Source organism: Xenopus laevis, chromosome 7L, assembly GCF_017654675.1.
Source record: "Xenopus laevis strain J_2021 chromosome 7L, Xenopus_laevis_v10.1, whole genome shotgun sequence".
Lineage (NCBI taxonomy): Eukaryota > Metazoa > Chordata > Amphibia > Anura > Pipidae > Xenopus > Xenopus laevis.
In genome coordinates, this window is record NC_054383.1 from 91310838 (window position 1) to 91382926 (window position 72089).

A 72089-nucleotide genomic window follows, 5' to 3' on the forward strand; every position below is an offset into this window, starting at 1 on the left:
ACCATCAAAATACGAAGAAACCTAAATTTGCTTCATTCCACCGCATCCAAATCAGTAGAAGAGGCTCTCATAGCAGCCAGGTAAAAAATGTAATTTTATTCTCTGGCACAAGTTAACCCAAGCAGAAACAAAAAATATATACTTTATTAAAACTATACTTATACATAATTATACTTTTTTGTTTAACTATTGAGAGCAGAGACTTTGTGTGGGTGGCAGCTACAGACAAACACAAATTAGCATAAATACTCCATCCATAGCAACCGCTGTGATGACGTTTCACTGAAGCCGCATTACTGTTACGCGCCCTCCCGCACCCATTCTATTTTCATAAACACATAAGTAATAGATTGCGTCGCTTTATTTTAAGTTTGTTTGATTGCAGTCCAACACAAACCGATTTATTATATCTCCATTGCTACGTTATGGGGCAAAGTATGCTAAGATATCGACGCCCACAGGACTGCTGCCCGCTCACACTTTCAGCAGTTGCCAATTCTGCAACCACAAAACTTGTCTGGAAGCCGCGTGGCATTGTGGGACAGGAAGAGTTAAGCACGTGGCTAGGAAAGCGCAGCATGGCGACCTCCGGCAAGAGGTAAGATCTGGGCACCTAACGCAGGATTTTTAGTGGAATTAGAACGCGAGTGAATATCGTTCAGTGCTTATTATTAGGGTTGTGTGTGAGTGTGGCCTATTTCTGATATACATACCGTCAGGGATCGTTCCCTTCATGATTTACTGTCACTTCTGGTGGTATTTGTGAGAATTTTAGTTTCCATGAAACCTATTTGTATGCATACATGACTGACATTTTGTTGCCCACAAACGACAGCATACGTTTAATTAAGATGCTCATTCACTGGTCTGTTAAAAGCAAACTAGCCAGTAGGATAGTAACATTCATTTTAAGCATACATTTATATCACAACACTTATGGGCTCAGTGACAACACCTAGACTGACTGCTGTATTCGGCTGCCAATGATAATGATCCACTACAGATATGTTTGAGCCCTTATTATCATTACCATTAAAGGAGAAAATGAAATCACTGGAGGGTGTCAAATATTGATAAACCCCAGTGATTATAACCCTGTACCTGATACCATGGCCTGTTGTCTGATAGCATGAAACTGCACCAGCCCAGGATACCCAATGGAACGGTCCCCTACCTGCTTCTCAGCAAAAGGCGCACATGCACAATAGTGTGAAAAGCCAAACTTTAAAGGAGAACTAAAACGTAACTGAAAGAAGTAGCTAGAAATGTTGTACATTATGTTTTGGGCTTCTGTACCAGCCCAAGGCAACCACAGCCCTTTAGCAGGAAAGATGTGTGTCTCCAAAGATGCCCCAGTAGCTCCTCCTCTACTTTTCTGTTGATTCACTGCACATGCTCTGTGCTGATGTCACTTACTGAGCTTAGGGACAGACTCACAATAGACAGTACACATAGAATAGAAATGTCACAATATAAGGCTGATTAGTAATTAATACAGATAATTACTACATGGCAGCACAAAAACCAGAACAATTAGCACCAGAATTTAATAATCAGGACTCTAGCATCATCTTATATTACAGACCAACCTCATTTTCTGCTTGATAATTTGCAACATCCCCTAAGCTTAGCTTCTCAACAGCTGATCAGAGCCCACTGAGCATGTGAGTGTCGGAGACACTTTCCAAGATGGTGACCCCCTGTGACAAGTTTGGAGTCCCGGATCATTGCTGCTATTGAGAAGCTGAAACTTTATGCTGGTGCAATAAGTTCAGTATATAAAATATGGCATTTTTAGCCAAATTAATTTTTAAGGTTTAGTTCTACTTTAAGCACAACTTAGGTGTGATTCACAACTGTCCATTTTGTTGATGTTCTAACGTTGTAGAAGAGACCACCATGTACAAAGATAATATATGCAAATTTGAAACAACTTTTTTTTTTTACTTTTTGTTTCCATCTAGGAAATTAGCTGACCTCAATGTAGATGAATTTCTAACTTCAGGTTTTGACTCAGAGGGTGATGGGGACTCTGCCGAGGAGATCAGTGAGGAGTATCAGGATAAAGAGGAAACAGCAAAAAAAGTGAAACAGAAGAAACCTCTAAAGAGTAAAAATGAGGAAAAGTAAGTCTGCAAGAGTTTTAGCATCATGCTTTTTTTCATGCCTGAAGTGTCGGATACATTATATACTGTATGCGCTGGCTAGCTCTGTTCAGCTTCTTAGTGGGTTGGAAGCACAGAATTGTGTTGAGAGAGAGTTCTTCTTTCTTTGCCCCTGTATAGGCAAAGAAATATACATTAATTATTTTCTTCCTTTTCTTTAATTAACAGGAAAGGAAAAAAGAAAATGGGTAAAGCTTCTGAACACAAGGGCCAGCTATCCCGCCTAAAGGAAAAAGATCCTGCGTTCTATAGGTTTCTGGAGGACAATGACCGAAAACTGCTCAATTTTGATGACTCTGACAGCTCAGATGAAGAGAGTGGTGCTCATCAACTGCCTGATCACCTGGAGGTAAGGGAGGGAAAAATATGCACCCTTCAGTAGCATAATAAGCATGCATAATAAGATAAAGCTGCCATAATACTCAGATCATACTGCTAATGACCTATGCGTATATGAACTCTTTGCATCCCTCTTTCCTCAACTTTATGCAGGTGCTTATTTTTGAATTCCTGAAAGGCAAGCTTTAGATGCAAAAAACAATGAGTACTGCCAAAACAAGCCTCCCGTAGGCTGCCAGTCCATATATGGTCTACCAGTACCCAATTGTAGCCCAAATTTGGCACCCCCATGAACTTTTTGCATGCATGTGTTACTCTCCAAAACTTTTTTACGTTCAAATTTGGCATATGGGTTAAACGCATTGGGGACCTCTGGTGTAAAACTGTCTCCGTGCTTGTTTTTTCGAGCAGTTGACCACCACGGTCAACTGCTCGAAAAAACAAGCACGGAGACAGTTTTAGATAGTATTTAAACGGATTTGCCACCTAAAAACTTTTGATATCTTTTGTGTATAATGAGAGAAAATGTAATTCTAAGCCAATTTCCAGTGTGCGTTGATTAACCCTTTAAGTGCCAGCAAAATTTCCCATTTCATTTGCACAGACGGTTTTTGAACATTTTATGCTCTCTCACTTTAGGGGCATTTCCTGGGGTTTGATACATCTGATTTACATGGTGTTTGTTAGCACACTGGAACGCACATGATGCAGGGTCAGCAATAATGTAGATATAAAAGGGTGTCTATGGCGTGGAAAGCAAAACAAGGAAACTTCTTTTTAGACTTGCCCCTTTTTTGTATAAATATAAGTTATATACCTGTTTTCTTTTTATTTGCTTTATACCAGATGGGTCAAGAGATCATTTTTTTAATGTATTCTCTATTTTACAACATTTTAGGGCTGGGTTAAGACTCAAATGCTCATGTCAAAACTATCATTCTTCTTTTTCCTAAAATTGTATTGAAGGAAATGATTGGAGATGAGGATCATGTTGATGAAGATGAAAATAAAGAGGGTACTCAAAAGAAGAAGAGGAAAAAACTCGAGCAGATCATTGTGACCATTAAGATGGTGGATAAGTGGAAGTCAGAAGCCAAGGTAAGTAAGGTTGGACAAATCTTGTAAAATCTGTTGTCAAGCACCTATTGACAGATCTGCACTGTTGTAACTATGAGCAAGTGTTATATTTGCTGCTATCAATATGCCCTGTGTAGTATGGTCATTAGATTGTATTGTGACCTTTATACTATTCGGATGCGAACGCTGCATGTTGCGTCTTCATCTGACAGTCGTGTCGGATCCACGTTGCGACAATGTCCGACATTCCTATTACCTACCTTAGATTCAGCGAATCCGACATGACGCCTGCGCTGCGTCGGGAACGGAAGGTATCGGATGTCAAAACACCCATGCTGAAAGTATTTTGAAAGTGGCTGCCCAGTTGCTGAGTTGTATAAATCACAATACAAATTACAAGTCATTTCTGCATTTCTGTTAACAGTTTAGCACTGTTTAATGCTACAGTTGCATATGCATTACTAATCAGTCACACAACATGCATATCTGTGTATAAGCAATCTTATTGTATGGGTTTAAAGTCACAGAGCTTGTAGTAACTATGAGCAAGTGTAATATTTGATGCTATCAATATGCCAAAAAATGTTTATTAAGAAAAGAAAAACTAACCATGGATTTGACTTTGTGAATGCAAAACCCTCTTTTCACATATAATAAATATATACATTGGAATACTCCATTTAGCAGTCGAGTGCTCTTTGAGTGCACCTGTAGCTTTACTCTCTACCATAATGTAACTTATAGTAACTTAAAGGAATTGTTCAGTGTAAAAATAAAAACTGGGTAAATAGGCTGTGCAAAATAAAAAATGTTTCTAATATAGTTAGTTAGCCGAAAATGTAATGTATAAAGACTGGAGTGACTGTATTTGTAACATAATAGCCAGAACACTACTTCCTGCTTTTCTCTTGGTTTACACTGACTGGTTACCAGGCAGTAACCAATCAGAGACTTGAGGGGGGTGCCACATGGGTCATATCTGTTGCTTTTGAATCTGAGCTGAATGCTGAGGATCAATTACAAACTCACTGAACAGAAATGTACCATGTGGCCCCCCCCCCCTTCAAGTCGCTGACTAACTCAGATTTATAGAGCTGAAAAGCAGGAAGTTGGATTATGGCTGTTTTATTAGACATCTGTTCACTCAAGCCTATATACATTTTTGCCTAACTAACTATATTAGAAACATTTTTTATTTTGCACAGCCTATCTATTTATCCAGTTTTTCTTTTCACAATGAACTATTCCTTTAAATAGGCATAGGCTGTTATATATTGATATATACTGAAACAACAATTAGACTCAGAGAAGTGAGTTTGAAGTGCCAAGGACCCCCATCAGTTTATTGATGCAGTTCTCTTCCAATGGCTTCCATTATGATCTGATCTTTGGCCCAGGGGACCAGAGATCGGATCACCCCATTTGGTCCACTGTGTTGGTGGCCAGATTAGGTAAAGATCTACTCATTTAGTCACCTTGACAAATGATCAGATCTTGCCTTGTATGACTAACGAAGGATGTTTTATTACTTATTTAGACAGATCTAAGGCCCAGGCTATTCCATGAGGTTGCTCAAGCCTTTAAAGCAGCTGTAGCAACCACAAGGGGTGATGAAGGCGATGATCCCAGCAAGTTCAAGGTCGTTGACAGTGCAGGTAAGTCATAATACTTCCACAAGTGTAAGCTTGTTTGCTTTTATCATAAACAGAAAATGCTTGAGCACTTTCAACACAAATTAAATACTCATTTTTGAACATTTAGGGCCAGATGGAGTAATTGGTTCCACTTCTGTTGGCCTGCATGTTTTTTTTACTAGGCTGAAAGAAGGGGATCCACTCCCCGCCCCAGCTCTTTTGATCTGCACAGCTTGCGTGCAGGCACTCACTGCAGAGTGAAGGTCGGCCCAAATATGCCTGCTTTCGTGGTTTTGGGCTGACCTCCACTACGCTGCATGTATATGCATGCAAGAGGAAGCTGTGCAGATCAACAGAGCTGGGACAAGGAGTGTATCTGTGTTTTCTTTGCAGACAGAGAGCATCCTCTCTTGTAAACCTTGATTTTTTTTTTAAATCTCAGTGGATGACCTCACATTTGCTGGTAGGGTCGTGGCACGGTTGGCCAAAAGGTAGCTCTGGATCTACCAGTAGACCTTTAGCTGGTGATCAGTAGATCTCAAGACACTGTGAACAAACAGCCTGTCTATATCATCTTCCTATTTCTTTCTTTTCATTCAGATATTTATTATGTTAAGGTTACATAAGAAATAGCTGTTTGTTAAATATAGCACTATGCATAATATAATAATATTTTCCATGGAACGGAATGCTAACAATGTTTTTAAATATGTAGATCATAATGGGACAACATCACAAAAAGTAGACCTTGCATTAGTAAAGTATGGGCACTCCTGGTCTACTGAATAAAGCATCAGTGAGTGTATTGAATGGTCCCCTTAGATATTTATATATTATCATGTCCCCATTTGATTACTCCTTGTCAATGTAAACATTCATAGCTTGTCTGGCCTTCAATACCATTTACCAGCTTAGTCACTCTTTGACATTAATATAATCAAAATGTAATTTTTAAGCATTTGAGACCAAGCTGCATTGCATATTATTGGTGCGACCTTACCAATACTTAAATATATTTACTTGCTTTTCATAATATTGTAAGTAGTTTTTGATGTTATGTACTTTTTAAAGACCTTACTACGTCTAATGCCATTTTCCTGACATACTCTTGAAGGGTACCCCTTTTCAACACAAGTTTAATGTATAAGTCTTGGGTTGAACATAAATATTGCCAATTTTAATCACAACTATCTGTTGTTGTTCTGCTAAATAGGGAAAACCTTACAAGGACGAAACAGAAGTAGTTTCAAAAACTATAGAATTTTTTTGATTTAAACTATAGGCAAAAAATGTGTTCAGGGGGGGCGTGGCCAAGCTGACTACCTGAATGGCAGCGTGATCTGCGAGCTCCGTCCACCCGCTTCATTAGCACCCAGTACATAAGCACGATAAACGGATTTGCAGCTCCGATACCGAGAGGATACTGACCGGTAACTGTCCGATGGCTCCTAAACCGAAAGCCACCCATAAGCCAGGCGAGGTGGCCGAATTCTTTAAACGTAAAGACCAGGCCTCGTGCGGCCAAGATGTCGACGAGGCGGCTGCATCAGAGCCCTCGTTGGATACGACTGCCCAGGTTAGCAAACAAGACCTGAAGGCCTTATACGATGACTTGGCAAAGCTTATAACTGTCTCGCAACAAAGGACGGTTAAGGAAATTACCGCGGAGGTGACGGCCCTCGGGGAGCGAGTGACTGACAATGAGGAAGCCATTGTAGGGCTCCAAGCTTACTGCGCTCAAACGGAGGCGGACATCTCTGATATAAAGAGACACCTGTTTGCTTTGCAAGACCAGCAGGAAGACCTTGAGAATCGCTCAAGGCGCAACAACCTGCGCATTAAAAACCTGCCTGAAAGCTATACGGACCTGGAACCAACCGTCATGAAACTTTTTCAGACCATTTTACCGGACATTGAGCCTGCTCAGCTCGAAATTGACCGGATCCATCGCACCCTACGGGGCAAGCCCAGGGATGGCGATCCACCCAGAGATGTCGTAATGAGGCTGCATTTTTTCAAAACTAAAGAATTGCTACTGCGTGGCACTTTTAATAAGGAAACTAAGCTCGATGACGACACGGTCGTCCACCTCTATGCTGATATATCTCCAACCACGCTCAAACGACGGAGGGAGCTTAAACCCTTAACCGAACTCTTAAACCAACATCAAGTGAGATACCGCTGGGGTTTTCCATTCAAACTGCTGGTTAATCACAACGGGAGAACCATCGCAATTTCTGACTTGCGAGAGCAGAATAGATTGCTGACAGCTCTTGGAATCCCGCCGGCAGAAGATACTGCACCGACCAGCTCTAAACGGATACCCCCTCCGACCTCAACATGGGCTTCAGCCAAGCCGCACCGGGCTCCAAGGCCTCCGGATGCACCGCCAACCTAGACCACATTACAGAGCTGAAGCTTTTCTCTCCTCTCCTCTTCGGCTACCTGTTCATCCGTGTCTGACACTACAGCGGGTGCTCGGGCGTGAGTACATACCCTCCTATGCTTGACACCTACCTGGAAGGTTATAGTGGGAATGTGCCCGCTCCGATTAGGGAAACAGAGACCGTTCCCCTACTTGTTCTACTGTTTGGCTTGTGGGCGCAGCCATTCACAAGCACATATTTTGTTTGTTTTTGTTTATGTTTCATGCATTGTGCAGTTATTATGTTGTCACCGTGTCACAAATTGTTTGAAGCGCTTCCTGGGTCCCCTCTAACACAGCCTACCTATACTGATGACCTCCATGGATCTGACACTAATATCCCATAATGTTAAGGGTCTCAACAACCCCCGTAAAAGACGACTAGCAGCGGATTATTATAAGAAATTGGGTGGGGATGTAGTATATATGCAGGAGACCCATTTCATTAAAGGAAAGGAACCCAAACACTGGGCAGGAGGGTTCACCAAAAGCTACTATGCTTCAGATCAAGTCAAAAAAAGAGGGGTGGCGATCCTCATTAAAAAGAATACACCCTTCGTAGAGAAGAAAGTGGTTAGAGATCCCAGGGGGCGCTTCTTGATAGTTGAATGTATTTTGAATAATAGAGATACGACCCTAGTATCGGTTTATGCTCCTAGTGACAGACAAAAATTGTTCTATGATGACCTAGAGTTGCGACTAGCCGCAAATGTTTCAGGCTATATCCTAATTGGGGGTGACTTTAATACTACACCGCAGGCTAGCCTCGATAGATCGGGCAACCATCACCCCTCCCAAGCATTTCCACCCTCTAGACCACTTACCGCCTTTATGGCCAATTCGTCACTGTGGGATGTATGGCGCATCCAACATCCAGACGACAGGTCCTACACCTTTTATTCTAATGCCCACAAAACCTACTCTCGCATAGATTTCTGGCTAACTAACCCTAAAACTTTACCCTTCATAAAACATACAGATATCACGGAAATCTCTTGGTCTGATCACGCAGCAATCCTTCATACATTAACGGATTGGGGCATCGTTCACACAAACAAAAGATGGCGGCTTAATGAATTGCTACTGGCTGCTGAGAGCATCACCCAGGAATTAACGGATGAAACCAAACATTACTTTACACATTCATATTCCAGTCTCTTATTCAAATCAATGTATGGTTGTTAGGGTAATTTGGTCTTAGCTACCAGATTGTTTGTAATGCAAATTGAAGAGCTGCAGAATACAAAGCTAAATAACTCAAAAACCTTAAATAATAAAAATGAGAACCAATTGAAAATCGTCTCAGAATATCACTCTCTACATCATACTAAAAGTTAACTCAAAGGTTAAGTGTAATTGACCAGTAAATTACAATCCTACAGAATACATATCTGTTACTATCTTACTTGAGCTCCTGTATTATAATGTTGTAATGTGTCTATAGTGTGCCCGTACATATGTGTAAAAACTGTGCATATTGAAATCATGACTGTCTTGCTAAGCTGTGCATAATGTGGTACCAATATTTTTGCCTGCTTAGTGACTGAATGCAAATTAGGAGGGGGCCTGTTTCTAGTTTGCTATTTACTGTCTTACTGGAGGTGGAATAAATCATGCAGGCTAATTAGACGCTGCCTGAAAGTTCCTTTAATATTTGTTTGTTCCTTTCTTAGTGTTCAACGCCTTGGTGTCCTTTTGTATCCGTGACTTGTTTGTACACTTAGAGAAGAAGCTTCAGCTGAAGCCTGCAAAGGGCACAAAGTAAGTTCTTGGGGTTTAAATTGTTCTGCCTAAACACTGGAACTGTAAAGAATGCAGACACTTTCAGATGTGGCCTAAGTTTTAGGTTCCAACTAGCCCAATAACATTTATTTTATGTACCTTTACTCTACAGGACCCTTGTGGTCTGTGTTATTACTCTCAAAAGCTGAACTATTAATGGAAGGAGAGAAGTAAATGCTGCTTAAGTTTTCATATGCATAGTAGAATTGTGTGGTATTTGGCATTTTATGTCAAGGTAAAGTCCCGATTTGTAGCCATATTTTTAGATATTTGCAAGTGGTGATGTCTCTCAATAGAAAGTAATGGACGAGCACTCCAAACACCCGTTCAATTAGAAGAAGTGAACTTTTATTTTCAACTTCTTAAAGACATCAATACCGCTTTTGGGGTTGCAGCATCATTGCAAACATATTCTACAGATTTTATGTAATTTGCTGCTTTTCCTTATCTTGTGCACATCACTATGAATGGCTTCTGTATTCAAATGTCCCAGATTATGCAGGACACACATTTTCCTGTGCTCCCAGTTTACTCTGGTGCTAGCTGTTGCTGACGCTGATGTAGCTGCTGGGGTTGTGACAGCACCAATCTTTTACAATATCATATGAAAAATTGCAGTGAAGATGTCGACCTATGCTCCCATATGTTGTTTACTCATTTTAGTACATTTGCAAATGTTGGCTGTTCGATGATACATTATTTTGGAAGAAAAAAAACAGAATATTCAACAAAAATTAACTGGTGAGAGATGCATATATACCATTGTTCTGCCTTTCTTAAATCAGTTGCTGCCAGACATGCCTACTTTGTGCTGATCGCGTCACTACATTTTGGCTTGTTCAAGTTGTGAAGGTTCAGAGGCCTTATAATCTGCCAATAAATTCCACAAGAAAGTCTGCCATTTTTTTGTTGTACAGAGTTTAGCTCGGAGTATACATGTGTTAACATATGTGTAAAGGAAAACAAGAAATTGAATATATGAGGTGAACACTTCATCTTTGCTTGTCCATTAGAGCTTTCATCTCTCATCCTAGTTCGTCTTGTTGTTTTACAGATTGGTAAATCCCTCTAGCAGTGCACTTTGGAAGAAGCTTCGTTTAGACATTAAAATGTACCTGAACTCTCTCATCCAGGTAAGTCTGCCGTGCTTGTGAATTTTCTTGAGAGAGACATGGTCACCAAATGGAGGCGTGGGACCATTTGTACGTGTTCATCTACTAAAGTAGGGCTAATGCACCCGGTGGGGCGAGAATAAGAATTCATCCATTGGAAGGAAGTGCACCTAGGGAAGACCTAGCAAATCCTTTACCGTTTACAGATGCATCCAAAGTAGAAATGTGTTTAAATGTATTCATTCCTATTTCTTAAAAGGGTAGTGCAACTTTGAATTAACAATTTTTAGAATGTCGTAGGCTGTGATATTATTCTAAGGCAATTGCTAATTTTGTTTTTTCTTGAGCAGCTCTCCAGTTTGTAATTTCAATAACTACCTGATTACCAGGGTTCAATTAATCCTAGCAACAGGCAGTAGTATCATTGACAGACTGTATAGATGAATAGGAGAGGACCCAAATGGAAAGATACCTAATAAAATATAACATATATAAATTTGTTGCCAATTTAGTGTTACTTTTTGTGTCTTTTTTTTCCCCATAAGCACTACTGAGTAAACATACGTCAAATATGGGATATATTTTCAGCAGCACAGTTTTATAATATGACATATATATGTATATATATGTGTATATATATGTATATATGTGTGTGTGTGTGTGTGTGTGTGTGTATATATATATATATATATATATATATATATATATATATATATATATATATATATATATATATATATATATATATATATATATATATATATATATATAAAGACCAAGATCTTGTGCACACATAACAATTGTTACTGCCTAGGTGCTGGTTATAATAGATCATAGATAAAGCAACAAAAACCGCACTCACAGGACTTTTGAAGGTGCAAAATCAAAAAATATTTATTTCAACGTTTCGGCTATTCACTTAAGCCGTCATCACTTCCTGATGACGGCTTAAGTGAATAGCCGAAACGTTGAAATAAATATTTTTTGATTTTGCACCTTCAAAAGTCCTGTGAGTGCGGTTTTTTTTTTTTTTTTTTTTTTTTTCACATACATACATATACTTTACTTTAGTAAATATATATTTACTAGTAGCAGCTATTCGTTGTGGCTATAACTTACCCTGTCATAGACAATACTGAGAATTGCCTCTTCTTAACCACATGTAGTGTCTTAGCAATGCCAATTATCATTAGTGTCTATTTTGTAGCTTCTACTAGTAGCTCGGTATGTCTTCACCTCATAGCTATTTCCTGATAAGCCTCTTGTTGATTGTATCTTGTGCCATGGTCTCTGTAGATACAGTTTATTAAAAGTTAAAACCTTTGTCTCCTCCTTGATTAGTTGGAAAGTGACAAATCTCCGCTACTGCGGGCAACTAATCTCCCGGAAATGCCTACCTACTGGCAAGAATGTGAATTGCCGGCAGGATGGCATATGTGTTGCTTCAGTTTTACGAAGTCACCCGAAGTTAACTGTTGAAGCAACTTTGGAAAACCGAAGCAATACTTATGCCAATGCATTTCGGGAGATTAGTTTCCCACAGCTGCAAAGATTTATTACTTGGCGACTAATCTCCCATGTGCCACCACCCTTATTGTAACCTTGCTTGTTGAAGCAAAATAGCAAATACAGCTTCAGTTGCCTATACAGTATCCAAGACCAATAGAGGAAAGCTGCAGCATAGCCCTTAACATTAAACACATCAACACAATTTAAAAGAAACAACAACCTTCTAAAACAATCAAGTGGTCCTTTTAGATCAAGAGTAATTTTCCTGACCCCCAAATTCCTGCTATAAACCGTAATATCACCTTAGATTCTACAGTTCTCGCTTACATTTTTATGTGTTACTAGTAAATCCCAATCATGCTTGCAGGTAGCTTCAAGTGCGGTAAGCAATGAAAGGGGTAAAAGTAACTAACTTTTTAAGAAGGGAACAAAATGTTCAGTATGTTTTAGTGAAGAAGAAGCAGGGCCGACTGGCACTCAAACGGATCCACAGGACCAGAGAAAATTAGTTAAAAAAAATTTTTATTTATACAAAGTTAAAAAATGTATATTTGCATCTCCATCCAGCCTATGTGTTTCGCACCCACATAGTGTATAAATAAAATTATTTTTTAAATAATTTTCTCTGGTCCTGTGGATCCGTTTGAGTCAGCCCTGCTTCTTCTTCTTCACATCCTTTGCCGTATTGCTCCCTAAAGCTGGGGGTCTGGGGCTGGTGCACCCAGACCACAGTCACTATTTGGTGAGTCATTTACATTTTATTCTGGAGCACCATGTTTCTCTCTCAGTATGTTTTAGTCCCTAGTTTGCTTCTGTGTTTTCCCTAATGTGAATTACAAGTATAATAATTATTTTTGCTTCCTTCTTGAATCTTAACATTCATAACACACAAGTTAAGTTTTACTCCTTCCTTCTCTCAACCAGCTGCTGACTTGTCTGACAGAGGCTACTGTGGGAGCAGCGGTTCTGCAACATGTGAATAATATTGTACATTTTTTCCTGTGTTTTCCAAAGCAAACTCGACTTCTTCTAAAGGTGAGGCTTAATATGAATTAAAGCTACTGTTATTATTTAGTCATTGCGCTGTAGTGACTTTATTCAGTTGCAAGACTCCAGCTTCATTATTATGTAACTTCTGGTATAAATCCCACAATTAATATCTTGGGAGCAGTAGCAGCAATGAAAATGCCTTGTGTGTCCCATAGCTTTCAACACAAAACTGTTATTGTATTGAACATCATGGCAACAACAATGAAAATTCCATTTTTAAAATGTACGATTGTTGAGTGGAAAATTTGCAATTCTAGAAATTTAAAAATATCATAATTTTATAATAATTTTTAGATCATTTGACAGTTCTTCTTTTACCTCTCAAATATATAGCAATGTATTGTTTTGTGGAGCAGTGGTGAGGAAACCGTCAGAGTTGTGGCGTTTTTAGTACTGAACAAAATCTGCAGACACAGACAAGATACATATCTTGACCCAGTGTTAAAGGTAAGGCCAAAGTTTATTCCTTTTTATTTGTGTGCATGGTTTAGAGAATGGAACTTTGGGGCTGATTGATTACTTGTTCATTTCTATTGAAGGATCACAATGTTTGGTACTTGGTTATAAAAGGCGTTTGCATCTTAACCAATTTGGTAACTAACCAATTGCATCTTAACCAATTTGGTAACTAGGGTCCAAATTACCCTAGCAACCATGCATCGATTTGAATAAGAGACTGGTATATGAATAGGAGAGGGCCTGAATAGAAGGATCACTAATAAAAAATAGCAATAACAATACATTTGTATTTGTACAGAGCATTTGTTTTTAGAAGGGAGTCAGCGACGTCCATTTGAAAGCTGCAGAGTCAGAAGAAAAAGGAAAATAACTATAAAACTATAAAAAAAATAAAATAATGAAAATGAATTGAAAAGTTGCTTAGAATTGGCCATTCTATAGCATAATAACAGTTACCTTAAAGTGATACTGACACTAAAAATTTTCTTTTCAAAATATTAATCTAAATCAAAAGTTACTCATAGGTCATGTTGATCGTTTTTTGCTGATAGTTATGCTTTTGTGAGTAATTATTACTTAGAGTTCCTAAACCTGACTGTTTTGCCAACCTGACTCTCCCATCTCAGCCTGTCAGTTAGATTTTGTAATGCTAACAGACTCCTACTGCACAAATATCGCAGCCCCCTCATATAGGAACAGGGTAGTAAGAAAGTTCATGTAAAAGCATTAGGCAAAAGTATAGATAGCATTCAAAGACAATGTTATGATAGATAATAAAAAAGGTTATTTTCTGATGTCAGTATCTCTTTAAAGGTAAACCACCCCTTTTAATCTGGTGTGGTTAAAGAGATTGCAATTGTCCGTGACCACTAACACCCCATAGTACAGAATGGAGTTGAACATGTTCTGACGAAATGGCATTGAGAAAAGCAGTAAATCCATTGATAAATGTTTCAAATCGTTAAACACTTACCAGCTGTCAGAAAAGTCTTTAAGGGGTAGCTCAACTTCAATTAGGAGGTAGACCGTGATATTCTAACAATTTGGTATTGGTCTTTTTGTGATTTTTTTTTTTTTTTTTAAATCTGGGGAGATTATTCAGCAAAAATGTATTGCTTGGCGACTAATTTCCCCATGTGCCACCACCCTAAGGAAGAGACAGAGATCTGAACTTTTGATAAAATTATCCAAAAAGTATTTAAATTAATATATTCAAATTATAATATGGCCATAATGGGGTGATTTAAAGGGCTAAAGATCTAGTAAGAGATCCTTTTAACGGACAGATAAACATATAACTGTTTAAAATGATTGTTTTATGTTATATATATCCCACCTGTGTGTTTTTTTCTTCTCCTGTAGAAGATGTATATTTCATATGTAAAGAACTCCAAATTCACATCACCCAATGTTCTACCAATGATCAACTTCATGCAGCGAACTCTGACTGAGATGTACTCCCTAGATGTGCAGGCCTCTTATCAACATATTTTCATGTACATCCGGCAGCTAGCTATCCACCTGCGCAGTGCCATGACCCTCAAAAAGAAGGTGAGACTGGAATGTTCCATCTATAGCAAACATCTCTCTGGTTCATGCTGATTACAGGATTGGGACAAATTATTGCCATTTTTCCTCATAAGTTATGGCGTAGTCTGTATTTCGCTTCAAGTGAGCTATGGTATCCCAGTTTGGACATTTCCAACTGGATTGGCAGGTTGTTCGTAGGTGTTTGGAGGCCATGTTGTGTGTGAGTAATGAGGAGCCATGTTTACGAATGAGGGGGCATGTTGGGATGTTAGAGATAGGAGATTTGTGTAAGAAACTTTGTTTTGGATTAAATGGGGCCATGTATTACTACTAGAAATGGATTGGTAACTAGGGAATGTGCTGGCCCTGGAATTAAAATGCCCAGTTCATCAAGCATGATGACAGTTACTACTTTATAATAATATATCGATTCCTTTATAGAGATGTTATTGCTACATTAAATTGTTGTAGGTTTATTCAATGTGATTTTAAAACTTTATAAGTAGGTAAAAATTCAGGTCATAGTTGCTACTGCAACATGGTGGCTGTTTTCATGCAGTATGTTTGGTATATATTGTTGATTCTAAAAGCAACAACAATAAAATGACCCATGTCACATTTTGTGGTTATTTTGTTATTTGTTGCACAGACCGTGCAAATTATCAGATCCTTGGATGTTTTGCACTCTTATCCCCAGAATAAGATGATTCAGGCTGTAGACAGCCAGGCAGTTGCAGCATGGATGGCATTTTTATTAACAGGCTAATAGAATTAGGTTTAATACTATTTGAGGTGTCTGGATCTGTGTCCAATCCACTTTCTGTATTGGTCTATAGATAATTATATCCTACGTATATTCATTGTGAAGCTTTCACAAGCAATCAACCTCTGACCACCAGCTGCTCACAAGTTATGCAGTGGTTTATTTTAATTTATTATACATAGGAGTCTTAAAACAATTTGACAAACAATTCAAGTTACAGCATAAACAAGGGATCAGAGCTTACAGAAGAGCTTTCATTCTAGTACAAATCCTAGAAAATGTCCACGTTTATATTCATATTCATTTGCCGAAATCTGCTTAGCTGGTACATCACCTCTAGAAAGTTTACACCATGCTGAATTTTTTCACTATTTGAATTCCATGCATTAATAATAAAAGGAATAGGTGCTAATTCAGTGTCATTCTTAAATTTGCAAATAGATTTAGTATCGTTACTTCAGTGTGGGATAATATAAAATAAAAACTAGAGAGTAGGACTTAACTATTTAAACAACAGAGCTGTAGTTCGAGGACTGGATCTGACCCTCTATGGTATTTTAGTAGTCTCTTGCTGCCATTGGACCAGTTCTGGACTGAGAATTAAAATAGGCCCTGGCATTTCAAGTACACAGAGGCCCAATCAGCCCACAAAGAGGCCCAAACAGCCCCCACCAGCCCACTAAATACTGACTTTCTATGGCACCTTATAACAGCCCCTCTGGCATTTGCCAGAACCCACAGATTGCCAGTCTGGGCCTGCATTGTACTGCATGCACTTCTGACCCACAACATGGGGAATTCATTCAAATTTAAACAAGAAAGGCAGCTTATGCCACAACATGGGGGGGAAATTGACAGTTTTATAACATAGGGGAATATCCTAACACATCTTTAACCCTAAACTGTAACCCACCCTTATTCCTTAAATCAGGGATCCCCAACCTTTTGAACCTGTGAGCAACATTCAGAAGTAAAAGGAGTTGGAGAGCAACACTAGCATGAAAAATGTTCTTGGGGTGCCAAATAAAGGCTGTGATTGGCCATTTAGTAGCCCCTATGTGGATTGTCAACCTACATTGAGGCTCTGTTTGGCAGTACAGCTGGTTTTTATACAAACAAAACTTGCCTCCAAGCCTGGAATTCAAAAATAAGCTCCTGCTTTGAGGCCCACTGGGAGCAACATCCAAGGGGTTGGAGAGCAACATGTTGCTCACGAGCTACTGGTTGGGGATCACTGCCTTAAATAAAGTAGAAAACACAAGTCTCGCAAGTTACTTATTTTATTGGCCCTTAAATTGAAGTTCATGTGTTTGCTAGCTTTATCGGTTTCATTTCTTTTATTAATACAGATGGCTTACCAGTCTGTGTATAACTGGCAGTACATTCACTGTTTGTACCTCTGGTGTCGGGTGCTTAGTACGATCCATCCCAGTGAAATGTTGGAGCCTCTGATCTATCCTCTTGTGCAGGTCATAATGGGCTGCATCAGGTAGGTAAATCGATAAATCACCTTCACAAATGTCCTATGTACAGTAATTCTAATATGTCCGTGTTTAATATAAAGAAGATAAACACAAACGGGGTTCATAAAGAAAAGAGAAGAATAAAATCCCCATTGCAGCAGCAAATATGTTAATTGATCTAGGTCTGGATGGAGAAAAGAACATATTCTTTGGTTCATTGTGCTGGTTTCTGTAGCTACAGGCCCATAAAGCAGACTGAGATTAGCTCTAATTTATATTGCAGTGCAACAAACTATATAAGTATGTACTGTATGGAAAACACATCAGAATAAAATTTCTAACATAGACTTCATATTACCTATTTCAGATTATAACATCTGACAGCAATATTAGTTAACTGTTCCTGATTTAATGAACACAATTAGATAATTGTGCACAAAAGCTATGTAGCTATGTGATTTCACCAGCAGGTGGCAATATAGTTTTAATGTAAAAACACCTAAGGACATATACCCCAAAGTCATAAAGTTTTCCCAGTTGCAGTAACTCATAGCAACCAATATGATGTTTTCTTTTAAACAGGTGACCAGTAAGTGCTTCCTGCTGATTGACTGCTATAGCCCATTAGATCTGTCCATTAGACCTGTGGCAAATGTTGCAACTTTTATTACATAAGCCCCATATGGTATTTATGTAAGAGAAGAAACTAAGAATGTCTTGGTGCAGTAACCCATAGTAACCAATGAGCATGTACCATTTAGTAGTAAAATTGTGCAGTGTTCTTCTGAGAACTTCTACCTTTTACATTTGTTTTAGGTTTTATATTATTAGCAGTTTTACACTGCCAATATCATAAAATATTATACCCTTTGCGCCACCTGCTGTAAAGTATCTCTTGACTCCTGCTCAGTTGTATTGCTCCTGTCGCATTGAAAAAAAATATCGGAAGTAGCAAAAGTGTTCAGAATGATCAATTATTCATGAACTTTTAGGCAGGGCTGGATTTACATAACAGGCGCCCCTAGGCCCACTGTCATTCGGTGCCCAGTACCCTCCCTTTTATTCAATTAAATTTTCATTATCAGGACCGGATCAATGGGGATTGGCATACAGAAATTTTAAAAACTATCTTATCGCCTGTTCCTCCCCAGTGTTTCTGAACCAAATGTGGCTGTGGTTTGGCAACATGCCACCCTAGGCCTGGGTCTTGGTGGGCTCTCCACAAATCCGGGCCTGCTTTAAGGTCTATGACACGAGGAGATTAGTCGCCCTTGTGAAGGCTCGTCGGAAATGTCTGTTTGATTTTCCGAAGTTGCCTTGTGAGGAAACTTGAGGTGACTTCAGAATAAAAAACGCCAAATATCTTTTACCACGTTGATTATCGATGGTGGGGAAGCATTTGGATGAGATTAGTGGCCCGCAGAAGAGGAGATTTATTGTGGGGGACTACTCTCCTCATGTGCCATTGCCCTAACATAGGGAATATGATTGCTGTAACATGTAGTGCTTGCTTAAAGAGAAACCGCATCATTTTTATTTGCATGATGGAAGAAAATAAGTTTACTATGTTGCAAACATGGATCAAAGTGCAGAAAAAGGTCACAATCCAGCATGTTTTTGGACTTTGCATGCTCACCACCACCCTAGATGAATTGCTGATTTTGCATCAATAATATCTGCGCCATGTATTGGGAGGATTAGGGTGCAGCTACCATGAGGCAACATTTCCAATGGTAGTGAAAAGCCATTCCTGGTATTTTAAGAGCCTAAATTCCAGTTATTGAACTGGAAATTCAGCAATTTTAGTGCATAAAGCACAATTCCACAGAATTTTAGTGGTGGGGCAGCCTGAGGCCCAGAATCACCCCTGGGCAGGATGAAGTACTTCTTTTAATTTGAATTATTGTTCCAGGCTTGTCCCAACTATGCGCTATTTACCACTCCGTTTTCACTGCATACGAGCATTAACACTGCTGTCAGAGAGTACCAGAGTCTTCATTCCAGTGTTGCCCTTCATCCTAGAGGTAGGTACTTCTTTTCTATCTACATGATTACAGTGATGACCATGCTCATCTCTATTGGTTGTAGAACTACAATTTCCATATACCCCTAGCAGGTAATGTGAGCTGCATGTCAGCAGTAGCTTGTGGGAGCCACATGTGTCTACATATATATGATATATATTGATATATGTTATATCAGGGGTGCCCAAACATTTTGCAGCGAGGGCCAGATTTGGTGAGGTGAAAATGTGTGCTGCCGACCATTCAGCCTGACGTTCTTTGAACAATTAACATTAAATTACAGGAATCGATTAGTCGTAGCAGTAATATTTGGGCACATTAGTGAAATGATCTGCCATTAGGTCTATACTGCTGCCTGTGTGCTGAAGGTGATAGCAATAGACACATAGTGGAACGTAGTGACGCCATACTTCTTTAGTTTACTGTACTGGCACGTCAGTACGTCTATTGACACCTTCAGCCCTAAACAAGTATGTGAAAACAGTGCGTCTCTACGTGCCAGTATGTGTTTATTACTAACACCTTCAGCACACAGGCAGCAGTATAGACCAAGTGGCAGATTATTTCACTAATGTGCCCAAATATTACTGCTATGGGATTCCAGATAGCACTGTGCTGGGGGGCCTCATTATTATTAATTTCATGATGGCGGCTGAGGGCTGGTGTAAATTTGAAAATGGGCCGCACTTTGGACATGCCTGTGTTATATGATAAATTATTTTTGAAAGGATATTCAGGACTTTTCACAGAAAGATTTGTGCTTTTCCCATAGCAACTTCTGCAGCATGTGTAGCCTGTCCAAGACCAATTTAATTTTCGTACCTTTTCTCATCTATTTCTTTGTGTCCTGCCTATGAACTCCATAGTTCCCAGGTTGCATGAAATCCCTCTATATAACCATGCTCCCCACTTCCCACATCCATCCCATGGCACATTACAGAGTTTGTTATGGGTGGAGGGTTTTGGATGTCCTGACCTCTGTCTAGTTTCTGGTTGCAAAGGGAATGGAGATGGGAAGTACCGGAGATTTGCTATGCTCATAGTGTCTTGTAGCCAAGATGTTATTCAGTCAGCTGAAGCAAATGCTTCTACAGCTGCTAGCCTCCGTCCCACCCACATCCTTCTGTCTCCTGCCAGCCAAGTCTCTTCAGCTCTCCCTCCGCGACGCTATAACCCCCTGCAGTTTCCTGGCTGCTGCCTTCTGCATGCTTCCGCTAGAGGTTTCACACACTGTCTCCGGCTCACATTATGGATCTCTTAACCACATCTCACTTTGACTGCCTTGTGGCTACAATGTATAAGCAAAAAAAAAAAAAAAAGTAAAATATGTGTGGAAAAACTGTGCTTCTGATATCGGGGGGATTCCAGGAAAAACCATCAGGGCCCTCCCATGCTGAACACTGAAATAAAGAGACTTTTTTTGGAACAACAGATTAGTCCTTTCTATAGGAAAAGACCCGCAAGAAAGTTTAAAAGTGGTGTAAAATGAACAGCATATTTATAAAAATATTTATTTTTTACTTACATTCCATTGCTGAAATAAGCAGGCAGACTTCATTACAAGCTCAAAAAGGGCATATTTATAAAGGCATGCAATTTATGTTAACTCAAAATACCATACTTTGTTTTTTTGGGGATCAACACAAGCATGAAAAAAGTTCCTGGGGTTGCCAAATAAGGGCTGTGATTGCCTATTTGGTAGCCCCTATTTGGACTGGCAGACTACAGTAGGCTCTATTTGGCAGTACACCTGGTTTTTATGCAATCAAAACTTGCCTCTAAGCCAGGATTTAAAAAAATAAGTATCTGCTTGCAAGCCACTGGTTGGGGTTCACTGCTCTAAGCTGTCTTTTAATATGTTATAGGATGGCCCATTTTTATCATCTTGTCAATTAGTCTTCATTTTTCATCTTTTACTGTTTTTGGTTTATTTGCCTCCTGTCTTTTTACTGCTTTCAAGTCTGGGCCACTGACTCCAGCAGTCAAAACTATTGCTCTGAGAGGCTGCAATGTTATTGTTACTGTTTATTACATATATTTCTATTTAGGACCTCTCCTTTTCATTATCCACTGCCTGGTTGCTAGGGTAAACTGGACTCTGCTGCTAAAATTACAAACTGTATTGTTACTTTAACTAAAAAAAAAAAAAAAAACACAAAAACTTATATTAAGTGAAAATTGACTCAGGATGTTTCATATTAAAAGGTAATTGAATAGTAAACTCCGCCTTTAAATTAACAGTTTTGAACATGCAGTTAGCACTCCAGGTACTAAGAAAGAGTTGCCAGCTTGGAAGTTGCTTTCCTAAAAAGTAATGTGTTTCCAAAAAAAGAGATCTGAGTTACCTAACCCTGTACTGGTAGAGTTTACCTTATAGGAACACCCAATTCTATATGGATTTCTGGGACTGTAGCAGTACAAGTGCAACCGAGTAAGGGACTATGGAATGGAACATACAATAGATGTGGGCCACTAAATGGGACAAAAATGATATGTGACTAACTATGGTGCACTATTAAAGGAACAGTCACCAAAAAAACAATGTGCTTTAAAGGAATTACAATATAATGCTTTGTTGCCTTATATTTGTAAACCTAGTGTGTTTGCTTCAGGTAGACTACTGTAGTTTATATAAACAAGCTGCTGTGTGCCATTCAAGCACAGGACACACAGTAGATAACAGATAAGCTCTGTGTATTCCATTGAATACTACAGAGCTTATCTGTTGTTTATCCTGTGCCTTTTCTCCTTTTTCGGCTTTGAATGGCTGCCCCCCATGCTGCTACACAGCCGCTTGTTTATATAAACTAAAGTAGAGTTTCTGAAGCAAACACACCAGTTGCACCAGTGCAACACTTTAGTTTTTTGGCCTTACTGTTCCTTTAAAAAGCACATTGCATTGTAATTGGTAAATACTGCATTATAGGAGGCTGCTGTTCATTTTAGAAGTATCATTATTCTGCATCTTTATTGGTTATTGAAATGCTAACTGCATCATAATACAAATCTTCTCCATATGTAAAAAAAAAAAAGTTACTAAGTTTACTCAGGAGCAGTAACTCATAGTGACCAATAAGATGTTTGCTTCTACAGGTGACCAGTAAAGGCTGCCGACTAATTGGTTGATAAGAGTTACTGCTCCTGGGCTTACGTAGTGCCTTTTATTAAACAACCCATCTAAAAAGATAAAATTCTGTTTTTTAAATGTCTTTATTTGCACCAAAAAAACCGATACAGGTATGGGACCTGTTATCCAGAATTGTGTGTGTGTGTGTGTGTGTTGTATTTCTCACCTCTGTGTGTAAAATATTTCACACCATTGTGTTTGTATTTTATTTTGATAATGTCACCTTGTTATTAGACTTCATTTTGGGAGCTGTGTCTTTCCCCAGAGCTTTGGCCTCTCACTCAAGGCTGTGGAAGGTGGCTTTCTTTGGAACCAGCAATTTTGTAGATAATAGTGCTCATTCAAATAAGACAAGCCTGTGAAAGCATCTACGCTTGAATTCGGGAGTACAATTTTATCTTTCAAGAACCTTAAGGGAAATTCAAGCTAAAGTACAAGCAGCTCCATTGTGATTATTTTGTAATTATGGCAGCATTTTAAGCTTTCAGAAGTATTTTTGTATTTAGAATTGCATTCTGAATTCTTAAGGAGCAGAAACAATACTCTGTCCAAGCTTCCTATTGCAAGGCTACTGCAAACACAACTGTAGATTACATAGATATTATAGTTGTCACAAAAAAGATGAATGCCAGATAATACCCACATATTTTACCTTCTTGCAAAACTATGAGCAAAATCGTTAAGGGGCAGATTTAACAAGGCTATGGTCAAACCTGTTTCAAATTCAATTCGAGTTTTCAGGTTGATTTCATTCATTCAAGTTTATAAATGCAATTTTTTAAATAAATTTCTAATGGTCGAATTTCTTGTTTCGATTTTATGGGAGTATTTAAAAAATTATGAATTTGAAATTCGACCTTTGATAAAAAGGCCTCTAAGAGTGTGTCATATTACTTTAGAATAAATTGTCTAATTTTCAAGGGAGGGTCAATAATAACCTTTTTGCTAACCGATTACATGAGATAATTGTTGAGCAATTTTAACCTGGGACAGGTAATACAGGTTGTCGACCATAACTCCCATCTATGATTAAGCACCGGAGGGTGTGAAACGCGTAAGGTGGGCCATGTGGGGTCAGTATGTATCTGATTTTTAATGTGAATACAAATAAATTATTTCTTTTACTAAAAGAAAAGGCCTTGGTACAGATATCATTTGATATAAAAAAATGTTGTATGTGATTGCCTGTGAACTGGGGCAAGTCCCTTCGGCTTAATTGGGAATTTACAGAACTCAGATGTGGACTCCATACCGATGAATCCCATCATCCTCAGCCAACCTTCTAATCAAGGATCTTAGTCTGTTCATTTTTATTAGACTTTTTTTGTTTTTTTGATCAGGAATTCTGAGCCATTGTTAGTGAAGTGGGTTAACAATTTTTTCCTGTTTGAGAGGCTATGTCACAGTTAGAGAGCAGTTTATCGTCTGCAGACTTATGAGGGCTGTAGATTATGATAGTTCCATTTACACAAGGCTTGATGGCTCATGCTCTTTCCTGCATAAGGAAACTGGGCTCTCTGACAGCAGCCAGATGTGCCACCCACTAACTGCCTGGTTAGCAAATTGTGCTAGGACATGCTGATGGAAAGTCTCCTGCTGTCAGTGACACCATGGACATGTCTAGTGTCGCACCCTATGAAATCAGTCCAAGGCTTTGTGGCCCTCAGTCACGGACTCTGTATGCGTTAACTCTTTAAAGACGGATACTTGAATGTTTCAGATAAAAGTGTTTTTGATTTCATATGCTGTGCTTATTTAGGTGCTTATCAACCTATTTAAAAAATGTGACCCTGTGCCTAATTGATTAACATATGAACATAGTAGCTAATGGGAGATAAAGATGGTCCTCAAACTAGTGCCATGCGCAAACCTAGGTGCAAATAGAGACATATATGGGGGCTAGGATCAAAGTAGCTGGACAGAAATTAGAAGTAATGTGTGAAATGGTTCTGGCATAAACATCACTTTGTTTAAATATGTTGCCCTGCAGCAAAATAAGATTCAGATTTTCTTTTGTTGTCAGCCTAATTATTTGTAGAAAATTAGTTTTGCCTTAGACAGTAACTCATTGGGAGGAAATTTAGATGGTTTTCTGGGATGTGGCTTATTTATGAAGGTGAAAACAATCATTTTCCAAAATGTCCTTTAAAAAAAATAAATAAACCAAACCCAATTTAGTAGTACAGGTATGGGATGGGACCTGGAGTTTTACAGATCTTTCCATAATTTGGATCTTCATACCTTAAGTTTAATAGAAAATCAATTAGACATTTGTTTTTTCTTTCAATAAGGATTAATCATATCTTGAACAATGTACTCTTTTATTATAACAGAGAAGGAAATCATTTTATCCAGATAATCCACATTTTTAAAAATAGAGTTAAAAATTTCCATAATCGGAGCTTCTGGATAACAGGTTTTCTGATAACGGATCCCATACCCGTAGTGGCATTTAAAGGAATGTTTGTACAATTTCCTTTTTATTTTTTTTGTATGACTTAAGACCAGTTCATGAGTATCAGTTGCAGCAGATACATTTTTATATTGAGGTAAGTTTGCTCTTCTTGGAGATGCTAAAATTATATTTAAACGGGTTTGAGATAATCAACATCAGTACCAGTTGTATTGACAGCTATTAGAGATATTTCCTTGATAACAATACAGTTCTTCACCCACAATAGCGTATCTAAACAAAAATAGTAGTAGTACCCAAAGCGATGGTGAAAGCAGAAGTATGAGAAGGTTACATTCAAAACTCCTTTGTAGAGGAACTAAGGAGAGAGAAGTCAATCTGCCAGTCAGCGTAGTAGAACTAAGAACAGGCAGGATTTCATTGATTTTCATTTCTCATTTAATCAAGGGAAATGAAATTATGATAAAATCAGATGAAGTATTGACGGTACTATATAAAAAGAATCAAGAGGGGCGGAGGGCCAATAAGAAAGTTTGTAAGATTCTAAACTGTTACAGATTCAAATGTTTTTGATGTTTCTATTATTTAATGGCAATAAATGGTACGGTAGCTCTTCAAATAAATCATATTAGCAATGCTTGGGATTTAGGGATTTTTGGAAGAAAAGGTAAATAAGTTAATTTTTTTTATTGGCACAGGAAATGTGTTAGAATATACTGCATTTCTGATTTCAATTATGGAATAAAGAGAGACTACACCACTTGTGTTTATTGATAAATTATGTGAAATACATAATTCATAATTTAGGAAAAAATCCAAACCCTAATTTGCACATTCAGATTTGAATTCCCCAAAATTGCAGGAGCAGAATATAGATTTTGGTGTGACGAATGGTAAGGATGTCAAACCTGCAAAAAGTTGTAGGGTTTGGTCAAATTGTGAACCGACTCCTAGATAGAGTACCTCTATAAAGGGGAACTACCTTAAAACAACGAAAATTTAATAAAGTATTCATTTCAAATTCTGTTCTGTTTCTGAAGTAATCAAGTTACTCTTCAGTATTCCCTTCTCTGCAATCCGTCCCTCTTCATGCAGGCTTTGTGTCAGAGATGGCTCTATTGAAAGATGGTTGTCTAGGCAGGCAGAGATATAAGGAGGGCTCACCAATATAGTTAATTGAGCTGTCCATCCAAACCGGACTCCTGCATGAGTGTGATTATTCAGAGGGAAATACTTGAATAACTTTATTATTTCAGAAATTATATAGAATGTTTATTGATTATATAGGACTTGTGCCATAGTTTTTACAAACTATTTGATTAAAAAGGAGACGTAATTCAGAGCTTTTATGAATAATGTTCGCGTATACCTGATCTGTCCATAAAACAGATCAAATGAATATTAAACATGTTATTCAATTATAGCTCATATGAATATTATTACATAGGGATGCTGACACAGTTGAAAATCACAAGCAATTCATGACTTGCTGGAAAATAAGTTCCACTTTTTTACTTTTTATTTTTTTAGAGAGGATAAAGACTCCCCAGGTTTAACTGAAGTGTTTGAGGAAACAAATATAAGAATTAGTAAGCAGCAGAATGTTTTCTTATGCCATCCAATTTAAAATACATCTATGTTTTAACACATGCAAGCACAAACCACTTTTCAACCTACACAAGTCATCTTTTTTTCTTTACAGGTCTTCCAGATGGTGAATTTTAACAAGAGGCCTGGTCGGATCAGTGTGAAACCCATTAACTTTGCTGTGATCCTAAAACTGTCCAACACCAATTTGCAAGAGAAAGTCTTCAGGGTAAAGTGCCATTCCGTAATCCTTCTATAGACCTCAGGCTCTGCTATTCCAGTACTGATATGGAAGTAACTGATGCAGGCATCCAAATCCAGAGTGTTCATGATCCGCCATACCCCATAGTACATTACTGCAGGAAAATCTAAAATTTCCATTTTCATGAAATACCCAATGGAGTGGATTTTCTTCCTAGGACAACTCCTACTTTGCATACAAACTAAAAGAGTACTTGCATTCAAACTGCTTTTAACGTGCGTACCTTCTGTGGCTCTGAATATGCTGATCATAAAAGCCTGCCCTATATTGATGAGCAATAAGTGCTAAATTGGTCTATAGTTGGGACCTGATCAGCAACTGCCCTGGCAGTGCTTTAAATATATTTTGTAGAATCCCTCCCAGATGTCTTTCTAGCTATCTACCACAAGGGATCTGGCCTTGATAAGAATATGTGTAATTAGTTTGTGATAAACCTGCATTTTGAGGGAAAAGATCTTCATTCCCAGGAGGAGATTAAGGGTTTGCTTTAATTTTACAGTTGGGTACCGTAAAGAAAATATTTACCACCATTTCCCAGAATCTCTTTGCATCATAAGAGACTTGGTTTAGTGTTTTTGCATCTTAACCGTGTTCTTAAACATCCCCTTTTCCATGTACAATATTCTTCCCTTTCTTTATAAAATAAGAAATCTCTATCATGTTTTCATTTAACTCTTTTACTTTCTGGGCTACTTTTCTTTAACTTCCCTATGAATCTTTCTGGCAATCTCTGGCTAAAGCCGGCCATACACGGTCTAATCCCTTTAGGTATCTGACTGATGGGGCCGCAAGCCAAACAGACAGATTCAGTGCAAAGGGAATTGAAGGAAGCTGCGGCTCCTTTTCTCTACCTAATCTGCTGTGCATCTCGCATTGGCAGATATGGTGGGTCTGCAGATTAGATTTTGAAACATGGCTGATCCACAAACCAACCAATATTCATAGTTTGTGGATATCAGTCAGGATAGTATGTTCTCAGCTCACCTATAGCAGGCACACTGATGATATTTTTAGAACTTCTATGGCCAGCTATTAATTTATTGAATTCATGAGTAAATGCATGATTTTTAATCTTAATGGATGGTGTCTTTGCATCTGCAGGATGGGATTATTGAGCAAATCTATGACCAGATACTGGAATATCTGCACAGCCAAGCATATTTCATTGGATTTCCTGAAGTGGTCCTGCCCTCTATTCTACAGGTACATCACAAAGTTGGGTAAATACAAAATTGGGATGCAATGTTTGCTTAGATTGCCTTCTTGGTTATTTATTACTGATATGTATAGTAGTATCTGCAAACCATGTTGTTGCCCAATCACTCAGTTTACATTTAAGACACAAAATAGGCTTTGGCTGTGCCAAATAACTTAGCAATATAGTAGTAAAAACTGTAAAACAGACCATGACAAACAGCACACTATTGAATGGAGCACCCACAGCACTGGGCAAATTAGGCTTAATATTAATCATTGTAATTATACATTTTTAGCCTTTCTTTTGAAGATTTGATTGTATTTTAGTGTCTGGCAGTACAGAAATTGGCTACATAATGGCTTTGCCAAAAGAGAGACCCTGCTTTATTACAGTGTAGGTTTGGTGTGTAGAAGTCAAGAATATTATTTCTACAATTACAACAAGTACGGATTCCGATGATTCAGACCGTTCTGTACAAGCTGGACCACATAAGTCACAAAGCATTAAGACGCTTAAAAGAAATAGGATGGGCAGACAGATGTTACTTTTCCCATGGAAAGCCCAAAACTCAATAATGGGTCACAGACCACATAACTGTACTGTTTACCACTACAGTGTGAAGAAGTACCAGCACCAGCTTGGCTAATTTTTTATCACATTGGAACTAGAATGCTTTTATTTGGGTTGAAAGTTGTCATTTAGGGATGAGAAGAATGACATGTATAGATTTATTTTGGAGATGTATCCCTTTAAAAGAAAAAAACCTTTCTCCCATTATGTCATATTTATAAGCAGGTTTCTTTTAATGTTGGCAGTAAATTCCTCGTTCTTTTTCGGGTTGAGGGATCAATTGCTGGTTTTATTGTTAACTTTATAATGTAATAGTGTGATGAGCTCTGCAGATTGGCAAGATTAAACAGATATTAATCAAATAATCAGATACTCGACTGGAGGTGCAGTCACGGAGTGTGATAGCGTGGGTGTATTATACAGGAGGTGTGCAGTTCTACAGAGAGCAGAGTGGGTGCGTGAGTGTAACGCTGGCAGCCTGACAGCATCTGTCCTGCTAATCGCAGCCTGGTTTGGCACTCCGTTCTGGGTGAATCGCACTTTTCCTGTGCTGAGAGAAAGAAGCGGCAGAGCTGTTTGGCAGACTGAATATTCTAGCTCCGGAGCAGTGTGCTATTCCAGCTTATAAATTAACTCTTGGTGATTTGAGAATAATAAAAGCACAGAGAGCCTCCACATAGATCTTTTGCAGTCCAGCAGCTTGGGGGTTACAGTCCGGGGCTTGGCTACTAGTCAGGGATTTGTTTTCTTGTTTGGAGGCAGTAAGAGCTCACAGCTTTCCTATTCTGAGTCTGCAGCTGAAACGGATTCAGGATGTTTTAGGCACTGCAGGTCACACAGACCTATTTACTTATTTGTTGAACGAGTTCCATTTGCCCCTTCTTAGTAATCCTCTGCTAAAGCTTCATTCATAACAAACACTTCTTTTTCCAGCTTGATATTAGTACACATTGTCAGGGCACAGCTTCAGTAAACAACACTAAACTGAATATCCATTGTCACTGGCTGAGCAGGGGTGTCGGCTTATCTGCAGTTCTGCTGCCTCCTCTGCTTAGCTCACCTTCCAAGCCTGCCCATGTTTACTACTGGAAGCAATGTGGATCAATCAGTCTGATGTGGTTGAAATGCAGTCCCCTGTACCCCACCTTCAGGCAAATGCTTTAGGGTTGCTCCCTTGTTTGTTTTTGTTTAGCAACATCTGGAAGGCCACAGGTTGCTCATTCCTCACTCACTGAAGACAAGTTATAGCTCATGGAGACAGTGGGTTCCTTAAAATTTACGTTCGTATGGAAATTTGGAAAAGTTTCCCTTCTTCCCCTCCTTTTCTCATGCGTCATCACTGAGACCACACGTTGACACGTAGAAGACCCCCAGGCTGTCTGCGGCTCTGGTAGATTCCCTCCCAGTCCCTGCCCTATCCAGATGTCAGAGCCTTCCACTCTCGGAGGAAAGTTGGGAACAGAGCCCACAGTCTCCTGCCAGAGGGAGTTTCACTTAGCCGTGCTGCAGATGTGCAAACAGCCGTTCTGTGCTTTGTGGAACTGCGGCCTCAGGGCGTGTGAGAGCATACAAGGGGGTTTATGAAACGAGGTGGAGAAATTGCGCAATCAGACTGGGTTCAGTAGCCACTTTTATTTTTTTGGCATATGTGACTTTACATTATAGCTGTTCTTCCTGTGCAGCTGGAAACGGTTCCTTTTAACTCTTCTCAGTCAGCGCAAGAACTAAAGAGAGGTCTTCTTATTAAATCTTTTTTTTATCCAATTTCCAAAATACTACTAACAGCGAGAGAGATGTATGATAGTCATCATGGGTATGGCACACAAATTGCCATATTTGCCCTATTTGACACATGTGTTCCATGATCACAGTGATTTTCATAGACTTTTCTTATGTTTTTCCAAGGTGTCATAGGGTTCATTCTTGTGGCTAAGAGTCAGCCAAGTTGCTAGAAAACTCTTTGTGCCGTTGCCCTAAAGCAGGGATCCCCAACCTTTTGAACACGTGAGCAACATTCAGAAGTAAAAGGAGTTGGGGAGCAACACTAGCATGAAAAAAGGTGCCAAAGTAGTGCTGTGATTGGCCATTTGGTAGTCCCTATGAGGATTGTCAACCTACATTGAGGCTCTGTTTGGCAGTACACCTGGTTTTAATACAACCAAAATACAACCAAGCCTGGAATTCAAAAATAAGCACCTGCTTTGAGGACACTGGGAGCAACATCCAAGGGGTTGGAGAGCAACATGATGCTCACGAGCTACTCGTTGGGGATCACTGCCCTAAAGGTACCCAACAAGCACCTGTAATAAAATCTAGGAGCATATTTCAAAAATGTCTTATGATAAGCAATTTACACAATGATATTACCAGTTCCTTCCTATTGATTTACACCAAGGATGAATATTTTTATTCCACTAACTGTTTCAGTCTAGCACACATTTTGTTATGCTCATTAGAAAATAATCAGGAGTAAATGCTTGCCTCTAAAAATAATGCAAATTGTTGTTTATTTTACCAATCCAAGGCGCACACTTCAACTTTGTCGCTTTATATGTCTTCAGAACTGAAGCACGCAATGATAGGAGTTTCCAATAAATTATCGCGCTGCATGCCTACTGTTTCAGAAGCCCGTCTCATGAGTTTTTGTTCGTCTGTTATTTTTGTCCTTCTAGCTGAAATCTTTCCTGAAGGAATGTAAAGTTTCCAATTACTGCAAGCCTATGCGCCAACTACTGGAGAAGATCCAAGAGAACTCTTCCTACATAACCAGCAAGAGACAGAAGTGCGCCTTTGGCGTGGCTGACAGAGTTGCTGTGGTGAGTAGAGGTAGAACTTGACTACAGAGAGTGTTGCCATCCTGCAGATGTCCCATCATAGTGTGACTCATGCCTAAAAGCCACGCCCAGTCTACTTTGTAATGGTATTCCTCTTATAGAGCTGTCTCTTACATTTCGAAAGGTGTAAAGGTGGCCATAGAGGTTACAATTACAACCTTTCCTGGAAAAGATCTTTCCAGGAAAGATCGTTCATTTCAATACAGACGTGTTAGGGCTGATTAGTCTGATATACAGGTAGAAACAATAGAATTCTACCTGTATCTGACAATTCAGCACTGACAATGGTCAATGTTCAGGTGCCTTAAAAGGCGAGCTGATCGATAGCCAAGTCTTCTGTCAATATCGGTCGGCTCGTCTCTCATTACACACACCGGTATTGTAGAAAATGTTTTCGTACGATATTATCGGTGCGTCTGTGGCCACCTTTAGATAAATGGCATAATATTATTATTATATCCGTATCATCATTTGCCTTGTCTAGCCAAAGCTATTCTCTTTCTGGTTGTAATTAAACTATATCCTCCCTAAGTTTCGTCTCCATGTTAGAAACCCTCAGGATCATAAATTAACAACTGAAAAAAAACGCTACTACTACAGTTTCCCCATTGCCTTTGGAAATTTAGAAATCTGTTTTCCGCGAGGGTCAATACAAACGTGCCACTTGTGGAATTGCTTCCCAGGCTTCATCTGCAAAGTTCGTTAACCCCTACACTACACTAAACAGGTTTGTAGCTACCCTGGCTGCATTTTAAAACCTATTCATTGAACTTCACCCTATAGGGTATTCCAAAAAAAGAAAATCTCAATAGCTAAATTAATTTCCTTCTCAGGATTGTTGGTTTTGTTCTGTGCAATACTAATGTGCCTAGTCTTTCCTAGTCTTTTTAAAGAGGTTCTATAAAAAATATTTAGCATATAAGTGCAGTTAAAACCGCAATGCAGCCAAAATACAAAGGAGCTTATTTACAACTGGACACTGATTTTACAGCTTTTCCCCACCAAAGTTCCAGTGTTATTGCAGCTTTGTTGGTAGTTGCATCTGGCGAAAATATGCCCAGTACATAAAAACTTGTGCAATTGCATATGTGAAATATTTGTCGAATAGCCTGTCATTGTGTGCTAAAGGTTTTCTGAGATGGTATTTCATAGTTTACAGTGGTTGGTGTCAAATTTAAGTCTGTGGATGATTCTTTAGGCACAAGTCTTCTGAAGCTATTGACGCAGACCACAGTGGGAATCTTGCAATTACCTCCAGCTTTTGAAGGTGACATTTGCTGTTCAGTAAATACACTTACTTGCACATAATTCATAGCAGGAGTCAGGACAAACATACTAGGACTGAGCATTCACACGGTACTGAAGGGGGGCTTTATGAAAATATTTCAGTTTTGTGAAAGGGAGGAGTGCATTTCTTTCATACATAGCAACATATGCCCTTTATTTTTAATCTACAGGGTAAAAATGGGTTTACAAATATCTTTCTATATTATTGGAGCAGCATAGGTCTTCCACTGTTATGGAGGCAGTTGGGTGCTTGGCCACACTATATCCTTATAGTGTGTGTCCTTATCTCACTTATGACTTGTGCCCACTAAAGGTCATGCAGTGTTGCTCTAAGTAGAGAGAAGCTGGCAGGGTAGAAGACAAATAACAAGGATGTACAGTTGTCTGTACAATGCATGTATCTGTATCAGATAACAGGCGTGTAGAAGTATCTGACATAGAATACAAGAGCCTGACCTTTTGTCCTATAAAAGGCAAATACTGTCATTTGTCCTCGTGTTTTCTGGAAGGACCTCCCATGCTTTGCCGTACAGTATGTTGCAGGCACCTCTGGCTCCAAAGGGAGCAGATAAATCTTGATAATTAGCATTGTTTTGTTTGCTGGCTGACGGAGCCTGATCTCCTCTGCAACCCTAGAACAGCACGCACGGATGTAATGCCTTCATAAATATTTTAATGGCAGACTGCTGGTAATATAAATCAGGGGCCTGGGAGTGCCAGGAGCAGGCTTCAGACACTCTGGCACCACCTCGCAGGGACAGAAGCAATCGGAAAGTGTCAGATCAGAGACGCCCACGTGTTGTGGTCTGTGCAGCAGGATGAAGTGGTGCTGTGGGATTGCAGGTGGTGCCACATAGTTAGAGCAGGATGTGCTTGCTCCGTATCACTCTTTCTGTGCAACTCAATTGTAGGGGTCTTTAGTTTAATTGCGTGAGGCCGAGGATTCAAATTTGTCTGTTTGACAGGCGCTGTCTGGGAGATAATCATTGCTTGATTGCATTGGATTGAAGGATTAGCAATTTCTTCTTTCCTGACTGAAAGTGCATGCTGTGTACAGCCGAGCTGTTAAGGGATCCAAGCAAGAGCAGATCAAAAATAGCTGCAAGGATGTAGTTCGAGCATTCATGAGTTCGAAAATGACGCAGAATTTGAAAACACATTCATCCTTTTTCATAGGCTGTGCCTCCCAGTTACAACTTTACATGGTTCACTTTTTAAATCACTCTCACCGACTACACAGGCAGTGCCGTTGATATATATATGCCTGTAATGAGCATGGTATGAAAGTATGGACATTAAACAATGGCCTGCCCAACCAGTATCTGTCCCCTACTATTTGGCAAGGGCCACATTGATGTGATCCTCATCAAACTGGTCTCCGTAGTGTTTTTCAGCATGTTTGAACATACTGAAAAGTCATTATTATACTAACTACCCCTTTAAATGTAATTAAATGTGGCTTTTTTCTTGTGATTTTTTTCCATTACCTTTCTTGCTTTTTTACATATTAAACATATTAAAGGTACAACGAAAAGTGAAGTTTTAGTATGTTATAGAACATCTAATTCTAAGCAGCTTTTCAATTGGGCTTCATTTTGTATTTTTTGTGTTTTTTGAATTATTTTGCCGCCTTCTGCTCGTTCAAGTTTTCAAATGAGGGTCACTGCCCCCACTAAAAGCAAATGTTCTGTAAGGCTACAAACGTATTGTGATTGCTACTTTTTATTACAGGTATGGGACCTGTTATCCAGAATTCTCGGGACCTGGGTTTTTTTGGATAACGGATCTTTCCGTAATTTGGGTCTTCGTGCCTTAAGTGTACTAGAAATTCACTTAAACATTAAATAAACCCAATAGGCTGGTTTTGCTTCCAATAAGGATCAATTGTGTCTTAGTTGGGATCAAGTACAAGCTACTGTTTTATTATTACAGAGAAAAAGGAAATCATTTTTAAAAATTTGGATTATTTGGATAAAATGGAGTCTATGGGAGAAAACCATTCCATTCGGAGCTTTCTGGATATCGGGTTTCCGGATAAGGGATCCTATACCTGTACTCCTCTTTCTATTCAGGTCCTGTCCTATTTATATTCCAGTCTCTTATTCAAATCCATGCATGCTCGCTAGGGTAATTTGGACCCTAGCAACCACATTACTGAAATTGCAAACTGGAGAGCTGCTGAATAATAAATAACTAGAAAACTGCAAATAAAAAAAAAATTAAAACCAATTGCAAATTGCCTCAAATATGACAATCTACATCATACTAAAAGATAATTTAAAGGTGTTCAGTCCCTTTAAAATGCATTGGCTTTAAGACGACTCAAAGACACCTTGGCGGTTATGTACTAAAAGGTACTAAGTTTGCCCAGGAGCAGCAACCGTCAGCAGGCAGCATTTACTGGTCACCTGTTTAAAAGCAAACATCTTATTGGTTGCTATGCGTTAATGCTCCTGGGCAAACTTTGTGCCTTTTATTACATATGGGGGCTTGTATTCATTCTGCTGCCTGTATAATTGTAAATGTATCTAGCTTGCCTCAAGTTTAACATCAAAACCATACCAGACAGCCTGTTGGCTTGCTCCCACTTTATAATGACTCGTCGTACAATTCATTTAATTACTGGCACTTTGCTGCTTTTCCAAATGGCTTGTTACACACCTCATTTAATCACTCCTTCCCTTCTTGACTTATTTTTCAGGATAAGTGGGAAAAACAGACGAAGGATGAGGGGACTCCCCTGACTAAATATTACAGCAACTGGAAGAAGCTGCGTGAGAAGGAGATACAACTGGAGATCAGTGGCAAGGAGCGGGTATGGAAAGATTTTGTTTGGGATTACCCTGTTTGCAGACATTGTACAGTGCCAGTTGTTGACAGGCTGGGAAGAGAAGAGTGGTTGGAATCAGGTTATGCATGAAATCATGGCAAGAAATTGTGTTTCGTTTACTGGCTTTACATATCACATATCAGCAGCCTGTCTCAGGGCCTGTAGAGTCTATGTGCTGTCACAGTGCTGCTGGTGTCTATAGTTGCAAGTATATGGGCCATCGCATAGAAAACTGTAGCTATAGAATGGCATAATGTATACATGTTCTGGTTGTAATGCAGTTGTTTCTCTGCTGCTGTGTTTCATTTACAATGAGAACATGAACATCAAGATACATGTATGGAATCTGTTGGCCTTCTCGTAATTTGGATGCTTTCTAGATAATGGATTTCCTGATTAATGATTCCATACCTGTACCGACTTTTCTTAAATCATATTGTTTTACTTTATATTGTGCTGTAAATGTTCCAGTTAGAAGTGTGCTTTGGATGTATTCATCAGAGCCAATGTAAACATTGCACAGAAGTTTTTACGCTTCCACTGTGTGCAGCTATAAACACTGATGTTCATGTATTTTTTGTATTTTTGAATGTTATAAGGTTCTTTCACATAGTAAAACCTTGAGTTCCCTAGTTATGCTGTTCTAAGTGATGATTGTGACAGAACAGATTTGTGATTAGCTTAAAAGGGACACTGATATGGGAAAGAAAATGTTCGTTTTAAAATGCATCAGTTAATAGTGGTGCTCCAGCAAAATTCTGCTGAAAATCTGTTTCTCAAAAGAGACTTTTTATATTTAATTTAGAAATCTGACATGGGGCTAGACATATTGTCAGTTTCCTAGGTGTCCCAGTCATGTGACTTGTGCTGTAATAAACTTCAGTCACTCTTTACTGCTGTATAGAAAGTTTGAGTGATATCATCCCCTCCCTTTCCCCAGCAGCTTAAAGGAAAACTATACCCCCCCCAAACAATGTAGGTCTCTATAAAAAGATATTGCATAAAACAGCTCATGCAAAACCCTTATTCATGTAAATAAACCATTTTCTGGATATACTTTTCTAGTAGTATGTGCCATTAGGTAATCATAAATAGAAAATTGCCATTTTAAAAAAATAAGTGCTGCCCCTGGGATCATACGATTCACTGTGCACACAAACATACCAACAAACCATACTTGTGAGGTCACATGAGCCAATTAACTGACAGAGTTCTGTCTTTTGCTTCAACACTTCTTCCTGTTCAGTTGTGAGTTGTAGCATTTCTGGTCAGGTGATCTCTGAGGCAATACACAGACCATCACGAAATGGTGACTCGAGATGTAAAAGGTCAAGATTTACTTAAATATATAGACCAGTTTAGTAAGATTCTTAAATATGCCACTTAATATGATGTAAACTATCTGTAGTTTAAGTGTTCATTTTGGAAGGTTACAATTTGGAAGGTTATCAGATAGCAGCTCCCTAACACAAGATAACAGCTCCCTGGTAGATATAAGAACAGCACTCAATAGTAAATTCCTGGTCCCACTGCGACACATTGTTACATTGAGTAGGAGACCAGTTCCATAGTGCAACACTGGCTCTTTCTGAAAGCACATGACCAGGCAAAATGACCTGAGATGGCTGTCTACACACCAATATTACAACTGGTTAACTGGTTCAGGAATGAAACTTTATATTGTAGAGTGAATTATTTGCAGTGTAAACAGTATAATTTAGAATATAAACGGACATCATAAAAATCATGTACCAAGCATCTTGGTACTTTTAGTGGTGCATTAGCAGTTGTAGTTCAGGAGTACATAAAGTTTCCTTTATACACTGAACTTTATAGAAAACGATTGATGAATGATTTGATGCAGACAAGTTAACCAGAGGCAAGTTGCTCACGTGGTAATTATAAACAGACTATGTTGTGACCCCACTGCCACCTCTTCTTATATTCAGAGCTCCCTATGCCATGGGTTGTCGCCGACACTTTAGAGTTTGCCCTTTGGGTTATGCATTTAAAAGTTATTAGGGTTCCTATTGGGCAGTAAGTACTGCAGCCTTGTTAGCTTGCAGTGAATATATGTGGGGCTTTATGAGCATATGTTCCCTGTGGAACTTAAAGCTTGGCTGCAGTTCTGAAATGAATGTGCCATGGGATTCAAATGCTTATTTACATTATGGTAATCCTGTGCCGGAGCTGATGGCTCAAGGGATTACAGGAGCATCAGTTTCTGATCATTTTTATTTCTGAGACTGTTTCCCACTAGGCGGCAGTGTGGCTCTCTTTTAGCAATTTGTATTTTGAAACTGCATATTCTTTTGTAAAAGTATTTGTAACGGCTCCTCTCCTGCACCTGTATTATATGTAGGGCTAAGAGTTCTGATCACAGCTATGATCGATATCAGTTTCATGGTTTTACCCTTAGTGTGTGCGTTTTATCTTTTTTAAGTGTATGTCAAAGCCGTGTATCCATTGCCTTAGTATAAGCTGGCATTTGGTTGGAGAGGGAGAGGAAAGGTGGACCCTCTCTGAACCCTACATACTCCTTAATATTTTATAGGTGAGTTTGGGAAGGAAGTAATAGAACCTTGCAAGGTGATCATCCACAAACTACTACTGGCAGAAACAAGCAAAGCAGGAACAAACTTTAAAAATAACAGTTTTTAGACATTTTATATTTATATCTTACTTCATAATTATTACCAGAATTCTTATAGGCCTGTGTTATATGCCACCCCTCCTATTAAACCTATATGAGGGTTGCCATGCATATGGACTGGAGGATATTTGGGATTGTGTGACTCATGATCACTGTGTCAGTCTAACGTGCATTGGATAAATGAGGATAGCAGAGCACTGAGGAGCTTTTGGTCCCAAAGCAATTGTGAGTGAAGGCTGAATTTTGTTTCCATTCCAAATTGACACTTCTCCTGCTATGTATACGCACACTGTGGCAGGTATTGATTATATATTGCATGGCGCTAAAAGGGTCAAGCAAATTCCTTTGTGCAGTTTTATGAAGTGACCTTGAGCTGATGATGGATGTGGCTGATTGTGCGGTCACTCAGCTGATGCCTTGTTAACACCATGGAGCTATTATTATAATTATGGCAGCGACATTTTTTCCACAGCAGTGTCATATGGGAAATAAGGCTGACAGTGCAACGAAATGGAACAAGTGGTCGGAAGCCCTGTCTCATAAGCGCTTGCAATTTAAAGGCTGCACAAAGATACAATTGTGATACATAATGCTGCTTTTAGTGATATTTTAAAGGAACAGTAACACCTAAAAAATATATTGTTCTGCTGTGCTGGTAAAACTGGTGTGTTTGCTTCAGAAAGACTACTATAGTTGATATAAAGAAGCTGCTGTGTAGCCATGGGGACAGCCATTCAAAGCTGAAAAAGGAGAAAAGGCACAGGACACTCAGCAGATAACCAATAAACTCTTTAGTTTATAATAGGATTCTTTAGAACTTATCTGTTATCTCCTGTGTATCCTAAGTTTGAATGGCTGCCCCCATGGCTACACAGCAGCTTGTCTGTGTCAAATATAGTTGTATTTCTGAAGCAAACACATCAGTTTTAACAGTGCAGGGCAACAGTACATTAGATTGTCATTTCTTTAAAACTGTTTATTTTGTGGTTACTGTTCCTTTAAGGACTGCTTTTCATAGCATTTTCTTATTTTTAACTATACTTGAAACACCCCGTTGTTCTACAGCTCTGTCTGTCCATATGTTAATCTTGGAATGAGGGCATTGTGCAATGATGCTAGGAAGCAGGTAGCTTGCCGGTCACCTGAAAGCCTGCTTATGGTAACCTGTTTATTTTCCTGATCTTCTGTATTTGTAATGGGTAATTGCCTCCCCTGCAAGATGAATATAAAAGCTAATCTAGGCGATTAGCAAATAGGTGATCCTTTTGTAGGGAGATCGAGTTTTTCTTTGCATTCCACCCATTCCTCTTAAGTGGCAATAAGGTTTTACAGCTATGGGACCGGATATGCAGAATGCTCAGGACCTGGGTTTTTCCTGATAACTTTCTGTAATTTGAATCTTTGTACCTTAAAGGGATTCTGTCATGATTTTATGGTTTACATTTTATTTCTAAATTACACTGTTTACATTGCAAATAATTCACTATACCATTTAAAATTTTATTCTTAAAGGAACAGCAACATCAAAAAATGAAAGCGTTTTACAGTAATAAAAATATAATGCAGTGATGCCCTGCACTGGTAAAACTGATGTGTTTGCTTCAGAAACACTACTATAGTTTATATAAATAAGCTGCTGTGTAGCAATGGGGGCAGCCATTCAGAGAGAGGAGAAAAAGCTCAGGTTACACAGAAGTTAGCAGATAAGCTCTGTAGAACATAATGGTGTTATCTGTTATCCACTATTTAACCTGTGCCATATAGCTTTTTTTTCAATTTCAGCCATTGCTACACAGCAGCTTGTTTATATGAACTATAGTAGTGTTTCTGAAGCAAACACACCAGTTTTACCAGTGCAGGGCAACACTATGCAATATTTTAATTACTTTAAAACACTTTAATTTTAGTGTGGAGGCAGCCATCTGCATTGTGCCTGATCCTGAGCTTTGAGAAGGAGCCAGCACTTCAGGATGGAACTGCTTTGAGACCGCTATTGTTTCTCCCCTTCCCATTGTATTATACCACGACATAAGTCATGTTACGACACTGATTCTAGCAATTAACATCAAGTTGCATTGGAGCTGTTCAATCATAAATGAGAATCAGAAGACAGATGATCATGAATGCAGTTTGGAAAGTGGACTACTGTTCTTGAGAGATCTCGCCACTTAGTCCAACTGTACACAGTCTGCTAATTTGTTCATTTAGCTCAACATTGTGCCAAACTAGATTAGTCCCATATGCATTCAGCTCTGTAGTTCATCTCTTTGCCATGTTGGCAGACAATGGGAAGCGAAGAGTGAAAATGAATGTGGCCATGTCTAAAATACAGTACGTAGAATAGAGTGAACTATAACTTGCAGTGTGTGTCACTATGCAGTTTGCATGTAAATCTTTTTGTAAATCTTTTATAATATTTTTCTTTTATAATGCTAATTATTAATATTCCCTGTAGTTTTATAGGGTGATGCTGAGGAAGGAAGTAATCTTGGCATAGCAAATTAAGGTAGTTTGTGGCATGTTGAAATGAAAGGGGTTCTGAATGCAATGAAAGGGGTTCTGAATGCAATGAAAGGGGTTCTGAATGCAAAAATGCATGAAAGTAAAGTAAATTATTTTAAACAGCTTTCCAATATTTCTTAAATGGAAATTTCCGATGGCGTTACAAGTATTGGGATTGTTATCCGGAAACCCGTTTTCCAGAAAGCTCCAAAGTATGGAAAGACCATTTCCCATGGACTCCATTTTATCCAAATAAATTTTTTAAAAATAACCTTTTTCTCTCTAATTATAAAATAGTACCTTGAAATTCAGCCAAACTAAGATTTACTGTAATTAATCTTCATTGGAAGTAAAACCAGCCTATCTGGTTAATTTAATGTTTACATGATTTTGTAGTCGACTTATGGTATGGAGATTCAGATTACAGAAAGATCCTTTATCTGGAAAACCCCAGGTCCCAAGCTTTCTGGATAACTGGCCCCATACCTGTACGTCTGTCCCTTGCTATTCTCTGCACAGCTAGTTCTAGCTAATGAAACAATGTAGCAGAAGGCAGCTGACAGACCTTTGAAGAATCATGCAGAGCACTGTGGGAAATCAAGTTTGCTGACTTCTGCTGTGTTTCAAGAGTCGGAACCAGTGGTACAGGGAGAGACTGATAAAATAAATGTTACTAGCCAAATTTTATTTTTGGGTTTTCATTCCCCTTTTCTGATAGAAATATAATTCATGCATGTTCCAGAAGAGAGCATCTTTTATATATATATATATCTATATCTATATCTATATCTATATATATATATATATATATATATATATATATATATATATATATATATATATATATATATCCATTTGTCATTAAGAAGTGCATATAAATGGTAAAAAATAGGGCTCACAGAAGATTAAAATTTGAGCAGAAGGAAATTTTCCTATTCTCCTCATTTTGCAGGAGCTGTGTGCGTGCTTGTGTGTGGGGGTAAGTGTGATAGCTGACTGCTATGCCCGTACATGTCTGTGAGTGTGTAGGTGAGTGTGTGAGAGTTTTCGTCTCTCGTCAGGGCTAATAATTACAGCGCTAAGCATTTTTCCAGGAGCTTCTAACAGCCTCTAATGATGCCGCTGTGGAAGGGTGGCAGCAGTCGTTAGCTCCTTCATTAGGAGCAGCAGATTAACGAGCAGAGGGCTCAGTTACTTCAATAACAGAAAAAAAAATAAAATAGAGGAAATAAAAACTGCCGGCTTGGGAGTCTCTTGCGGGCTTCCTGTTATCTCATTATAGTCTGGTTATTAATGAGGGGTAGGAGTTGTCTGACAGCATAGAAAAGGCAGTTCCTGATGAAAACCCCTTTCATATTTAGGAGATTACCTAATCCAGCAATTTAACAAATTTCTGCATTAAAATCGTCTCGCAGTAATTGGACCAATATGTGTGTCATTCTGCCGCAGTACTAATCCTCATCTCCAGGCGGGTCACTGCTCTTTCCAGCATTCACTATACTGCCCTAAGGGATGGTAATATCCTTCGTGGGTAAATCACTAATGCTTTAATATTTGTAGCCAGCTAAATGGAAGTGTATATGGGCTCACTTCATGACTGCCTGCATTCACTTTGTATTGTTCTAAAAGTTTTTTCTAAATCAGATACTGGTTCATGCCCTTCATTTATTTTGGAAATACAATTCTTATCCTTCTACAAGACGTTCTGTAGAGACCTGTAGTACAGTAATAATTCCATGTCCAGAGGCTGCATAGTAGCTATTTCTCATTCCTTCGACTGGACAGGGTGTAAGCCCTTAGGCCCTGCAGATGTCCCATTGGTTTAAAGAACAAAAATAGAACTTTCCTGCCCCAGTTGTGCCACAGCCACGTCTTTATGAAGCCATTGTTTCTCATAATGTGGCATATTAACTAGTAACAGAACTCTTCTTCCAACATAAGAGAATTAAGTCATGGAAAAAAAAGATCCTGGAGAAGTCCCTGCTGCAATCATCTGTTTCCAATAGCTCTGTATTTTCTTAAAGGGGAACTCCACAGAAACATAACTTAAGCTTTTTGAAAAGTAAAGATAATTTAAAGCAAATTCGCAATATACATCAATTAAAAAATATGCAGACGTATCATGATTTTTAGTGGTTTGTAACAGTTCCCTAAGCCTAGCCCCCTGCTCTCCTGCTAATATGTCTGACTACTTTGCTGAGCTGGCTGACTACTGTTACTTTGTATAAACAGCCAGCTGTTATCAGCCTGCATCCTCCAAACCCCACAATTCCCTGCACACGTGATTTCAATTAGGAAAGGAATATCAGAGTGCAATGCATTGTAGGTTATGTAGTCCCTGCATGTTGTCTGTAAGCTGTGTAGAAGTTGTTACAATTTGTAACATCAGTGTTTAGTTCCTCCTTCCCTGCCAGGATTTCAAATGATGCAGAAAGAGAAGAACTGTTAAACAGCTGGATTTCAGCATAGAAAATGGCATTTATTCATACTTTTTGAAAAACAGGTAACAGTGTTGGGTATATTAGGGCTTTTTGTGTTATCTGGGCCTCTTTATCAAATTTTGTTTTGGAAGCCGGAGTTCCCCTTTAAGGAAAGCAGGCCATGCCTCTAACTGTGAGTAACACTTCTATTAATGAGTAGATTGCATAAAGCCTTACTCTCTCTGCCATGGAACGTTGTGGGGAATGTCACTACAAACAATGGACAAGGAACCCCCAGTAGTGAAACATACGCTTGGGATGTATTTCTGTTTAAATGACTATTGATGCTTTTTTGTGTTTTGCTTTATTTATCCATTTATCCAGGCATGTGTAATACAAGGTATTTTCTTTGCTGGTATAAATATGCTGGAGGGAAATGCTGCCTACCCTGACTTGGCACAAGCAAGACAATATTTACCATATAGGCAGGTAGAGGGCTTAGGACAGTAGCTTTAGGGGGGGCACTCCTTGGGTGCTTATGGTGGGGTTAAAAAGCATTACCAAATAAATAATGGTAGGGAAGGGGACAGGTTGCCTGAAGTGCTTAGGGCGGCACTGGCTGCTAATAGAGCCTGGACACAAGTCTTATTAATTTATAATTTTCCTGTTCTAATCCCTTCACAGATGGAAGATTTAAATCTCCCAGAGATAAAGAGGAAGAAGTTAGAGAAAAAGGAAGAAGATAAGAAAGAATTCAAAGATCTCTTCGACTCTGACAGTGAATCTGAAGATGGCAGTGGAGGATTATCACTCAAAGGTACAGAGAGAATGCATGAAACCACCTGTCGAGATCATTGTTTTTTGTTGAACATTGTATAGCGCCACACAGTGTTATGGCAATCGTGTTGGTGTCATTATAGAATCATTGGCAGGAAAAAACATACGTTTCAGAAGCACCTCCATTAACCTGTGTTTTGCTATATAACACCTACATAATCCTCCGTATATGAAAAATTGCATTCCCTACAATACAGGGAATGCAGGCAGACTCCTTTCAGAAAAGTTCCCAATTACGGGACAGCCATCTCCTACAGTCTATTTTTAGCAAATAATTAATTAAAAAAAAAATAATAATTTTTTTAATGTAATAATAAAATAGTGCCTTGTATTTGATAGTAACCAAGATGCATGAGTCCATTTTGCTGACAAAACAATCCTGTTGGGCTTTATTTAGTGTTTAAATGATTTTTAGGAGATGTAAATTATGTGGGGAACATCCCTTAAAAGGGAACTCTCACCCAAAGAAATAATTCCAAATCCTATTGTATGATGTTAGTGAAGCAAAATAAACTTCACTTACACTTTATGAATGATCTTTTACATGTATGTATGTATATTTAAAAGTAGATCAGAGTAGGGGATGCTGATATTCAGTGATATTCAAAAAATAACAAAAACTATTTTTTTTGTGATTAAAAATAGGTCAAAAGTATGTTCAGCATAAGTTGTATTTCTTGAACTTGTTTTAAAATGGGGGTATGCTGCGTTTTAAATTCCTTCACAGCACTGTAGGAGAGCTGTAGGATTAGATAAGGAAGGTCTGACAGTCAGAGAGCATGGAAGTTGTATTCTAGATTAAACTGCAAGAAAATTCTCTAATGATTCACTGAAGTTGGGGAAAGCACCATTGGCATGGTCTGTGTCCTGTAATATTGATATAAAGGCATGTGGTATTTGTGGGTACTATTTCAAAAAACTGAAAATATTTGTCAACTTTCCTTATAATTGGTGCTACAGTCTGCCCGGAAAGGCTGGGGTTGATGAGCCTTTAATTAGTCGTAAGGAAAGCAGTTTGGGCTGTATATTCTTTAATGCTTATTACTGTACTGTTCCTCGCCTTTTGGATTCTAATTTGAAAAGCAATTAGAGTACCAATAATGGCAGAAAAGAGATGTATTTTGGCTTAAGTATTTCCATGCAATCATCTCTAGCAGATATTGAAACTTGGCATCTGATATCCCTTTTCCATCAATTGTGCTTTTCACTAATACAGGTACAGTCTATTATGTAGAATGCTTGAGACCTGGGGTCATAAATTTAAAAAAAATAATTCAGACACATTTCCAAGAATATCTATGATATCATGTAAGCTCATATCGCCTTCTATCCCTCATAAATACCAATGGCAAAATATTAGCAAAAATCTTGGCTACAAGGCTTACCAGGACAGTGGAAGATCTAATACACCCAGGCCAATCCGGTTTCATTCCCGGGAGGGCGATGGACTTTAAACTCTATTGTCTCTTCACTAATCTCCAACTCTCACACACAAACAAAGACAACAAAGACTAGTAGCATCACTCGATTCTGAGAAAGCGCTCAACTCTGTAGAGTGGAACTACCTCTGCGAAGTACTACTTAGGTTTGACTTGGGCAGCAAGTTCATCCAGTGAGTCAAACTACTCTATATGTCCCCAATTGCCAAGGTTAAGGTCAATAACTTCATCTCTCCCCCGCTCTTTCAACAAGGGGGATGCCCCCTTTTTCCCAGTCCTTTTTGCACTAGCGATTGACCCATTGGCTATCATTACAGGGGCTGCCCAACCATCAAGGGGCTTCAGTTTGCCAGTGTTACAGATAAAATATCCCTCTTTGCTGATGATATATTTATATACTTAAAAGACCCCCTAGAATCCTTCTCTGCCCTTTTTACCACTGTTCAAGACTTCAGCAAATAATCTGGACTGTATTAATTGGGGAAAATCACAGCTATTTAGTATCGACCCTGCCCATCATACACCACTTCCCCCACAGGCGCAGTTGAAGTGGGTCCCAATGTCATGGGAAGACATGTTTTTTTCAAAATACATCAGTCAATAGTGCTGCTCCAGCAGAATTCTGCACTAAAATCCATTTTTCAAAAGTGCAAACTGATTTTTTTTTTTAATATTTAAGTTGGAAATCTGACATGGGGCTTGACATATTTTCAGTTTCTCTGGTGCCCCCAGTCATGTGACTTGTACTCTGATAAACTTCAGTCACTCTTTACTGCTGCACTGCAAGTTGGAGTGATATCACCCTCATCCCCTCAGCAGTTCATCAGTAGAACAATGTGAAGGTAACAGATTACAGCTCCCTGGTAGATCTAAGAACAGCACTCAATAGTAAAAATCCATGTCCCACTGCAATTCCATAGTGCAGCACTGGCTCTTTCTGAAAGCATATGACCAGGCAAAATGACCTGATATGGCTCCCTACACACTATTACTACTAAATAAAAAAAATTTTTGTTTCAGGAATGAAATTTTACATGGTAGATTGAATTGTTAGCAGTTTAATTTAGAAATAAAAACGATACCATAAAAATCATGACCGAATCCCTTTAAGTACCTGGGGATATGGGTGCACCCCAACCCCCAACTTTTCCTACAACTCAACCTCAACCCCATAACTGACTCTCTGTCTCAAACCCTTAAAAACTAGGTCAAACCATCGCTTACACTATGGGGAAGAGTGAATATTAAGATGATATTCCTGCCCAAGCTCATTTATATATTCCACAACACTGTTACTATCCCTTGACTCTTCTTTAAAAAACTAAATAGAATCATAATTCCATTCATCTGGGCTAACAGCACCCCTCACATTTCCTGGGAAAGACTAACAGAAGCCACTGAAAAAGAGGGCCTGACCCTTCCACACTTCTACTATACTACCTAGCCTCCAAAATCTAGTATATACATTGGTACCTTTCTCCCAACCCCTACAATCCCAACACAGCACTCGAAGCATCCATTTTCAATGAAATAGCAGGCCTATGCACTTTTGGCTACAGACACCACTCCTTACCAGAAACCCTACTGAGTCCACACAAAATATGGACTGCGGCTTTGAAAATCCTAAACCACGCATGACCACTTCTTTCACCCCACCTCCTTCTTTGGGCCAACTCGCTCCTATCCCATCTACACGAACTACAAGATTTTGTTTACTGTCCAAGGCTGAGCTTTAAAATACTTTTTGACATTATACCTAGTCCCCAATTTCCCACACACCAAAAGTTGCAAGGAAAAGTACAGGGCTCACAGGTCCAACTTTATAGATATCTCCAATTTAGGCACACCTTTCATATGCTTTCCCTTACAATGGCTACAGGATACCCTCTATTCTCCATCCCCAGCTGAACTCCTATCGGGACACAAGAGAGAGATTATGGGAACAGTCAAGCCACCCCTTGACCGTGCCTACCACCATTGGTCTCAGGCAATTCCAGGACTTGACTGTGAACAATGGGAGAAAGCCACAGACAATGCCTATAATTTTCTAATTTCAGTACAAATTCCTCCACAAAACCTACATAACACCCCTCAAGTTGAGAAAAGTTGGCAGGAGACAAGATGACTTCTGCCCACGATGCAAATCTCCTGGGTCGAATTTTATCCATATGGCTTCCCCCCCATACAGGAATTCTGGTCTAAAACAATAGAGACCCTTGCAAATGAACTGGGCACTCCACGGATAGTGGACCCAGCAGTCTGTTTGCTAGGGGTGATAGATGAGTCCGGTTACAAACGCTCATGTTCTATGCTTAGAAAGCAGTAATTATTTCTTAACATTCTGGAGATGGTTGGTGAAAGGAGCTCTTCCCCTAATCAAATTAACCTACAAAATGAGGGGAGCTCATGATAAATTTCATAAGCGGACACTGAGAGATCCGCTCGTTTGGCGATGTTGTCAAACAAGCGGATCTCTCCCCGATATTCCCAACTTGAGGTGGGCAATATCGGGCTGATCCGATCGTGGGCCCTAGGGCCCGACAATCGGATCCTAACGAATAGCAATGGGCGGTCGGATCGCGGGACCGCATCAACGAATAGATGCGGCCGCGATCCAACGGGATTTTTTGTCCCATCCGATTGCGATCTGGCCGACGGTCTTTCGGCAGCTTTTATCGGCCCGTGTATGGACACCTTAAGGGGACCGGTGTGATCTGTACTTTCTAGGTATGTAACCTATTGTTTTAAATCGGATGTGACCTGCTTTATACCACTAACTACAGCCACATGTATATCAAAAATTGTAACTGTCAGCTATACAAGTATGGGACCTGTTATCCAGAATGCTGGGGACATGGGGTTTTCCTGATAAGGTTTCATACCTTAAGTCTACTAGAAAATCATGTAAACATTAAATAAACCCAATATTAATTATATCTTAGTTTGGATCAAGTACAAGCTACTGTTTTATTATTACAGAGAAAAAGGAAATCATTTTCAAAAATGTAAATTATTTAGATAAAATGGAAGTCTATGGGACATGGGCATTCTGTAATTCGAGCTTTCCGGATAATGGATCCCATACCTGTACTATTCTCCTGCCTGTATATGCCTATGCCTGACCAGACATCAATCCAATGCCATTTTACCAGACATTGTATTGTATTTTGTCTGTTTGTTTGTTGTTAAAATTAGGGATTCACTTAATGCAGAATTCGGTTCGGGATTGGCATTATTCAGCAGAATTCAACCAAATCCAAGTACCTGGCCAATCCAAATCCAAAAAATCATGTGGCATTTCGTCACACAAACAAGGAATTCAAAAATGTTTAAATATTTTTTAACTCTCGTTCTCCCTTGTTTCCCCAATTTACATATGCAAATTAGTGTTCGGATACGGGTCATTATTCAGCAGCATCATTCACAAAGGAATCGGGATTCAGCCGAATCCTAAAATAGTGCATTCGATGCATCCCTAAATAAATGCTAGGAAAAAGGTATAAAGGTTTGCCTTTAAATTCATTCATGTGTCATTGAGGAAGGCCTCTCTGGCCTCATATGTGTTTTTTTTTATGTCCCCCATCAGTATGTTCCCAATGGTTTGCACTTTTCTAGTTAGCACTATGCACTAGTGGTTTGTTTCTCCTGCCTTTATCCATAATTGGGAGCATATTTATTAGCAATGGAGACAGGGCCGCCATCAGAAATCACGGGGCCCCCCCCATAAAAAATTTTTTTAAAAAAAGAAAAACATTGACGCCAGAGGGCCCCCCCCTTACAAGTTAAAAAGAAACATTGGGACCCCAGAGAATATTTTCTAAAAAAAAACATTGCTGGCAGGGGCCTATAGAGTATTAAAATAATCCATTCACTGGTGTTCAGTAGAACTGAACTCGTGACTTCAGGAATTCAACTTCGGCTCCTTTCATGGCTTTGGGTCTTTTTGCAGCTTCAGGGTTAAAACTTCGGCTCCTTTCGTGGCTATTTCAAAAAGTGCAGCACAGCCAGGTCCCCCCTGATGGGGGCCCGGACCCGGTAAAGCTGTACCCCCTGATGGTGGCCCTGATTGGAGATACTGGTGATCAGCAACTAGATTTGAACAGTTGAGAACAAAAGCAAAGATCTGATTGGTTGCTATAAGCAACATCACCGGTGAAGTTTGTCTCCAATGTTAATAAATAGGGATGGGCAAATTTTTTCACCGTGGAAATGACGCCCATAGACTTGTATGGTGTCACGCTTCAAAAGAAAAAAAAAAAAAATGACGCGCGTCAAAACATTTCTGAAGGCCTCAGACTTTAATGGGTGTCTGCGACATTTCGCCAGTGGTGAATTTTTAACAAAACGGGCCAAATTCGCCTAAGCCTATTGTTAAATATGCCCCTAAGTGTGTGTGATTTTTCCAGTCCTGTTTCTTCTGTGCCCATTCTTTGGCTTTTATTGCAGAGTGTGTTTCCTCTCTTGTACATTTAACTGTTCCATCACATTTCTCACTTGTGATCAAGGCAGCATTTGCATCCTCAGTCAGAGAAAGGAGTCGGGATGCCCTTTGGGTTTGTCCTCTCCCAAGAACATGTGCGCTCTCCCCCTCTGCAACACATTTCCCTCCTTCCTATAACGACACACTTGTTGATGTAGAAGTCAGAGTGAGGTCTTGGCTTAGTTGTGTGCAACCAATCTTGCTGCCTGTCTCTCATGTTTACAGTGTAGCACCGCTGAAATATCCTGACTGACTTATACATCTCAGCCTGTACCCTCACACAAAAGTGGCTTTTTAGCTATTTAGTTGCCTGCAGCTTTTCTTTGGGGTGGTAGAGTAAGTCCTGCTCCCCCATTTGGCGACACAGATCTGAGGTTGGGACCTCCGTGACTACTATACAGCAGCCCCCCACACACCAGCTTTCACTCCTTGCCAGAAATCTGTTGTTAATTCGGTCTGCGGCTCTCACGCCAGCCCCTGTGTCTGCAGGTGGACCTCAACATTGTAGCTTACGGACCCTCTGGGAGGAGAGTTGTAATTTGAAGCAGCCGACTATTGTGAATTAAGAACTGCCTGCAGAGGAGAATGGATTTTGTTTTCTTTAACCCTTTTTACCCAAGTGGTTCATGGGTAGGGTTTCCACCTTTGCTGATGGCTAAACCCGAACATGGGGGGCAGGGCAGTGATGTAGGAACAGGCATGATGACATCAGAGGTGGGCACAATGATGTTGGTGGAGTTATGACACCAGGGCAAGGTTATTGTATCACTTAGATGCAACTGGCTGGATTTCTATCCAATGTTTTAAACTGTTTATGCCCAGTTCAAAACCACACAGGTGTCAACCCTATATTCTGCTTGATGATTAAGCCCAATCCTTTAATTACAGGTATGAGATCTATTATACAGAAACCAGTCATCCAGAAAGCCCTGAAATACAGCAATTGTAATTTAGAAAAAAAAAATTCTTATTTTTAAATGAATTGCTTTTTTTCTGTAATAACAAGAAAGGTGAGTATCTTAGTATTTAAATGCTTTTCATGTACAGTATTGGCCAGATTATTCATAAGGCTGAAAACCGAACAGAGAGTTCAGACCCGGACAGGCCTTACAAAAACCGAACTGTTGGGTCAAACCCGAACAGGTGGCAACCGTGGGGTTTACTGCAGAGCAGAGAAACAAATGCTCTGTTATCTGCAATCATTATTTTTGATTACTCATCTCTCTTTTCAGGGCATGATTGCTAGGGTAATTTGGACCCTAGCAACAAGATTGCTGAAATTGCAAACTTGAGAGCTGTTGAATAAAAAGCTAAATAACTCAAATATAATATATTATATAATATAAATAATAAAAAATGAAAAGCAATTGCAAATCATCTCAGAATATTACTTTCTACATCGTACTAAAAGTTAACTCAATGCAGCATAGCCAAGTCCATAGCCATTGGTTCAGCCCGTGGCCCAGTCTGCTGGAAGTGTGGCCAGTGCATTTTCTGTAGAAGCTGTATTCTTATAGAACACTGTTTTCTGTATAATTCCCCCTTGTTTCCTCATGCCTGGTAGACCATTAAAGAGAGAGTATCACCCTTCAGTATTCCAGATGTTTTGAGACTACAACTCCCCATTGGGAGGTTGATGGGAGTTGATGAGCTGGGAGGATGGTGGGAGTTGTAGGCTGACGGCAGTGGCAATGCTTAAGATGGCTTTCATTAAAAATCGGTAGAAAATAGGTGATTGTCTATCCCTGGAATAATGAGGGTTTAGAATTGTATAGTGGTATGTTCTGGCACAAATGGTTAATATCTATATAGGTAAAGGCTAGTTCTGAGGGGCACTGGACCACTTTCCAGATGCCACCATCCCCCTCCTGTCGTATTCTAGTATATATAGATAAAAGCTTATACTGCGTTTCTTTGGGAGCCTGAAGGCAGACTGTAAGAGATCTGTTGTGGAGCAGAGACTGCACAGAGGCCTTATTAATGGCTCTTGCAGCAGGGCTGGATGTTCTCCTCATGTGGCAATTAACAGGCAGGAGTGGGCAGCTGGAGCCTCTATAATGAGCACCATGTGAGTGCTTCCCGGGGCCCATCTAATGGATGTTAGGGACCTTGCTTGTTACTCTGCCACAATCACCTTCTCAAGTGCAACGATGCTTCTCTGGCTTCATTTCCTCTTCTGCTGCTGTAGCAACACTCCATTCTAACCCCATTCTTCCTTTCACAGGCTTCTCCGAAAGGCTTCTTTTTCACATTGTTATCTTAGCACTCGCTTCTCCATCTTTGCCACTTTCATTTTGTTTTTGCGGTTTCTCTGTTTTTTTTGTGGACTTGCACCATCGTCCATTCCAGGGCCGGACTGGGAGTAAAAAGCAGCCCTGGCAAAAAAATCAAAGCAGCCCACACATAAATGCGTGCTGGTCTTTTACTTACACACACGCATATTTCATATGCATATATATATATATATATTTATACATATATATTATATAGTGGATAATGTACCCCCTACTGTAATTTATAAAGATATTATAAGTCACCGAGGAGTTATGTGACCATATAAAAGCACCGCATAACTCCGAGGTGATCACTTATCTTTATAAATTAGGGGGTACATTATGAATTATAATTTATAGTTTGTAGGTGCCTTAAAATGTAAAGAATGGCTTTGCTTACATATTACTAAACGACACTTATTAATATGCTATGCCTTTGCCAAGACCACCCCCCTCCCCTGATTTCAGCTTTCTGCTTATGTTTCCCTCTTTTTTGGGGGGCTGATTACTTATTTGAATTTCTTTGCTGTGTTCTGCCCTTGCCTTCTTGCTTGCCATGGTTTATGTCATCAGTTGCAGCAGGTAAAGGAGATAGATCGGAGGAGGGGGAGTAGGACAGAGAACAAGACTCGGGATTGAAAGTAGGAGGGGGGAGCGAGAGAATGTGTTACAGGGAGGGGGGCCTGAGAGCAGAGAGGGACCCTGCAAGCAGGGAGGGAGATTGGAGAAGCACCGTGAAAGGAGGAAGCTGGACAGAGCTGACATGAGGAGCTGTGAAACTTGAGACAGTGGGTGACTGTGAGGGGGGGGGGGCAAGACTGGAGAGGGACTGTCCGAAATCAAACAGACAACTGGAGGCAGCTTGTGAGGGAGACCCTAAACGGAGCAGTCAGAGGCAGGGAAAGAGATGTGCAACATACGGAACGCATTTTAGGACATCATGCGCCTAATTACCTTTGCTGCATGCGTTGTCCTATGCCTTCTCCATAGCGCATTGTTTGCCTTTGTAGTCACGCATGCTCCAAACGCATGATATCCTAAAATGCGTTCCGTAGCAACACTCTTATCAGTAAAGCTAAATAAAGTATTACCTCCTCCACGCTCACTCGCTCTCTCTCCCCCTCCCTCTGGAAATAGCTTCGGCGTGCGCACTTCAACTATGTGAACTGTGCGCTCCTTGCTCGTAAAATATATTTTCCTTCTAATAGCAGATAAGTGCAGCGCCCGGCCCACTTCATCACAGGATAGAGCGGCCGTTCGGGCAAATTCCCGAACGGACAGATTACCAGTCCGGGCCTGGTCCATTCACACCTCACCTCCTGTCGCTGGACTCGTGTTGCTGTCAGCCAAAGGCCACTAAATACAAGCTCCACATCTGTACAACAGTAACTTGTCCCTAAAGTCAGTGTAGGAGCCACATGCATCAAGGTTCATGTTATTAGCATGTACGCTCTGTGTTGTAGTGGCCAGGACTGCTGGACTCCTGTTAGATTGGATGTTGCATGATGTGTAAGATGGGCAAGAACCATTGCAGAATTAGGAGAGAAGGCGCAAACCCTTAAAAATAGAATGCGGGGTGCTAATCCATAGGACACTCCCCATCAGGGTCTCCAAAATTAGCTATAATCAGAAACGGATAGTACACCCAATTAAAGAAAAATAAATTTATTACAAAAAAAGAAAAAATATAACAAAATTTACAAAATATTTGGTGAGCCCAACGCGTTTCGGCCTTATGGGTCTTTCTCATGGGCACAAATGATAAAAAAAAAATCTGCCTTTTTGATTTTTTTTATAATTTTTTTTGTAATAAATTAATTTTTCTTTAATCGAGTGTGCCATCCATTTCGGACAAGAACCATTGAACCATATGTTACTGTTACTTAAAGGGGGTGGTTCACCTTAAGTTGACTTTTAGTATGTTATAGAATGGCCAATTCTAAACAACTTTTCAATTGGTCTTCGTTATATATTTTTTTTTTATATATTTTTTGAATTAATTGCCTTTTCACTGACCCCATTTAAACAACAAAGGCTACAAATATATTGTTGCTGCTATTTTTTTATTACTCCTGTTTCTTTTCAGCCCCCTTCCTATTTATATACCAGTCTCTCATTTAAATCAATGCATTGTTGATAGCTGAAATTGCAAACTGAAATTGCTGATGAAAAAAACGAAATATCTCAAAAACCACAAATAATAAAAAATGAAAACCAAAATATCACTCTCTACGTCATACTAAAATTTAAAGTTGAACAACGCCTTTAACAGTATAAATGCCACAAATCATTTTTGTAGCTAAAAATATTCATTAAATAAAAATGTTTTTGCTGCTGGTGGGAGTCCAGTGCATTTTATGCTGGGATGGCGGCTCAGTTGGTGACTTTTTTTTCTCTCTTCTTGACAAAAATGAATCATATCTCACTGTATTGCAAGAATTGTTGAGTCTAGTAGGATCTGTATTAGCTACAGCACCTTCACTGCTCATGATCATCTTTACTCTGGAGAGGCCAGTGTGTCCTTGTGCCACTCTCATTGGCTCTTTTTCTAACTCCATTTGCAGATTCTGTAGCTATTGTCCTCTCTCTGTCTGGCTTCTCCATCCAAAATCCTTCTGTCAGTCTCGGGCTTCTAGAGTAATATTATAGGGGAACTACCGCAAAAAATTAAAATTTAATATAAGCTTCATCACACTGAAATAAGAAGTTTTCTAAATATAATCAATTAGAAATTCTGTACCGTTTCTCAAATAATCAGGTTTATGTTCACTATTCCTCTCTCGGCATCTGTTTCTCTTCATTCTGTCTTCATGGAGCAGTTAGGTGTCAGATATTCATTGGCAGATCCAATATATCTTATAGGAGGGCTCCTTTTCCCTAGAAGATTTATTAGATCTCACTCACAAGAAATCCTGTCTCTCTACATGCAGAATTTGTGTGCAAAAGGCAGTTATTTTGTTAGACTTTGTACTGGAATCAGTTATAAAATATACTGTATTGGATCTAACTCTTCATGACTATCTGACACCCAACTGCTGCATGAAGACAGAATGAAGAGAAACAGATTCTGACAGAGCTATAGTGAAGGTAAATCTGATTATTTCAGAAACGATGCATAATATTTAATTGATTTTTTGTAAAAAGTTTCTTATTTCAGTATGCGGAAGCTTATATTTAATTTTAATTTCCGCGATAGTTCCCTTTAATGACAGTATGGCATGGACGTGGCCTAGAAAATGTGGGGGAACCTGGGCAGAGAATAGTCAGTAAAGTCATATTTACTGCCCTATGTTTGCCCATAACCTCTGATGATTATGCACCTGCCCAAACACTCAGAACCACTGCCCTGCATTATGAATGATGAGTTTGTATAAATTACCCATCCTTTTTACCCAGGAATATTCACTGTAATACCCAATAGAAAATTCAGTAGAACCCCAATTTTATCTACCCGGCTTTATGGTTTCCCAGATTTGACAACATTTTTTCGTGGTCCCATACAGGCAATAAATAGAAATAAATAGATAATAAGCAGTTTGGGGAGACCAACTTCAATAAACATTGTGTCCTCTACAGGGAAATCCAAAGCCAAGAGTATGGAAGGATCCTCAGATGAAAACTCAGAACTAAGCAGTGAAGGAGAAGAGGGCGAGTATGAAGTGCAAGATGATGAGAGCAGTGACCTGGAGGGTAAGATGGGACCCCAACTATTGTCATTATAGGGCCTTCCAGCAATGCTGTGTTGTGGTGGTTGCTTTAAAGCGGCATACATTACCTTTTACACTAAGTTTTAATTCTTCTTTTTTTATTGTTTATTGATTATATAGTGAATAAAGTAACCCTTATTGTAAAATATAAGGATATTATAAGTTACCGAGGTACAGGTTATGGAACTCTGAGATGACTTCTAATATCCTCATTTTGCAACAGGGGATACTTTTTTATAATACACAAGATTCAGTGAGTCATCTGACAGAAATGACATCACTAAACTCAGATTATAATCAATGACTTCACTAAGCACCATGTATAGGGATATAGTTTACAGGATATATTCATGGCTTTTGTATATTATACATTGAACAACGAAACAATTCTTTAGTTATATTTATTAATATATATATATATATATATATATATATATATATATATATATATATATATATATATATATATATATATATATATATATATATATATATATATATTCTTTACCGTGCACCGTGTATTGTTTCTAAACGGAGTGCTGTCCACAACCCATATATATATATATATATATATATATATATATATATATATATATATATATATATATATATATATATATATATATATATATATATATATATATATATATAGTGAAATATTGTGTTACAGGTGTGGTTTTGTCACTGCAACCTGTGGCTCTTGCTGTACTGCAACTCCCAGCATCCCTCAGGGCAGTGCCCTGAATATGATGTTATATTAGACTGCTGGATGTTCCACTTCCAACTGACTTAGGATGCTGTAGGGCAGGTTTGACATCCAGGTCAATGGAGATTAGGGATTTAGTAGAATGTTGAGGCATTAAGGGGTTAATGCTGACTGGTAATGAGCTGTGGAGGCAGAGCTGTCAAGAAGCTTAGCTCAATCCTTGTGTCATTAATCACCTTTTACAGGAACAGTGAGAGAGAGAACTGACAGTCACAACCCACCACTGCTCCCCTATGTGTCTCTACATAGTCATCCATGTACTCCTCACATAAAGCACACAACCCCCCCGCTGACGCTCGCACACGCTGACACACACATAGGGCAGATGTATAGCAGGGATGCAGAAAAATGTACATTTCCTTCTCATTATAGTTTCTGCCCATCCCCTGAGATATGTTGTTCCTTGGCCACTGCCAACAAGTGATATAAAGCCCCTGGATTGTATTTTGGGGGTGTAGGTGAGGGACGTTGAACGGTCAGCAGTTCTTCAGCAAATTCCATTTCAAGAAGGTGCTTCATCAGTGCACAATGTGGATTCCCTTTTATCCCTGCCAGCAGAGAATCAGATTATTCTTTTTGACATCCGCACTGTATCTTTCCCCATGTGCTTTGCTTTATATTCAGTGTCACCTGATTTTGTATTAAGGGTGGTGTGTCAGGATCATAGGAGAGGCTCCAGCACAAACACCTGCAGCTGCTACACAACTTGGCCTGTGCAAGTGTTTTCTCTATCTGAATGCTGCAGCAAGCAGCAGTAAATTAATGAGCGCCGAGATTAATTAGTGATGAGCAACCCTCGGCCTGCTTGTTCCTTCCTGATAAAGCAGAATTTATATTTGCTCTTCCGCCCACAGGGGAATCGCAGGATGAAGACGAAGAGGAGGAGGAAGAGAAAGGGGGTAAAATAACAGTTCAGAAGAAGCAAAAGAAGGGGGTGCAGCACCTCTCACTGACTGACTTGAAGAAACTGGCACAGGGGGAAGAAGATATTGTCCAGGATCTTGATTTCTCAGACGATGAGTAAACATGTTGAGATTGCACCAATAACCCTTTGTCAGCTGGATACAATCACAATGTCTGCTCCAATCTCCACTCGCTACTCTGCAGTCATTTGAAGACAAATGAAATGAGTCCATCTTTTGTGCCCATTGCTGCCATTGGCTGTGAACCTCTTTATTAACCGGGCCAGGACAATATATATATATATATAATTACATGTATTATATTTTTATTGTGACATCACAACAGCTGAATAATTTCAGCGACTGAGCTTATCTCCTGCCCCTGCAGAGCCTCGTGTCTGATAGGCTTGTGATTCCAGGCAGAGTACAAGTCAGAGGGCCACGCATATTGTGTGCAACTGTAAAAGTTATTCACTTTGTAATCTATTTCTCTGTATTGTAAATCTGTTGCAACAACCTTCTGTAATCATATATGCCAAACAGATACAGACTGATTTCGACTCATGGTGTGTTGACTGTTCCTTTAAAGGGGATGCAAACCCAAAAATAAAAAGGTAATTTTAAGTAGCTTTCCAATGTGGATTAAAGGGGGTGGTTCACCTTCAAGTTAACTTTTAGTATGTTATAGAATGGCCAATTCTTCGTAACTTTTCAATTGGTCTTGGTCTAGTTTTTGAATTATTTGCCTTCTTCTTCTGACTCTTTCCAGCTCTCAAATGGGGGTCACTGACCCCGTCTAAAAACGAATTCGCTGTAAGGCTACACATTTCTTGTTATTGCTACTTTTTATCACTCTACTTTCCATCCAGACCTCTCCTATTTATATTCCATATTCTCATTCAAATGAATGCATGGTTTCTTGGCTACTTTGATTGCTGAATTTGCAAACTGGGGAGCTGCTGAATAAAAAGCTGAAACTCAAAAAGGGTAGGCAGAGTATGCCACACACAGGGAGCATAGGGAAGGCAGAGTATGCCACACACAGGGAGCATAGAGAAGACAGAACAGGAGACAGGGAAACCTATTAGGACCTCTCTGAGATGTACTGCATACAGTGACACAATGCTGCTGCCCCTTCAGCATTTTGTATAAGGTTTGAACAGGTAAACTAGGTTGGCAGTTTCAATATGGGTCTCCGGTGTGAACAATAAAGGTGTTACAATTGTCAACAATGCAGAGGAAATTACATGTGTAAGCAATGCAACGTTTATAGTCTGAATTTGAGGTGTAAACAATGCAGGGGCCATTTAAACTCTGTACTGATACCCTTAAAAATGTACACAAGGTAAGCAGTCACAGCAGGCAGACTTTCATGTTAGGGGGCCACACAAAGGGGGGGGGGGTCGTGGGCCGCCAGTTGGACAGCCCTCCTCTAGATTAGGGATCCCCAACCTTTTGAAACTGTGAGCAACATTCAGAAGTAAAAGGAGTTTGGGAGCAACACAAGCATGAAAAATGTTCTTGGGCTGCCAAGTAAGTGCTGTGATTGGCCATTTGGTAGGATGGTCAAACCTACATTCAGGCTTTGTTTGGCAGTACACCTGTTTTTTGTTTTTTTTTTTACAACCAAAGCTTGTCTCCAAGCCTGGAATACAAAAAGAAGCTCCTGCTTTGAGGCCACTGGGAGCAACATCCAAGAGGTTGGAGAGCAACATGTTGCTCACGAGCTACTGGTTGGGGATGACTGCTCTAGATGATCTAAAACATGGCCTGCAGGCAGGGTGTGAGGCAGTGGCTCTCTAGATCGAAATGAAAGAAGGTTATTATAACTGCACTGAATGTTTGGGGTATTGGCCCTATGGCTCGATGTGAAATAACAGCACTAATCTAGAACAGGTTAAAAGGTGGAACAGACCCCATTTTCTTTCAGAGGCTAAATAACAGGTATTTATGCAAAGTTACACATATAACTTCTATGCACAACATGCAGAAGGTTTACAGTATTTAACTGATGCAGGACTGAATGCTTTTGTATAACTGGCAGAACTGACTTCCCGTGTTTTGTTTTTTTCTTGGAGGGGGCAGTTAGTCATTCATTATACTAGAAAGATTGTTCCAGCAAGGCGTGAGTTAAAAGCAGCTTGGCGAAACCTCTCAATCCCCACAGGATGAAGGGCCGGAGGTGGTTTGCATGCTCAATAAGCGTAGCAAGCGCTGCTATGCAGGTTACTCTTTCTGCTGTGAAGGCCTTTGTAGTGACATCAAAGCTTTTAATTTTTTAAATCTTTGAAAGGGAAGCCGCCACCAGGCTTGTGTTCCCAGCATCCCTCTCTAACCCTTTCAGAACCAATTCAGCCTCCAGCTAGTGTTATACCTAGAAGGGGCCTCAGACATACATACATACACTCTCCTATGTGGACTGGCAGACTACAGGAGGCTCTGTTTGGCAGTACACCTGGTTTTATGCAACCAAAACTTGCCTCCAAGCCAGGAATCCAAAAATAAGCACCTGCTTTGTTGCCACTGAGAGCAACATCCAATTGGTTTGTGGAGCAACATGTTTCTCACAAGCTACTGGTTGGGGATCACTGGTCTAATGTTTGTCTCTGTTCATCAATCCCTCTAACAAAGTGTTGCCTGCACGTTTAATATAACTGCAGAATTAAGCAATAATATTGAACTTTGTATTTCTTTTTATTCTTCTATGGTCAAGTTCATAAACATCATAGTGAACAACCATCCAATTTAATCAGCAGCTAGTTAGGGGGACATATTAACAATAGGCTCAAATAGAGGAGGCAGCAGTAGGACAAAAGCTGCCTGTTACGCAGGGATACTGTATGAGCGGCACCTTAATTATATGCTTATTAGGGACCTAGGGTGTTCCGCTCTGTGGTTCTAGTGAAAGTCTCTGGGGAGGATTGTTCACACTGTGTCAGTGAATCTCTACTGAAAATCCATTGCTGCTTAGCTTGTGTGTGACTTGGGCTAATAGCTTTACTGGAGCATAGGTACACCATTATGCAGGGCTAAATTCAGTTGGGATATATAGATTAGAAGAGACCTACTAATAATAATGCAGTAAATAATTATTTATTAAAATCTTTATTAGGACGTGTATAGTCTGATGCATTTCGTGCCAAATGGGCACTTACTCATAGGCTGCCCATTCGGCACGAAACGTGTCAGGCTATACACGTCCTAATAAAGATTTATTTTACTTTTATAATTATTTTTGCTTCTGCATTATTATTAGTGGGCCTCTTCTAATCTATATATTAAGTTCGGAATTTTGTCTACCCTTGGACTTGGGTTTTTTGATGAGTCCATACTATTATTACTGTTTAAGTTTATATTCGTGTTTGACCTTAGGAACAGAGCTACACACCACTATCTTCTTGCCTACATTCAGTTGGGTTTTATTGTGAGGAGAAGTCATAGTTTTCATCTATAGAAAGAAGAGAGAACCTTGCTTCGTGACTGCAAAATGCCTTCAACGATTAGAACCAACCCTCACCTCTATATACCATATATTTATTCTTTCAGCGGCCAACTTTTTCATTCACCATTCAGTTAGTGAGGATATATAAATTTCTCAACTTATACCAAAGACGTAAAGTGCATTGCTTGAATAAATACGATCTTTGCTGTCTAGAAAGAGAGGCTATTTAACCCTAAAAAACCGCAGACCATTCAGTTCGTGGAGGGAAAACAGATTTAAGAAACAGTTAGGCAAGATTTGACTCTTGATCTTTTTTAATTACTTCACATTGGTGAACAAAAATTGCACTTTTTAAACGAATACGAACTCTTTCCTAACTGTTTCTTAAATCTGTTTTCCCTCCACGAACTGAATGGTCTGCGGTTTTTTAGGGTTAAATAGCCTCTCTTTCTAGACAGCAAAGATTAACTAATGAGACCGCAGCCCTTTCAGTTTCTGCCTTCTCCTACTTTGTGGTGCTCCTAGGGACTTAGAAAAAACATAACTAGTAATCTTGGGAGCAACTCCACCAACTATCTTTTTTCATAATTCCTCTCTTATCCTCAAGGAGCGGTTGGGTTAATTTGCAACTGAGTAGTACTGTTTTAAATCTACTCAATCAACTTTTTTATCAATAGCACCAGTCACTTTTTTATATTATTACCTCAAATATTGCGATACAAATGACGTAAGAGGTTCTTTATCAATTATTGGAGCACAGGCACTTTATAAAGTATATTAATGAATTATAATTTTATTTCTAATATTAAATACTAGGAATTGTTAAATTAACCAATATTAGCGTTTATTAGAATTAACAATTGCTAAAATATACACAGAGTTGGTGTAGCGACAATTAATACTTTTAGTCGTATTTATTCAAGCAATGCACTTTACGTCTTTGGTATAAGTTGAGAAATTTATATATCCTCACTAACTGAATGGTGAATGAAAAGCTGAAAGAATAAATATATGGTATATAGAGGTGAGGGTTGGTTCTAATCATTGAAGGCATTTTGCAGTCACGAAGCAAGGTTCTCTCTTCTTTCCTTCTTTCTACGATTAATTTTATCCTTGCGTGTACTGTATTTTTACGAAACAATTTAATAAAGAAAGTTAGTAAAACCCCTTTTTTAGTTTTCATCTATAAGCCCAGTTAGGCTGAAAAGAGTTCTAATGCCCCCCCCCCATATGTGAGTGCATGGACTAAATGGCATCCATTCAGAGACATCTTTGGGGAGGTGGGAGGCAGAGAGAAAGTGTGCTGTGGCCCCCAGCATCACATGAGCCCCTGTATGTTGCTCCAATGTTGCCCTAGGAACTAGACTGCATCTTCCACTGTAGCCGATGAGTGTCTATATATAAATACAGCAATGCCCTTTGGGTCGATGTACATGACTCTGTAGTGACCATATTATCTTTTATACTAGTTATTAGATATCTTCTAACCTGCACCCTCCCAGCTTGGACATATATAAAAAGAATCATTTCCCTTAACCCCACTGCCAAGGTGGCAACAGCCACTGATATAAATGGCCAAGTCATGGTACTGGTTTCTTCCCATAAGGCACAAGTACTGCCCCTGTTGTGTGAATGTGTTCCGTTAAGCTTTTGTCTAATGGTTTATATTAAATATTGAGTTATTTTTGGTATCATGATATAAAACTGTAATTGTTGGGAGGGAGAATAGATTGCTGAACAACAACGACTGAGCTAGAATTACTTAGATCAGACAGGATTCTCATTGGAGGATTCCTTTGCATGCTAATTAGACTGGCTCTGGAGAGCTGGGGGAAAGTTTTATTTTGCAATATTGCTTTAAGCACACAACTCTGATGTTGATGGACTACAGCTCCCAGAATCTGTAAAACACTGATATAATGTTGACTGAAACAGTGATTTGTAGTCCAGCAAAATGTGGTTGTAGTCTGTGCAAGTAAACTGGGGTCATTTATAAACATTTGCCTCTGAGCAGTATCCCGTGGCAACCAATCAAATACTTGCATTATTGTTACCCAGCAGACAGATGGAAAAAAAAAACAATTGCTGATTGGTTGCTGCCCATGGCAAATTTGCCCAGTATTTATAAATGAATCCCACTGTTTACCTCCCTTTAAAGCTCAGTATGACTTGCTATCTAGACAGAAATCAAAGCTCACGCTAATGAACTGTCACTCAGCAGTTGCTGGCGGCGCAGTCTGGACCAAACCTTTCAATGTCTGTAGGGGAATGTTTTGGGACCAACAGCGATTTCTCCAATATCTTACGTAGCGGAGAGTTTATAATGAGCTGAAAATCCTATTGTGGTTTAACTTTCTGTTACATCACTTTAATCCAAAGCTTTCCACACACTGAGCCAAATACCCGCCGTGTCCATGTGTTTTGGGGTCAGCCTGTGATTCAATTATGTCATATAAAGAAGACAATGGAGCTCTAGGGCAGGCTAGTGGGACACACCCAGAATGTGCATAGCCCCTGTGTTACATAATAACAGATTTTCTCTCATGACCTTGGAATTAAAGGAGCCATTTAACTATAATATGCAAATAATTTGGTCTCAGTTGGTATATATATATATATATAAATATGTCAAAAAGTTTGCTCCTCGTCTGTTCATACCCTGCCCTGTTTGAAAACTTTTACGCGGCAATAAGTACTGTGGGGAGGTACTTTTGCATGTTGCACGCATTGTGAAATGACCCACTAGTTCATTCAGTAGCTACACCTACCTACTCCCATCTCTGACAGTTAAACTGGTCATACATGGAGCTATAAAAGCTGCAGTTTATTGTCCCCCCTCTATGACCAGATACCAATGAGGCAGGTATGAAAATCCCATTAGATCAGGACTGCATTGGTGCGTTAAAGCAGTGATCCCCAACCAGTAGTTGTGAGCAACATAGCCAATCACAACCCTTATGTGGATCGGCCCCCACACACACTTGGCCAACCTTGGCTAATCCTTGTTTGTTGCTCCATCGTTACCTGAAAAGCTTTACTATACTGTTGTTGCATGAGGGCAGCTACTGATTTGGCTGCCTAATACAATAGACAGACTGCTTGTCCACCGCAAAACTGATACTGACATCATTGGGCTGAACCTGCCATTGAAGGCCTGTCCTCACAACAATCAGATACAGGATGTGCTAAATGTAATCAGTGGCGCTTCTGGAGCTGCCTTAGGAAGGAGCCCTGATTCTGCCCCTCCCCCCTTCATTCTCACCTCTTTGATGTTGGAATGGGTAACAGAGAGGCACATTGGTAGTGCAATTACACTCTCTGCACTTGAAAAGAAATTTGAAATTTGCCAGCTTTCGGCTGCTGAGACGCAACTTCGCATTTTTGAATTAGTGTCGTGGTAACTAATTTGCGCTTGGCGAAGTGGCGCAGAGTGTGTCAAAGAGGTCGCTGGCAAAAATTCGCCCTTTAGTGAATGTAGTCATATACAGTGGTGTGAAAAACTATTTGCCCCCTTCCTGATTTCTTATTCTTTTGCATGTTTGTCACACTTAAATGTTTCTGCTCATCAAAAACCGTTAACTATTAGTCAAAGATAACACAAACACAAAATGCAGTTTTTAAATGAAGGTTTACGTTATTAAGGGAGAAAAAAAACTCCAAATCTACATGGGCCTGTGTGAAAAAGTGATTGCCCCCTTGTTAAAAAATAACTTAGCTGTGGTTTATCACACCTGAGTTCAATTTCAAAGGTTATAAAGCCATTTCTAAAGCTTTGGGACTCCAGCGAACCACAGTGAGAGCCATTATCCACAAATGGCAAAAACATGGAACAGTGGTGAACCTTCCCAGGAGTGGCCGGCTGACCAAAATTACCCCAAGAGCGCAGAGACAACTCATCCGAGAGGCCACAAAAGACCCCAGGACAACATCTAAAGAACTGCAGGCCTCACTTGCCTCAATTAAGGTCAGTGTTCACGACTCCACCATAAGAAAGAGACTGGGCAAAAACGGCCTGCATGGCAGATTTCCAAGGCGCAACCCACTTTTAAGCAAAAAGAACATTAAGGCTCGTCTCAATTTTGCTAAAAAAAATCTCAATGATTGCCAAGACTTTTGGGAAAATACCTTGTGGACCGACGAGACAAAAGTTGAACTTTTTGGAAGGTGCGCGTCCCGTTACATCTGGCGTAAAAGTAACACAGCATTTCAGAAAAAGAACATCATACCAACAGTAAAATATGGTGGTGGTAGTGTGATGGTCTGGGGTTGTTTTGCTGCTTCAGGACCTGGAAGACTTGCTGTGATAGATGGAACCATGAATTCTACTGTCTACCAAAAAATCCTGAAGGAGAATGTCCGGCCATCTGTTCGTCAACTCAAGCTGAAGCGATCTTGGGTGCTGCAGCAGGACAATGACCCAAAACACACCAGCAAATCCACCTCTGAATGGCTGAAGAAAAACAAAATGAAGACTTTGGAGTGGCCTAGTCAAAGTCCTGACCTGAATCCTATTGAGATGTTGTGGCATGACCTTAAAAAGGCGGTTCATGCTAGAAACCCCTCAAATAAAGCTGAATTACAACAATTCTGCAAAGATGAGTGGGCCAAAATTCCTCCAGAGCGCTGTAAAAGACTCGTTGCAAGTTATCGCAAATGCTTGATTGCAGTTATTGCTGCTAAGGGTGGCCCAACCAGTTATTAGGTTCAGGGGGCAATTACTTTTTCACACAGGTTTGGATTTCTTTTCTCCCTAAATAATAAAAACCCTCATTTAAAAACTGCATTTTGTGTTTACTTGTGTTATCTTTGACTAATAGTTAAATGTGTTTGATGATCAGAAACATTTTGTGTGACAAACATGCAAAAGAATAAGAAATCAGGAAGGGGGCAAATAGTTTTTCACACCACTGTAAAGCTAAAGAAAAATATGAAAGAGCTGATGGAAGGTGTCCTATGGTGGGCCCTCTGGCTGGTTCAACACTGGGTACTGAACTATATGGCAGTATATAGAAATTGTATAGAAAGTTGTAGTTGAAGGCTGGTTGGATATTCCTAGTACAAAGCTGAAGTCAAGCATCATGTGCACCAAACACACAAGTGGGATTCTCTCTCTTTTTTTTTATTGAAACATGCTGCTGGGCAGCGTTAAATGATGATCTGTTTAGGGCTGATTATTATTATTATTTTACAATATAAAGAAATGCTAATAGTACCGTGGATCTAGATTTCTTCTCCCAGTAGAAATGAATGTCACTGTTGAGGGACTTCCAGTGAACTGAAAATGAGACGTGCAACGTGTAAACAAACCCTGAAAACACACATGGGCAAGTACCATATCTAACTGTTGCACGGGATTGCGATATTCCATGGCGGCCGCCGCTCTTAGTTCAGTTCATTCACAGTAGTATGGAGAGCACAGGGCTTGTGACAGTAGCACTTATTGCTCAAAACAGAGTCTGTGGTGGGAACTGCTCGTCTCGGGCTCCTGTCTTTTCCGTGACAAACCCCAGCGAGGAATCACAATATTAACTGAATTGTCCAGAGCCGAACTTGACCTTGGCGACTCCACCTCTGTCCCTCAACCAAATATCCTCACCTCCTCTGCAAATATGACCAGGCAAAGCAAAGACGGAAAGCAAGAAGGCATTGGAAGGTCCATTACAGAATTCATTAGATGTTATCTGTCACGGGGTGGGGCATAAAGATTGACAAGAAATAAAATCCCTTTAAACAGCTCCAACCAAAGAGAGTCCAATTTACCTCTGTGGCAGCTGCCAAGGGGACAAGGCAGCGTGTTATTTTCTTTGGTACCATAGAAAGTTGCTGGAGATGCATAGATGGGAAACAGATTACAGGGACAACTGCTTGTTACACCTTTACAGAGAAAAAGGCCACTGTCTTATTATTCTCTCTGAAATCTTCTGCTGACATCAGATAGGCTTCATGGGATCCAGCCTTGGTTCAGAGGCCTGCCTACCTTCAGTTGGGTTTGAAATTGGTTTATCCCCTTACCATAATATAGAGACATCTAATGTAATGACTTCTGGCTGATTATTGTTGGCTCTCGGGATGAAGAAGTCACCAAACACTATAAAAAGCTTTACATGCCCTACTCACACATACCTGGGCAGGGGAATATGATCACTTACTATAACTGCACATAAGTAAAACCCACGGTGCCTCATGGTGAGATCTTATTGTTACACCCTTGGTTGACTCTGCCTCATTTGCCATTTATCCAGGTATAGCTATCACTTTAAGTTTAATTCCCACCTGCCCCATTTAGCTTTAATCTCTTTACAAAGCTATTAATTGAAATAAAAATATATATACATACATACATACATATATTTATCTATTTGTCTCTCCCCCACTGAGTTTTTAGGGATGTTCAGGCTTGCCAAGACCAATAGCAAGTTATGTGTCCTCTAGAAGTTACATCTCAGTGTTTCAAGCAGCATAAGGGACCCCGGGTACCCTAAAGCCAAGTCCCCTTTGTGCTCCAAGCTCCAGCAAAACAGAGCTTTACCAATCTGGTTATTTCATAGCTGGAGTTAGGAGAGGGATTTAGCAGGTTCATTTAGGTAAGTAGTGCCTCCATTCTCATGCTTGGGTGAGATACGGCTCGGGGGCAGAAGGGTGCTGCCATATGGGGAACCAGCACTTCCAGTAGAGGGTGGTCGGATCTCGCTGCCCCCAAGGTCTCTTTCTGCTGGTCGCAAACCCGGGTGCTGCAATGGAAAAGCCACTGGAAAGCTGGCCATATATAGGACTCGTCCAATTCTCTTGGCGACCTGAAAGAGAACATGGGAGAGCATGAGAATATTTCCATCCTTATTTATACATATTTGCATATATGAGAATTCCACTTAAAATATCTCCTTTATGTACAAACTCAATGCCCAACTAAACTTCTCTCCTTCAAACTCAATCCCAAGTCTACTTTAATCCTTCAATCTCAACCCCAACTCTACTTCTCTCCTTCAAACTTCAACCCCAAGTCTACTACAATACTTCAAACTCAACCCCAACTCTACTTCTCTCCTGCAAACTTCAACCACAAATCTACTTTAATCTTTTGAACTCAACCCCAACTCTACTTCTCTCCTCCAAAATCAAGTCCAATTCATCTCCCACTCAACTCTTAAGAGCAGGATAAAGCATCTGCAATTGCATTTGTTTTCACTCACAGGCTTCATTTCCTTTCCGTTTTGTAGTGGAATTCCACTTATTATATGGTAGACATGATATACAACTGATGCAAAGAGGCTACAGCTGAATTGTAAATCATGTTTTCTCTGTGAAATTCTCTGGTTGAATAAGAGCAGAGTGTCTTGCAGGGACTACAGTAACGTGACACTGAAAAGGAAATGCATTTGATTTGCCATATTATTTAAGACTGGGAACTAAACTGGAAACCAGAAAACAAATTTAATAAATCCGGTTTAATTTTTGGGGCTCACTTCTTCTTTAATGCATTTGACTTGCAAAACGGTTTCCAGCCTCGGTGCTGTGGGTGGGTTGCTGATGTTTATGGGTTGACGCTGTACCAGGAAGAACATGTGCTCCGACAAGATGAAATGCAGATCTTTGGCACGAGCAGTTAAACTGATTTAAAGGTTACTACCACAAGCTCTCATTAACCCATTCACTGGGAGAGAGGTTCCGGCTTTTTTAAAGGAAGATGTAAGATGAGTGTGCACTCACAATGTAACCCCATTGATAGGCAGGGAAGGACCTTTCTGCTGTGATCCAGCTGGCACTTTAGCAAGTGATTCCATTAAAGAATAAGTTGGTTTTATACTGGCAGTTTGGCACCAGCACAATATATCTACTTGGCTATTAACCCGCACTATATCAACTTTAGCCCACACTAATGTGTTTTAAAGGACAGATCCAGTGTGAAGGCCTTGCAGCATACATTTCTGCACGCACCCCCTATATTTCTACCCCCCTCCCCCAATGCAATAATGTGGCCTTGGAGAGTAAATCTGCTATCCTGGCCCCTCCTCGCTCTGCTCAAACCGCAGCACATTTCTAACGAATTGATCCAGGGGGAACAATTGGCCAAAGAACCTTTTTATTACACCCGTCATAAACAGCCAGGGCTGTAGGGAAAGCCATAAACTGCAGTTGCCACTTTATTATAAGGCCTGCAGGCCATAGCACAATCCTATTAGGTTCTGTTAGTGTTCAAGTGTGTCATACAGTCTGAAGCCACAGTTTGTGAGCAAGCAAAATCCCAGCATTACACAAAATAGCTTACGGGCTAAACAGTCTTCCATTTCTTTTCCCAGAAGTTTTGCAAGTAAAATATTCTTTAATAAAATCTATAGACCTATTATATATAACATCTACTTTGCATATATTATCATTACAGGGACAGATGGGCTTCTAGTCGTAGTGAATAGGTCCCATTCACTCTAAAGGCATGTTGGGAGTTGTCCATTACTACCAGCCAACGCATTGGGCTATAGAACATACTTGTACAGGTGTTGCTTAATGTTTGTACCTGTGCTCTGATCTTTAATGCAGGGCCCAGTTTCAGTCCCATGTTGTTCAGTAAGTGTTCTTCAGTCAGCAAAGGCAGCGTTTCTCCATCTATACTGTGCTCCCGGAATACCTGCAATGATACAGGGTTTTCACTTGTAAAATAGATCGACCTTAAAATGAACTCCAACTCCTATTATCTATGATAAAGTATTTTGTTAATTAGTGCAGCTCATGTTTCTGGTATGAGGTCTGGCTGTACAGTGCCGCTCTTATTATTTATTATTATTAACATGTATTTATATAGCGCCAACATATTGCGTAGCACTGTAAAGTAAATGTGATTTTACAACTAAATCACATGAATTACATACATAGAACATATGGAGTAACAGACATCACAATTAATACAGGTACAAAAAGGTGAGGAAGGCCCTATGCATAGGCATACAGTCTAAAGGGAAGGGAGTAATACACAAGCTCTTGCACAAACTAATAGCCCACTCTACTTTCTTTTCATTTTCCTTCAGTGGCAGATTTTGAGGTATTACTGGGAGATTACAGGGAGATTACAGATACAGGTAGATGGACCTATGCTAAGCAAAAAACAAAATACAATGAACAAGTGCCACAGAATCCCATTGTCATAGAATACCACTAATCACATCATACCAAAAGATCTTTTTAAGGTGAATTACCCCTTTAAGTAGCCATTGTCTTAAGATGGCTGGCCACCCTTCCTGATCCCCTCTAATTGTATTAGCAAGTACCATTTACTGGAAAAGTATTAACAAGTAAAATGTAAAATTTGGGTTAATGGCACATGCTCTGCATCCATTACTAGATTTACCACTAGATTGTATCATGCTGTACAGAGTGATAGCATAAAACTGGGATAAATTCTAACTGCAATTAATTTGATAAGTGTCATAACAAAGTATGGCCCAAATATATTAAGTGTTTCACAGTTATGTACCAAAATAATAATGGTACTGGCCATTCCAATTGACACATTTTTGTTTGCCTGAATCCAAATCCTCAGTGTGCTCATTGTATCTCATTAAAGGGGACCCGTCACCCAAAAAATTTTTTCAAAATCCAATATTATCACTTTAGTCAAGCAAAATTAACTTTAATTAAACTATATTAATTATTTTAATCTTGTTTCCTTTAAGGTGGCCATACACGGAGAGATCCACTCGTTTGGCAATGTCGCCAAACGAGAGGATCTCTCCCAGATATGCCCACCTTGAGGTGGGCAATATCGGGCTGATCCGATAACTAACTAACTAACTATATTAGAAAACTTTTTTATTTTGCATGGGCTATCTATTTACACTGTTTTTATTTTGATACTGAACAATTCATTTAAGGCAAGTCTTGCATCATCTCAGAATCTTGTTTGTGCACCAGAATAGGGGACCTGATGTCCATCCCCATGCCCAGGCTACACAATTAAACGGTGAAGAGAACAGGGGAATGTGGGGAGAGCAGTGACATCTAGGAAGTGCTGAATGGAAAGTGAAAGTAATTGTCTGACCCGCATCTATGCCTAAGGCATAGAGGAGGGGCAGACAATATTTGATTGACAGTTGAGATGAATAGTAGAGCTTCTGAAGCAAACACACCAGTTTACCAGTGTAGGGCAACACTGCATTATATTTTTATTGCTTTAAAACACTTTCATTTTTGGATGTCACTGTTCCTTTAGCAGGACAATGCCCCTGGCACTGCTGTAAAGCCCTGCATGGAATTACTCAGAACAATCATGGAGTTACCAATGCAGAAGGACAGTGTTGCTACTTAGCCAGTTAAAAAACAAATCAACAAATCTTCTGAAAAATGCTTTCCCGCTGGCCATAATGTAAATAGCCGCTGGGAAGGAATATGCGGCAGTTCATTTTCCGAAGTCGCCCAAAGTTTCCTCACTGTGGGTCTCCTTGTGGAATTGTGGCCAGGCCTGGTGAGATCCTATACAGTGCAATCATTTGGACTGATTACTGAGCAGCATGCGGCCGCTAAATGCACAGAAAGCTTCCGTAGTTATATACATGAGCAGATTGCTAGATGGGGCTGCATAACTAAGCAGACCATTTCTACATAGACTGGCCATGGATATTCCAACACACTTCCTGACACCATAGTTCTACTCGTCTCTTCACACTCCCTTTCATACTTCTCACTCTGGCTTATGTTTCCCTTGAATTCCTCATTTACCCACACCTCACCAACCCCCTTCTAGCCCTCTCCTTCCTTCCATGTCCCTGTAACACACACACACACAACCTCCTGTGCTTGTTCCCATCTGCAGGGGAGGGGAAGTGTGGCGGTGCAGGTGGTTTTAATGAAGCGTGTCACGAGGGGATTAGCACAGGGGAAAAGGAAAAACAGCCACAGCCTCTTCTCTCCCACTGTGGCACAGATCAGGAGCAGAAAGAGACAGTGAAAGGACATTCTCCAGCATCTAATGAGGGACTTCTAGCTACCTTATCCTAATGAGGAACTAAATAGGCACTGCAATAAAGTGATAATGGAGTGGTGTGCGGCCAGGAAGAAGAGGAACATAAAGGGAATTTAAATAAAAATATATAATGAGACAGAAAAAGCGAGCAATTGGGGTGAGAGGCAGAATGATGGGGATGGGCAAGGTGGATATATATATAAAATGATAAAATCGCTGGAAAGGAGAAAGGGATGATTACCTGTGTGTATTCAGCACAGCCAGACAGGCTGCCCAC

General features: G+C 39.6%; 2 protein-coding genes across 6 annotated transcripts in view; one reads left to right on the forward strand and one right to left on the reverse strand.

Moving 5' to 3' along the window:
- Nucleotides 1-410: 410 nt before the first annotated feature.
- Nucleotides 411-57979, forward strand: noc2l.L (NOC2-like nucleolar associated transcriptional repressor L homeolog). Its single transcript, XM_018225976.2, has 19 exons — nucleotides 411-598; nucleotides 1965-2126; nucleotides 2334-2514; nucleotides 3471-3602; nucleotides 5119-5236; nucleotides 9314-9401; nucleotides 10477-10555; nucleotides 12968-13078; nucleotides 13427-13540; nucleotides 14915-15103; nucleotides 17195-17334; nucleotides 19221-19332; nucleotides 26575-26688; nucleotides 27823-27924; nucleotides 31162-31305; nucleotides 35312-35425; nucleotides 43700-43832; nucleotides 55621-55734; nucleotides 57372-57979. The coding sequence occupies exons 1-19, from the start codon at nucleotides 426-428 to the stop codon at nucleotides 57539-57541; spliced, it is 2490 nt and encodes an 829-aa protein (XP_018081465.2). The 5' UTR covers nucleotides 411-425; the 3' UTR covers nucleotides 57542-57979.
- Nucleotides 57980-65962: 7983 nt separating this feature from the next.
- LOC108696529 (sterile alpha motif domain-containing protein 11) overlaps nucleotides 65963-72089 on the reverse strand; it is a 122693-nt gene continuing 116566 nt past the window's right edge. For 4 of the 5 annotated variants that reach the window (XM_018225981.2, XM_041569333.1, XM_018225980.2 and 1 more), the window contains exons 12-14: nucleotides 72054-72089; nucleotides 69374-69484; nucleotides 65963-67655 (exon numbers count right to left, since the gene is read on the reverse strand). The exon at nucleotides 72054-72089 is cut by the window's right edge and continues 89 nt beyond it. In XM_018225981.2, coding sequence (XP_018081470.1) covers nucleotides 67416-67655; nucleotides 69374-69484; nucleotides 72054-72089 — 387 coding nt within the window. In that variant the 3' untranslated portion in view covers nucleotides 65963-67415. The remainder of the gene's footprint in view (nucleotides 67656-69373; nucleotides 69485-72053) is intronic. The other variant, XR_005962553.1, reaches the window with a different exon arrangement.

What these genes read in the sequence shown, in the direction of transcription:
- noc2l.L (XM_018225976.2), top strand. Translation starts at nt 426, where the DNA reads ATGGGGCAAAGTATGCTAAGATATCGACGCCCACAGGACTGCTGCCCG. An exon ending in AGTGGAAGTCAGAAGCCAAG is followed by an intron (nt 3,603 to 5,118) that starts GTAAGTAAGGTT and finishes TTACTTATTTAG; the next exon opens with ACAGATCTAAGGCCCAGGCT. An exon ending in CAAGGTCGTTGACAGTGCAG is followed by an intron (nt 5,237 to 9,313) that starts GTAAGTCATAAT and finishes TTCCTTTCTTAG; the next exon opens with TGTTCAACGCCTTGGTGTCC.